Source organism: Ictalurus punctatus, chromosome 27 (genome assembly GCF_001660625.3).
Source record: "Ictalurus punctatus breed USDA103 chromosome 27, Coco_2.0, whole genome shotgun sequence".
NCBI classification, from domain to species: domain Eukaryota; kingdom Metazoa; phylum Chordata; class Actinopteri; order Siluriformes; family Ictaluridae; genus Ictalurus; species Ictalurus punctatus.
Window position 1 is genome coordinate 2,944,342 of NC_030442.2, and position 68,159 is coordinate 3,012,500.

At 41.5% G+C, this 68,159-nt stretch overlaps 2 protein-coding genes and 1 long non-coding RNA gene across 3 annotated transcripts in view; 1 reads left to right on the forward strand and 2 right to left on the reverse strand.

Moving 5' to 3' along the window:
* The first annotated feature begins 33,497 nt into the window (after positions 1-33,497).
* Positions 33,498-43,963, forward strand: adgrg7.1 (adhesion G protein-coupled receptor G7, tandem duplicate 1). Its single transcript, XM_017458868.3, has 16 exons — positions 33,498-33,586; positions 34,751-35,116; positions 36,214-36,318; positions 37,104-37,207; positions 37,336-37,488; positions 37,713-37,804; positions 38,491-38,618; positions 39,212-39,358; positions 39,578-39,750; positions 39,829-39,987; positions 40,842-40,954; positions 41,482-41,810; positions 41,949-42,030; positions 42,311-42,469; positions 42,610-42,769; positions 43,440-43,963. The coding sequence occupies exons 1-16, from the start codon at positions 33,556-33,558 to the stop codon at positions 43,626-43,628; spliced, it is 2,490 nt and encodes an 829-aa protein (XP_017314357.1). The 5' UTR covers positions 33,498-33,555; the 3' UTR covers positions 43,629-43,963.
* Positions 43,883-58,201, reverse strand: sun2 (Sad1 and UNC84 domain containing 2). Its single transcript, XM_017458922.3, has 18 exons — positions 58,020-58,201; positions 53,003-53,120; positions 52,802-52,914; positions 52,484-52,648; positions 51,764-51,823; positions 51,589-51,682; positions 51,455-51,516; positions 51,124-51,233; positions 50,933-51,046; positions 50,762-50,815; positions 50,620-50,663; positions 50,361-50,511; positions 49,946-50,170; positions 49,295-49,379; positions 48,981-49,096; positions 48,723-48,890; positions 48,454-48,546; positions 43,883-48,233 (listed from the first exon to the last, which is right to left on the reverse strand). The coding sequence occupies exons 1-18, from the start codon at positions 58,048-58,050 to the stop codon at positions 48,117-48,119; spliced, it is 1,920 nt and encodes a 639-aa protein (XP_017314411.1). The 5' UTR covers positions 58,051-58,201; the 3' UTR covers positions 43,883-48,116.
* A 9,752-nt stretch (positions 58,202-67,953) lies between these two features.
* LOC108259462 (uncharacterized) overlaps positions 67,954-68,159 on the reverse strand; it is a 1,739-nt gene continuing 1,533 nt past the window's right edge. The window contains exon 3 of the long non-coding RNA XR_001810901.3: positions 67,954-68,073. This is a non-coding gene — a long non-coding RNA (uncharacterized LOC108259462). The remainder of the gene's footprint in view (positions 68,074-68,159) is intronic.

Sequence of the window (68,159 nt, forward strand, 5' to 3'; positions counted from 1 at the left end):
TATGCTTTAATCCACCAACCGTGCAGGAGGTAGTGTTTTTAATTCTTCACGTTAAATGACGAAAGATGCTGCAAGCGCTTTAATGAGCGTTTTAATGACGACCCCCCCCACCCACTTCCTCCACGACAAAAAATCCGCTTTGCTCCGTTTTCTCTTTTGAAAGGTCTTCCGATCCTTGTTATCGGATTTATAATAAGCTGACTTGTGACCTGGACCTTCCACAACATTAACTATAAACGGGTAAAGCTCGACACGTCAGGCTTTACTGAATAAGAAAATGTAATAATTGGCGCGTTGCTATGGAACGAGAGGAACAAAACCCTTCAGGACATGCGGTTATTGGAAATAATCAACTTCAGGGTGTTAACGGTGCGTCGGGATAACGGCTTTGTGTCAGAACGTAGATTCCCCCCCCCCCACCACCACACACCAGCACGTCCTCGAGTGTTTTACTGCTTATACAACGTTTCCAACGTGAGGTCGTTAAGGAACGAACCGAGACACGGGCTAACTGAAGCGTATCGTCTGCCACCTTCATGCTCATGGCTGTCTCCCGGATCTACGTCCTGACGTCGTCTAGCGCTAGCTCGAGCTGAGGACACTTTGAGCACAGCGCAATTAGTCTTCACCAGATGAGCAGACACCAAAGGCGACAGAACGACGGGCTAATGCGATTTATTTATTTATTTGTTTATTTATTTATTTATTTCCAGCACAAGTCTACGCCAATCGTGCTTTAGAGCCACCTTCGAGTCGTACCATACTTTTTGTTTTGACAGGTGAACGACACGGGGGGGTGGGCGGGGGGTGGAAAGGTATTGCAAATGAACAGGAAATATTTTGTGTACTAGAAACGCATTCGAGCTAATTTGCGGGAAAATCTTGATCGCGATCGGCACGTTTGCGTGGAGTCAGGCACGTCCGCAGGAATGGGAAATTATACATCAGACTCGAGTTTTCCAGCGCGGGTGTGTGTGTGTGTGTGTTGGCACTGCTTTTAAACGAAGCAGACCCTTGTAAAAGGATGACAATCAATTTAGAGCAAAGGTCTGCAGCTGGCTAGAGATGCTGTTCAGATTGTGTGCGATTGTGTTAATCGATTCGTGTTGCTACCACAGCCTGTGCAAAAAGAGAGAGAAAGACAAAAGAATGCGATGTTCACCCTGTGGAGGGGAGAGGGGTGTTTTCATTTTAAGGCGAGAGGACACGAATGCAGCTTTGGAAACGTGTGTGTGTGTGTCGCAGTGCCTTTGTGTTTTTCAAATCAACATGCTTTCCATCAATCTTTTCCAATCTATAAAAAAAAGCCTTCCTATAAACCTGGTTAGGAGCGGACTGCAAAGGTACTCCGAAATCGAGAGCAGGTCACTGTTCAAATATACACCGGATCCACCTTTACGTTAGCTTGAGCTGTGCGTTACAGAACCTTAACTGATGCGAATTTTTCGGTATGGTAGCATAAAACGACGTACCGTAACTAGAACATTACCTACCTCGAATTTAATTGAGATTAGCAGGCAAACATTTCTTATCGGATTAAGTCGTTATCCGTCATGCTAACAGAAGACAAGCAGTTAGCTGAAAGTTAACCGTGGCTGCCGAGGACAGAAACGTAATTAGCTAGTTGATTAGCTAGCTAACGTCCTGCAGGTTAAGCTAACGCAGGTGAGCTAACGTCCTGCAGGTTAGCTAATAGTGAGCTAACGTCCTGCAGGTTAAGCTAACGCAGGTGAGCTAACGTCCTGCAGGTTAGCTAATAGTGAGCTAACGTCCTGCAGGTTAGCTAATAGTGAGCTAACGTCCTGCAGGTTAGCTAATAGTGAGCTAACGTCCTGCAGGTTAGCTAATAGTGAGCTAACGTCCTGCAGGTTAGCTAATAGTGAGCTAACGTCCTGCAGGTTAGCTAATAGTGAGCTAACGTCCTGCAGGTTAAGCTAATGGTGTGCTAACGTCCTGCAGGTAAGCTAATAGTGAGCCAACGTCCTGCAGGTTAGCTAATCTTAAACATTGTATCTGTTGAGGCGATTGAGGCAATTACGCCAATGTGCGAGGGTCCGTTAAGGGTAATCAAAGCTAAAGGATATTGTTTTAATTTGTAATCAGAGACGCTCTCTCTATATCTATATCTATCTATCTATAGAATATAAAAAATTAGAACTCCTCCCAGTTTTATTGGTTTCCTGCCACAATCGGTCATAATCATTACTGTGTTTAGAAGTTTGAGAGAGAGAAGTCTCTTGTGAGCTCTGAAAGTGAACACACACTGAGCGAGACCTTCTCGCTGATAGCGTTATATCTGATTAATTGTTATTGCTGGTCGGCTGCTCCTAAAGGTGATCAGAGCAATGCTAGTTCTCTGCTTGTGTGTGTGTGTGGGCTGTGATGTTGGGCCGACTAGCTATAAAGCACTGGTAATTTAATAGAAGTTGCTAATTTATCGCTGTTAGGTTGGTCCTAAAGGTGATGAAAACAACGCCGGTCGTCGGACCATACGGTGCGTGTTTGAAAGCGCGTCTGTCGAGGCATCGGGGGCCGTGGTGTGTGCGCTCGACGGAAAAGCTCGTAATTTAATACGGGAGAGAAATGAGTCCCTTCGGACGGACTGGAGCTGAACGTTATCTAGATCTCTTCCTGTCTCCGGTGCAAAAAAAACAAAAACGACGGGCCACGGCGAAATCAACCGGCTGTTTATTGACATGATAAATCAACTCAATTACAGTTAAGGGGTGGATTATTCTACTAGATGCATGGTGGTGATGATTGTATGCACAAGATCACAACAGTACTAATGAAAGTGTGTTGATCCTAAACGGACTGAATACCAATCTACCGAATCCTCCGAATGGAGAACCATCGGATCCACAAAACCGCAACGACATGGGTACGTGTCGGGCGCCAAACGTCAACGAGGATGCCCCCGAAACACGTAGAGAAGAACGTTCATCCAAGACCTGCAGGCGTTGAACGTCACATGGGATGAAACGCTGGCGAGAACGTACTCCCCGATGTGCTACCTAGCATGGGAGGATCCAAGTCTTTCACAAAACAAAACAAAAAAAAGGATCTACATATCTTTGGTCATCCCGCTGTGAGGACCCTTAAAAGAACCCTTAATGGTTTTATATTTTGTACGAGTATACTTCGCGTGCAACGTCATTTACGCAGTTGTGTTCTGCGAAACCCGTAACGTGCTCAACTCAAACCGCAAATTAATACTCGTTATTTGGTTTGTTTATAAAAATCGAGAACTTTAGTGTTCTAAAGGAAAAAGTAAGAAAAGCACTGTGCTATAAGTGACTACAGGAGGCGGAATATTTTAACATACTGTTTAATAGAGCAGGATCGGCGATTGCCATGGTAGCAAGCGATTCACTGTGGCTGTTAAACCCTTGCTTAACTGATCGCCCATTCGTTGAAATAAATAACTAAAACCAAAGAGATGACGGGAAGATACCATTATGGGTGATTTTATTTAGTTATTTATTTCAGCATTTGTCTCATTTCTGGTATATTCATTCAGGCGTATCGGGAGCGGTAATTAGTGACTGACCACACGGTATAACTGGGTTCTTATCAGAGAACCAGTGTTCAGATCTTGCGCCTCAGCTGCTCAGCTTTACGCTTGACTGGTTTTTCTTTTTGTCCTCACTTGAACGATTTGGAAACTTTAGACGTAGCCACTTCATCCGTAAACTGCTTCTAGGAAGCTGTACCATTTACCTATTGACTGCAGCTACTCAAACCCCCCCCCCTCTTTCCCACCGTTTTAATAGATTTAATAGAATTAAATAAAGCTCCCTTTTTGTTAGTCAGCATAGATTTTTTTTTTGGTACTTCCTGTCAGCACAACTCTGGGACGGTCGCCTAAAAACGGTTCCCGAAATTAACTTTTAAACCTCGGGATGAACGAAAGGCAGCCGCCTGGTGTGTGCAACAGCTGGCCGTCTAATCCGGAACGCCGAGATCGTGATGCAAACTCATGCTCGTGGGCAGACGATGAGGTAGCAAGCCAGAAGACGTGTCTGGATGCGTGTAACGCTCTTGTTCGTTCCGAGTGAAATTGGACAATTGTCAGGAAGCGTCGCGAAGCCTTGTAAACGTCAATAAAAACACGGTTTGTTCTCGAATCCATTCAAGCCCGAACGACTGGCCCGCCAATCGTCCGGCGATAAACATCATCGATTCTTTTTATTTAATGTTTTTCATTTCATGCTTCTGTGCACTTTAATACTTTGTTCTCTCGACGGACCGTTTTCGTTTTGGCGTAACGCCTAGATTTAAGACGTTAATAGAAACAGATTTAAATGGGTGCTATTGGGATTTTAATGAAAAAAAATATATATATATCTATTTACGCACCATCATGGCATGAATCATCCAGAAATTTTCAAAACAAAACAAAACAAAACAAAAAAACCCAGCAAGCTATTAGATGAGTCACTGTAGTGTAGTGTCAGCTCGCCACAGAGCTCAGGCTTCCTGATGCATCTCTGGGTGTTTCGGGATGTTTTTGTCATTGCTGTATTGGTAATTGTTGGGGACCTTTTGGGTATTGGAGTAACAAATGACAGGTGGGGGGGGGGGGGGGGGGGGAAGGGAGGGAATGCACTAGATGTTCTGCACTGGTTCTGTTAAACAGCCAGGATATTACGAGTCATTACCAAATGTCCAGTCGTCTACACTGATCAGCCATAACATTAAAACCAGTGACAGGTGACGTGAATAACGTTGATTATCTCGTTACGGCGGCTCCTGTAAAGGGGCGGGATATATTTATTAGGCAGGAATTAAACGCTCAGCTCTTCGAGTTGATGTGTTCGGATTCGGAGCAGAAAAAAAAATGTTCGAGCGGAAGGATCTGAATGACTTTGACAACGGCCTGATTGTGATGGCTGGACGACTGGGTCAGAGCGTCTTCAAAACAGCAGGACTTATGGGGTGTTCCCAGTATGCAGTGGTTAGTACCTACCAAAAGTGGTCGAAGGAAGGACGGGGTCGTGGGCTCCGGAGTTTCACTGATGCTCGCGGGGTGCGATCTCGCAGAAGAACTACTGTAGCATAAATTGCTGTAAAAGTTCATACTGGTTGTGATAGAAAGGAGTCAGAACACACAGTGCATCACAGCTTTCTGCGTATGGAGCTGCGTAGCCGCAGTCCACCGCCGAAAATCTCCTACAATGGACATGTGAGCATCAGAACTGGACCATGGAGCAATGGAAGAAGGCGGCCAGTTAGGTTAACTAACTGCAGTTCTCAAAAGTGAAAAAGTGTGTACGAGAGCGAGACAGAGAGAGATGCATTGCAGTGGGCTCCTTCACATTTTGGCGACTATAATAATAAAATTTACTTGGAATCCCATTTGTTATAATGTCTTCTTATCAAATAATTATAATAGAAAATTACTTTCTTCTCAGCATTTGACCATCTCGGTTTCTTTTACTAAAGAATGACACGTACAGGCCCCACACAAGGTACAGAGGCCACGCCTCCAATCACTGGGAATGACCTACAGAGAGGACATGCCGCCATCACTGAGAATGATGAGTAATGAGGACACGCCACCATTAGTATAGAGGACACGCCTTCATCACTGAGAATGACCGAGACAGAGAACACGCCTCCATGGGTACGGAGGCCACGCCTCAATCGCTGAGAATGACCGACCAACGTGCGGACCGATACAGATGAGTTTCGTCTGAGACACGGTTTAAACGTATAGATACGAGCTTATGATAGATACGAGCGTGTAGCACTGGGCACCGAGTGTTCTAACTCTCGGATGAATCACTCCGATGAGCTCTGATTCATGTCTCGGCCTTGTGATTCACCCAAGCACGCACAAATCGTGTTGTGCCGAGAAAGATAATTATTGAAAAAAGAGCTGCAGATATCATTATCGTCATCGTTGTAGATATGGCCAGTCATCCAGCACGTAATTTGTTTTTCCATTTCCTTCATGACTCGGCCTCGTTATCCAACTTCTTATGAGTCAGCTGTTACGGTTCTCCACTAATCGCGGTCGGAAGGTTGCGAGTTCAGGTCTGAGGTCTCCGGAGTAAAACGTCTGCTCGGGTCTGTGCTTGGATTGGAACGAACAGGGGACAGTCAGAACGCAAGAAATTTTTTGTCTTCACCGCCCCACCGCCCCAACCCCCACCAGTGTTCCTCTCGCTTCAGAACGGCCAGCCTTATAAGATCTCAAGCTAATTCTGCCATTCAGTGGAGTATTAAGCAAATTAATACTCCTCCTCCGCCGAGAGCAATTATATCCTGCCAGTCACATAGCATAAACACACAGTTGATAAGCGATTAAAAGGGAGTACAAGGTCTCTCCTATTTAATATGTGTGCGTGCGTGTGTGTGTGCGCGCACTAGAGAGAGCGAGAGAGCATCATGTTCCTGATGAACACTCTGTTCACATCCAGTTCTTTTAAGTTGGGCAATTTATTGTACTTGCTGTGTACGGGTTGCGCTAACAACGTTAGCAGGTGATCATTTTCTGCTAGCTCACGTTTACGTAACTTAACGTCTCACGGGAAGTTCGCTTAGCGGCTGATGCAAAGTGTATTCATGGTGGAATTTTAGGACTAGGGAGTCTTTTCTTAAAATCTCCTGAGAGCTTGTTGCCTTTTCATTGTCCGTATAAAAAATAAAATCGTTTAACGGCGCCGTGCTAGCTGGCCAGCTAGCTACGCGCCCTGTCTAGAGTTCTTTAGAGTTGCCTAGCCTATCAGTGTCCACTTGTAAGTAACAGTTTGTGCTTCCCTGGTTAAATTAAAAAGGTAAAGTCAAAAATAAATAAATTAGTGCATCAGAAATGACGCTAACCGGATCTCAGAGCGGCGCTATCCACGAGATCCGTTTCCTTTGTGCTGGCCTTTATCAGGAAGCGGTGCTCACGGAGATACGCTTGTGTGCGTTTGTGTATTAAATGCTTTAATTATATGGCTTGTATGATATCCTGTGTCGCACAATGAAGAGAGCTCACCTGCGCTTTATCGGTCTTGGTAAACTGGAACACTCGCGTGGGAACGCGTGAGAAAACCACTGTTTTGATGTCTAATAAGCTACATTTGGAGTAAAAGATTCTTTCATTCTGTACTGGAGCTACAATGTTGGTGCATCTAGCAAGTAATGGAGGTTTAGCACTGAGATACTGAACAACTCGATGTTTCATGATTTAGGCATACAGTTTACACCAACACACTTATCTATAAAAAAGGGATACAAGGATGTCAAAGCGAAAAAAACTAAACTCAGACTTGGGTAGGAAATCAGACTTGGGTAGGAAATCAGACTTGGGTAAAATGCTAAAATCAGATTCAGACTCAGGTAGAAAGTTTAAAACAGACCTGGATGCAGGTAGGGGATTAAAATCAGACTGACTTGGTAGAGAGCTAAATCAGACTCAGGTAGAGGGTTCAAATCAGACTTAGATGCAGGTAGGGGATTAAAATCTGACTCGGATTGGCTAGAGAGCTAAATCAGACTCTGGTTTAAAATGGACTTGGGTGTAGCTAGGGGATTAAAATCGGACTCCGACTCGGGTAGGGCGCTAAAAATAGACCTACTCAAGTAGGTGGTTTAAAACAGACTCCGGTAGAGGGCTAAAAACAGACTCGGACTCAGGTAGGTGGTTTAAATCAGACTCTGGTTCAGGTAGGTGGTTTAAATCAGACTCGGACAGGTGGTTTAAATTAGACTCAGGTTCAGGTAGGTGGTTTAAATCAGACTCTGGTTCAGGTAGGTGGTTTAAAGCGGACTCGGGTAGGTGGTTTAAATCAGACTCTGGTTCAGGTAGGTGGTTTAAATCAGACTCGGCCTCAGGTAGGTGGTTTAAATCAGACTCGGGTAGGTGGTTTAAATCAGACTCGGGTAGGTGGTTTAAATCAGACTCGGGTAGGTGGTTTAAATCAGACTCGGGTAGGTGGTTTAAATCAGACTCGGGTAGGTGGTTTAAATCAGACTCGGGTAGGTGGAATTGTACAATAGAGATGATTTGTAGGATCAATATTTCCAGTGTAATTTCGATATATTTGAATTATTCTGCCATGTAATGTGCAAATGGTGTTACCGAACCAAATTTCTTCTCCTGAGGCGAGTGAGTCATGATTTAGACATGCAGTTTGCGCAAGGCTAAACTGCAGGCTATATATATTCCTGTACTTGTCAGCTATATTAGCGTCGTAACTCCAGGGCAAGTAGTAAACTTCAGAACCTAGATACATCTTCACCGACGGACTACGTTTGCGGTCATTGCGCGGGCAATCTGTTCCTTTAACGTGAGGCCTTCAGCAGTTTATTACAACAATGCAGAAGTATTGTGAGCAGCGGTGCACTCTGTGCTAGAATAACTTCTCTGCAATTTACGATCGTATATCTCATCACAGCGATAAAACAGACATCCGCTGTTCAGACACCGCGGGAGATGACGTGGGATTCGGGGAGGTTCGGGTGACCTTTTGTTGCACAGCGTGTTCACACGCCTGAAAAATTGCCAAACAGCGACCCTTTCCAGCTATACGATATTTTGTATAGGAGAAAATAAGAGCAGATAATAGGCATTTTGTAATCTCTCTGTTACACACACATTTTGTCTGAGAGGAATCGGCTGTGTGGCGGTAATTACGGCCCCCTGGACGCTTTGCCCCCACGCTGGCGGGTCGGAAAGGGGCCGAATCGAGTGTGATCTCCATTATGTCGACTCCACTCCTGCGTCCTCGCTCGCTCATCCGTCATCGTGTTTGCTTTACTTGTCCGACACCTCCGCGCCTGTGCACTAATACGATCCGGCTGTTCATATTCATACAACCCAGAGACCTTGTTTTCCTAAAGCAACCGAATAAAGCGCGTTCGCAGGTAATACTTAAACCGATAAATCCAGCTCACAGGAAACAGTGTACAATATATGTCTTTGATTTAAAAATAAATAAATAAATAAAATAAATTCACACTAATGCAGTGTATTTGGTGGAACTTCCAAAATGTGCTTGAGGTGCGATTATTATTATTTTTTTTAAAGAAAAAAAAGAAAACTTTTTAATCAATTTATGAAGCCACTGTAATCTTTTTCGTTACGTAATCGTACGTATTAGCGTCCGACAAATTTAGCGTCGCCTACAGACGTTGCGTCCATGAAACCCGGGCCTCGAAGAAAATCCCGAGTTTCTCTCTCTTTGCGGTGGCGTTCGTGTGCGCTCGGCTTGTAAATACCGTCTTTCCGGCATGACTTGAACAAGTACGCGAGTACGACGCGTCATGCTATCACCACGGCAACGTTTACGGTCGTGTACCGTCGCTGTTCGATCTTCTACCGAGGCTCCGAATGACATTTACATTAGACACGTGCGGCATTTGGTAGACGCGCTTACATTCCTCTCATTTATACATTTGAGGGTTAAGGGCTTTGCCCAAGGGCCCAACAGTGGTAGCTTGGTAGTGCTGGGGTTTGAACTCAAGACCTTCCGAACTCAACACCGCCCAACATCTGAACCACTGAGCTCCCACTTCCCTACATTTATCGTAAAGGCAGCACAGCCTCTTTATTTTTATTTATTTATTTATTTATTTATGTCCTGGAAGGCCTAAAAAAGTCTGTCCTCATGCAGCTTCAAATATACTATGTTTTCAAAGCAAAAAAAAAACAAAAACAACACCTGAGGGCTAAGCGTAATAACAAGCCACGCATAAAATATGAAGCAGCTTTCCTAAATGAATATTTGAAGCGCCGAGCTGTCATTACAGTGTTATATATTTTAATATCCTGCATAAATAAAAGTGAAGTTTTATCATCATATTGGGCCGTGTTATTATTATCATTATTACACGGTGAATTTTTCATGCCGCTTCACTATTAGTTAATGGACCTTGCACGCCATGTTGACAAATCCACATGAATATTTCAAAATGTACGGAACGCTAACCGGTGCGGACGTGATTTCGAGCATGTGCTGCTGTCCGTCTGTCTTATCGGCACTCGGTCCTCACCTGAGAAACAGGTACGTGCAGGTTAATGGACTGCGAAGCTCTGAAATGACTCAATCCCCTGCTATAAATGTGACTACAGCTAGAACTTACTGTACGATTTAAAATAAATAAATAAATAAAAAAACCCACAAGTGCGAGTCGGGAGATTTTATGTTCTGGATATTACGGGGTTTTTATTGCAGCCCAGAGAGCGATTTGAGTGATAGGATTGTGGTTGGGAGATCATCCTCACATCCTCTCATCGAACATCATGCTCAGTCCAATAAACGTCTGTAGTGAGGAAAGGAAAGGGGGGGAAAAAAAAAAAAAAAAAATCACGTCCAGCAATACACTACAAGAATTGTACGGTTTTATAACGAATCGCTCTGGTGTGACCGCTGACCCCTCAGATGGTTCTTCCTCTACCTGGAGGATTAAGGTCAGTTTTACGGTGATGCCTAGTGAAATGTGAGAGCATCGGGAGCACAGATGGTGTTGCATTATTGAGAAGGCTGTCTGGAGAGCTAAACAACTCTTCCCGATAGTCTACCTGCTGTATTCTGATCTGTATTCTTAAAAAAAAAAGAAAAAAAAGATTTTTACGTTATCTTAACTATACAGTATACAGCCGTAGTTAGACAGCTTGTGCTAACTAGCTCGGTAGTCGGCTGCTGTGGTATAGTAATGCATTTTCTAGACTATAAACCTTTTTTTTTTTCCTTACCCTCTGAGATATGATGATTGCTAGAAACTGTGATATGCTAACAGTGCTAAACGGCCGAGCTAAGCGCTTTCCGTTATGTTTCCTGAAAGCTTCGCGATAAAAACTTTGTCCTAACCAGACCAACAAAATTAGCAATACTTTGGCTACTGTCTTGCGTGCCGTACAAATCACCGAGTTAAAGCAAAAATCGTGTCAAAATATCTTCCTCTTTTTAAAAATATCCTCCTCTTTTAACACCATTCCCTCAGGGCGTTCATCTCTTACTCTACACTGCTATCAAGCTAGCGTAGCACAGTTCGATAACTCGCTAATAACATCCTTCAGAACTGCACAGACTGTGCATCACATTGAATGATCGTGTATTCAACACGTCTGACGGCATACTGTATGCTTACTGTACGAAGGCGTGTTTCATTTACCTAGCAAGCTCAGTGACGTCCCTTCAGCTAAGCAAATTAAGCGAGCTAGCTAGCTACCTACCTGTGAGACAGAATACTTTAAAATAAAATGACTGAAAAAAAAACCCAACACCACACTTGTAAATATCTAGACTGGATTAAAGTAGATACATAACTCATGTCATGAGAGTTAGATTCAAAAACATAGGCTAGTTTTCACCCGAGGAAGCTAGGACCTTTTGTGACCTTTTTGTTTAGTTCTAGGCCTATTATACCGATAGCCAGTGCTGGGGAACAGACCGTTCGAGTTCCCACAATAACCCATGTCACATTAAGCAAATACGGAGCTGGGAACGGGTTTTTAATTCAGTTCCCGTTATGTGCCGTATAAATCTGAGGAACGGAGGACCTTTGGAACATAGACTACGAAATATATATCCGTCACTGATGTTCTCGTGTCAGAAAATACGAACGTTCTGTGCAAAGGGACTAAAGGACCGAGCTTGAGAAAGAACGTATTAGGAATTTATTTATTTATTTATTTATTTTTTAAACTCATACGATCCATTAGGGATGTTGAAGTAAATCTACTTTCCCTCGGTCAGATCATATTCCTTTTCATGCCTTTTTTTTTTTCCATACCGTTTGCATATTTGAAAAGCTGCTTTAACTGCAAAAATATTATAAGCAAGTTCAATGCTATAGTGTGTGTGTGTGCGATTCCATTGCTCACTTAATATGTTGTTTATATACAATAGTTCGTGAGGCAAAAGAACTTCTTCCTGTCTCCTACGACCAGCCTTATGTACAAAATTTGATTAAAAGATTCTCCTGTAAGAGTTAGGACTCGCGTTAGGACTGCCATTCGGAAATAATTCATTAAATAAGTTTATAAAGAAATAAAAACCCTCCAGACATTTCTGCCCCCTGTGTATTGTGATCTGCTTGCTGTACACCTGGACATGCTCTTCTGAGGAGTTTGGGTCTGCTGTCATGGATTTCGAACAGACCCGTGAGGCTCATTGTGATTACGCGTAGCTCCACTTAGGGCCCGTGGCCACGTTACGTGTCCGATGAGAAGGAGATCGTTCCCGTAAGCTGTGCTTATGTTCTTTCGATATAAAAACGATTGCATTTTTTCCCCCCCGGCTCACGCGCTCATTTCCGTCTCGTCCCCAGTGCCGATGACCCGATTAGGCACGCTAAACCGGCCACCCTTGAAACCCGAAATGAGTCTGTACGCCACACTTGGCCTGAAGCCTGTCGTCACTAATTGATCTCGGGAATTTCGTTCCGGGCGCCGAACACGCATCGCGGTGCGGAAAATGAGCTTTTCCGCTTTGGCCTCTGGTGATTTCACATGACGAGCGTTAGCGACGTCGTTGGCGTTAAAGTATGGCCTGGTGTAAGGCTTTCACATTGCTTTTTGATTAGAGCCGTGCGTTTCCAACCCCTGCTTTAACCTTAATGGAGTTTGGTTTGAATGTTGGGAGACAAAAATGGTAAGGCAGTGTGCTGCCAAAGATCTGCAAACATTCCTCACAATGATTTTTAAAAAAAAAAAAAAACACAGCCTGGGTAAGGCCGTTGGATTCATGTGTTTGTAGTGATCATTTCTGTTCAGGTGATTACGTTACGATATGGAGGAAAATAATGCATGCTTTACAAAATGCAGATCGTCACTGCAGCAATGAAGCGCCACTAATTCACTAATAAGTACATTGCTAATCTTATTTATTGGGGAGGAGAGGAAGACTGAGCAATCCGAATCAGTGGACTGGCCTTGGTAAATGACAGAATCAAAACAGCATGATTCACATAAAATATGGTGATGGAGGTGTGGGTTTTTTTTTGTTTGAGTTTGGTGCCTGTCAGTATCAGTGAAGAAGGTGTGGCCTTTGTGCCTGTCAGTACCAGTAAAGGAGGCATGGTTTAAAGAGGCAGCGGTGGCATGACGGTTAAGGCTCTGGGTTAATGGAAGGTCGGGGGTTCAAGCCCCAGTGCGGCCAAGCTGCCACTGTTTGGCTCTCGGGCAAGGCCCTTAACGCTCTCTGCTCCAGGGGTGCTGTATCATGGCTGACCCTGCGCTCTGACCCCAACTTCGTGGCATGCTGGGGTATGCGAAGAAAAGAATTTCACTGTATACGTAACCAATACAGGATCATTATCATTATGGTCTTACTGCTTGTCAATCCAAGTGAACAAGGCATGGCCTCTGTGTATCAGGAGGTGTGGCTAATTTGACGTTCAGTACCAGTGGAGGCATGGCTTATATGCCTATCAGTCCCAGTTATGGAGGTGTGGCCTAAGTGCCAGTTATCATTAGTAAAGAAGGTATGAATAAATGTACCCATCGGTCCCAGTGGAGAAGGTGTAGCTTATGTGCCTGTCAGTAGCAGTAAAGGGGGTGTGGTCTTAGTGCTCATTAATCCTAGTAAAGGAGGCATAGCATTTGCATCTGTCAGTCCCAGTGAAGGAGGAGTGGCCTCTGCGTCATCCCCAGTAAAAGAGGTGTGGCTTACGTGACCATCAGTCCCAGAAAAAGGAGGTGTGGCTTATATGCTCATCAGTCCCAGTTACGGAGGTGTGGCCTAAGTGCCAGTAATCATCAGTAAAGAAGGTATGATTAAATGTACCCATCAGTCCCAGAAAAAGGAGGTGTGGCTTATGTGCCTGTCAAATCCCAACGAAAGAGGTGTGGCCTCTGTGTCAGTCCCAGTGAATGAGGCATGGCATTTGTGCCTGACATTTACAATGAAGGCGTGGCCTATGTGCTCATCAGTCACCGTGAAAGCGGCGTGGCCTTATGCCCCAGTGACATTCATTTACATATACTGGATTTTTTGAAGAAAAGAAAAAAAAAAAAAAAAAAAAAAAAAAAGTAGAACAGTGTAAAAAAAATTTAAATACAGAATCCCATCCCATCCAACATCTGTATTAAATTGTTGATTGATTTAAGCGTGCCCATCATGCATCAAATTAATGGGGGGATTATTGTCTTATCGGTGTAGATGCAGGGGTAAGATAACTGGTGTTACTCCGTCCTGAATACCGTGCTTTTACAACAGCTTATTTCTAACACACACACACACACACACACACACACACACACAGACACACACACACACACACACACACACACACACACACACACACACACACACACACACACACACACACACACACACACACGCAGAGCTCAGATAGGACACCTGGATCAAATGACTACTAGACCCTTTGGATGAGTTTCTGTGTACTCATCTCATTGCTGGTATCTAGGCATCGACCTAGTGCACTTTGCCCCGTGTTTGCGCCATATGGCCGCTTTTGAAAGGCCTCCCACTGTAGCTGTAAATATACACGGAACGACGGAGGATCATTCGGCAGACGTGTACGTCCTTGTGCTTTGAGCTGCTTGACTGCCACGTCCTGGTTCACAGGCTGCAGGTTAGGATGTTCTGTCCAGGAAATATGAAGAGGAACGTGTTGGTAAGGGTAAAGCTAGTGCGCAGGGAGAGAGCAGCACACACACAGCAAAAAGAGGCATGAGGAGGGGAAAAAAAAACAAACACAATGACAGACAGAATGGAGGGGAGAGAGAAAGCAAGGGTGGGGGGGTGGTACAGAAAGGCAGAGGACAAAAGCAGAGAGAGAGAGAGAAAAAGAAAGAGAGAATATATGACTGGGTAGAAAAGTGAGTGAGAGGAACAGGTATAAACTGCCGGAGAATGACTTCGCAGAAACACAATGTTCTCCGCTCTATAGCCGTACACTTTGAAGTCCTGGCTGAACCACGACCCAGGGCTTTAGGAAGAATAGATAAAGCTGGAAAGTACACCAGTACCATTAGTGTCCTGACTCATGCCTACTCGGTGCAGGTCATGACATCTGTGTAAGGCCAGGATCTTGCATTGTTGCTGGTTTCCAGTGAACAGGACGTGATAAGTTTACTCTTATCACCAGCCCCCCCGTCCCGTCCCCCCGTCCCCCTTTGTTCCTGTGTTAACACCTTTAACTCTTTCTGACCAGGTACAGACAGATAAAAGAGTACCATTTGCACGCATTTACATTACCTTCACGAATAACATTTGCTCGTATTCCTAGGACTTCCTGAGAACCATATATGGAGTTGTTCATGTCCCGGATGGTTTTAACGTAACTGGGAATTTAATTATGGTATTATGGTCACCTGAGTCTAGCGTGTATTTCTCTGGATCCTGTCCCATCTTTCAGTTTGTCATACGTTGTGTAGGGGTGTGTGTGTGTGTGTGTGTGTGTAGCTATTATGAGTGTTTAATATCATCTCGTCATGTGGAGAGCCAGGGCAGGATGCACTAATATGGTTTTAGCTGCTATTAGCCTGCGGGCAGTGCCATCTAGCTCTCTCCCTGCGCTCCTCGTCTCTCTTTTATTCACCTCCCTCACTCTCTGTGACCCCCATGTATTTCCCGCTACATTCTTTTTGCTTTTACTTGTTTCCGCCCCCGCCCCTCTCCTCCTCTCTTGCTCTAGTAGGGTTCTTCTTGGCAGAATCCATTAAACCACACTGACGAGACCTACACTACAGTGCGCAACGAAAAGCACACAAGCCTTTGTTTCATACCCTTAAAGTACATTTACAGAGAGCCGAGAGGTGGGTCCGACTCGATTCTAAAAGTAGGACGTAATGCAAAAATGCTTTTCTATAGGCCCCAAAAGGGCGGCACATACGTATATACAAAACATTTCCATTGACCTCTTTTTATGCTAATTTTGGAAATTCCAGGAAACTGAATCTAAATTCCAGAACTAAAATACAACACAAGCGACATAAGCTGAAGGTTAAAATCGGAAGAAAACACGAAGAGACACAAAGACTGATGGAAATTGGGTTTAAAAAATAATTAGTGTAACCGACAGCTTGGTACTTGTAGCAACACTACGGTCCTGCTCTGCTAACTGGTTGATGAAGCCACGTTGACTTGAAGATACCTTGAGAATGCTTTATCTTTGTGCTTTAATGTCCTTGGGTGCCATTTATTTTGGGTTTTTTAACGTGCTACTTTGATCAGTTTCTTCCTCTCAGTGAAATGAAATCATTGTAATAGCGCTACCGCCCAACGTTGCTAGCTAAACACATCATCAGTCAGTTAGCAGACAAGCCAACACACTCTCGTGAGCCGAAATGGAGAGACGCTACTGTTGGACACACTTGCCAAAACATGATGAAACCTGCCTTGTCTTTTATGGTTAACAATTTTCCAGAAAAAAAGAGAAAAAGATATCAACACGGCACATGCCACGTTTTGTACCTTTCCAGCAGGCATTTCCATCTCCATCTGGAGAAACACTTACGAGTTAGACAGGCATCCCCTTCCAGGCATCAAGTGCCGCATGTTTGCTGATGTTCACATCACTAAAAAAAACTGAGGTTGTCATAGTAACAGTGCCTTCTCTCACAAGGTATAGAGGGAGTGGGAGAGTGAGAGACGAAAGTTGATGAAGGAGGCTCAGGTTTCCTGCCTTCATTCGATTTGGTACACTGTAGGCATTCTCAGCACAAAAAGAAATAAATAAATAAATAAATAACAAAGAAAAGAACATTTCAGAGCTCATTTCTGTCCGCCATCAGCAAGGTGAGATGTGTTTATAAACATGCTTATAACTTGCAGCGATTACAAACCCGACTGTTAGTCTAGGATATTTATGAGATTTTAGTATTGTATAGTATCTCATGTCATACTTTTTGTCCGTTTATAGTTGTATTTAATGTTGAGGAACATCCTTGAAACAAGATTTTTTTTGTGTGTGTTCTCTCGGTCGTTACCTCACCAGCCTTTCTTTTTACTCTCTCGACACTAATACGATAAAAAAAAATAAAAAAAACCAAAAAAAAACCAATGCAGCTTGTCATGTTAGCAGGAAAAACAAAAAGTACAAACTCTTCTGTCCTGGTGATCAGAGATTGGTAGTCGGGAACAATGGTGATCAGTGATTGGTAGTCGGGAACAATGGTGATCAGTGATTGGTAGTCGGGAACAATGGTGATCAGTGATTGGTAGTCGGGAATAATGGAGATCAGTGATTTAATTTTTTTAATTGCCTGTATCTTGAGGGGGGCAGATGGGTGTGCCTTTGAGGGGGCAGATGGGTGTGCCTTTGAGGGGGCAGATGGGTGTGCCTTTGAGGGGGGCAGATGGGTGTGCCTTTGAGGGGGGCAGATGGGTGTGCCTTTGAGGGGGGCAGATGGGTGTGCCTTTGAGGGGGGCAGATGGGTGTGCCTTTGAGGGGGGCAGATGGGTGTGCCTTTGAGGGGGGCAGATGGGTGTGCCTTTGAGGGGGGCAGATGGGTGTGTCTGAGTCACTAAAATTGTCTAAAAACTTTAGACCAAGTCTAGCAACAAAAATCATTAAATTGGCAACATAATTTTTGTTACCACCCGATACCCTCGACGGAAACTTCGAATTTCATAAATGATTCTTTTATACGATTAAACATTAAAATGTATGCATTATTAAAAGGCAAGTATTATTTGGGCTTTACTTTTTTGCTCTAAAAAGATTGGCGTGCGGGTGATCCGCCATCTGCAGTCCTGCCTTTTCCTCCCCTCATCCTCATGTTTAAAACATTCTCGGAGACACCAGAACTTTAAAAGGTGACCGAATATTCAAATGAAATCCACAGTAAATGAATATTTAATTCGTAGATGAGTCGCATGTCCTGTTAAAAACCCTGAGTATAATGGAAGCCCTTTAAATATTGCAGGGGAATATTTTTTTGACCTCGTAACTCTTCTGGAAACATCGAGCGTCTACGCACACGTGCATGATGGGAGTTAATGAGAATTCTGCAGTCGTGGGTCAGCCTTCCGCCGTGAAACCGCACCAGGAACGGTGCGGTGCAAATGCCGATGGACTCCCCTGCTTTTCTTTGCAAATTAGCAGGTTGTAATATAGAACCAATTCTCAAAGGAAACCCAGCAACCACGGGCACATTCCGCAGAATATTCCTTATGCTAATCTATGATAACGACTATGCTAATGCTCGTCTCCTCCTTCACCGCCTACAGAAATGGGGGGAAAAAAAAGAAACAAAAAAAAGTGACATTTCATTCGACTGAGGTACGACGACGTGAAATGTTCACAATGCCAAAAAAATTAAAAACCCTTTAAAGCCCCAAAAAAAAAAAAAAAAAAAAAAAGAGAACTCTTTATAAAAACTCCTTGTTCTTTCACGTCACATGGAGACTATAGTTCATGAAATGGTTTTAAAATTGTCAAACATTCGACCCGTTCGAATCCGAGGTGATGAAAACAAAGTGGTTTAAAGTGTACAAAAGTGTGTGTATGTTTTGGTCTCCATGGATGCGCTTCTGAATATTTATGACAACACGCAAGAATTTCCATTTGCGTTGGCTGACTTTATTGTGAAAGTGTAAGTGGACGCACGCCTCCTCTCTTTCCTGAGCTGAAGAGCAAGGACGTCCAACCGGGCAATTATTTATTTATGTCCGTTACGTTTCGGTTAAATCTCTCATTTCCTGGTTTACCCGTTTCATCGTTACCGTTTGATCTTTAACCCTTTCATGCGTGAATTATTCTAATAACATGTCGAAATGTTTCGATTTTATTGACTAATATATCAGGCGTAAATATTACAGATCGTTTTTACATCTTTTTTTTTTTTTGGTGTGAAATTATTGAAAATGTATTTTGATATTGATATATACACTTTATTTTTGGACAAATCTAGGGATTATCCAAGTTATAGGATAATGTTTTTAAATATGAACTAGTTATTTTGTTTAGAGCTACATTATTATTATTATACATTTTTAGAAGTTTTAATACATTCATGTACGTGTGATTTTATATTTGCGCCCCCACCACCACCAGAAGCACTGAGTTGCATTTTAATTATAACTATCAAACATTATTTATTTATTCATTTATTTATTTTTAAGTTGTTCATCGATGACCTCTTGGCAGGGTTTCCAGTCGTGCTCTCCCGTGAACGCCGTTGGACCCACTGGGACTGATGGTATTTCGCCAGAACCAGATCTCGATCTGAGAACAACGGCTCAGATGGCTCCCAGCCCCCGAGTGCCGATGATGCTCAAAGTGCTCAGAGAGCGAGCTGGGGTCAAGCGTCATATTCAGAAGTGTAAGAACAGGGGTACGGACAATCGGGTTCACGGCAGCATTCGTTCTGCCCTGTCTGGGATTTAAACCACAGACGGCAGCGTCTTCTTATTACCTCATAAATCTACATGCTAAGGTTTTTTTGCAGTTGTTGTTTAAGGAAATGCATACAAAGGCGCACAAAAAAAAAACAAAAAAAAAAAAAAACAGTACACAAATCTAGCATAACCTTCGGTCCCGCTGCTATAGGAAACGAATCAATGCGGAGTTACTCCTACCATGCTGAAATGGCTTCATTTCCTGTTAAAATCATGTGTGTTTTATTCCTCTTATACAGTACCGTGCCAATTTGCCAACGATTACAAATTTTCACTTATTAAAGAACGAGACATACTTATTAATTTTTTTTTTTTACCGTCACATTTAATGTTCTAGTTTCTCTTATTGCAGCTGTTCTACGTCACGTTTATTAAGTTGTTAATTAATTTCTAGCTCAAAGTCAGCAAAAACTAATGGAAATCTCCGTGTGTTTCGGGCAACTACAGTTACGAGTACGTTACAGCATCGAAAGTGGGATAATCAGGGAAGCTGTCCCGCTAACAAGAAGTTTTCCCGCCAACATGACAAGCTGCGTTGTCGTTTTATCGTCTTATTAATATCAAGAGAGAGTAAAAAAGAAAGTCTGGTGAGGGAACGACCCCGAGAACACAAAAAAACTCGTTTCAAAGATGTTCCTCAACATTAAATGCAACTATAAATGGATAAAAAGTATAATACTCGATACTCGATACTAAAATCTCATTAATGGCCTAGACTAACAGTCGGATTTGTAATCGCTGCACGTTATAATCCGACTAAAGGCATACTCGAAGTAAACACACATGGAATTAAGTGTTACGTGTGGAGTAATTCCTGTTTTAGTCGCGTTATAGACATGTACACACCTTTATCACGCTATTAACGTGGTGACGTAATGACGTGTGCCGTTAATCGATCTCTGTTCTATAACATGTAAAACCGGAACATGAAAGGAATATTTTAAAAGCGACTCATGTAAACACCTTAATCACAATATTGTCTTATTCAGAATAAGGTTAATAATTAGTTCACTGCTGTCAGTGTAAATGTAGTCATAGAGAAGCAGAAAACAAGCAACAAGTCACACACACACACACAGATACACACACATAAAATGGCATTGCGATAATTTGTTGAAAGCTTCTATAAAAAAAAAAATAAAAAAAAAATAAAAAAAACAACCACTATGCAAAACATTGGTGCTGTTGCTATTAACTACAAACAGCAAAAGACAGTCACGTGACTCTCCCCGTTTGAATGCAGTGGTCTTAAAATGTTTAAAAAGAAGCCTTATCAATAAAAAATAAGCTACATCTTATTAAAAGGTGTGTTAAAAGTACCCAAAGTGCCTTTGCTAACAGTTGAGAGTTAGTTATTAGTTATTAGACTTACCAGCTGGAGTTCACTGTCCAGGAAGGGAACCCAGGTACCAAAAAAAGCCTCTTTTTTTCTTTTCTTCACATTTCTCTCATCCTAATTGCTTTGTCATGTCCAAGTCTTTCAGTTTCCTCTCTCGCTTCACTTTTGGGCTTCACTTCCATATGTTAGAACGACAACAACAAAAAAAATATACCACCTTTGTGATACACTTTATCAAACAAACCGTTACAATGAAGCGCAGCTTATTGGATCCAATTAGCGACATCTGAATCACGTGATCAAATTCGATGTCTCCTATTGGATATAATGTGAGTCACTCAGCTGCAGGGGGGGCAGTAAAGTTGGACTGAATAATGAAGTGGATTCGCTGTTTACTTCTAAAAGATGGAAGGAAGAGTTATTGGGGTTAAATGGCGTGATTTTTAACTGTAGGGTAGTGCCGTTAGTGTGGTGTTTAATCCTCCGATACATTTTTACAGTTACATTCGGTAATATCTGTAAAATAAATAAATAAACAAACAAAACTGAATAATATCCTACTACAAGTAGAAGTGGGCCTTAGAGTGGGAAAAACAGGCAAAATCCTATCGCTAGCTGTTAGATTGATACGGTTTTGAGGGGGGAAAGCAGTGAGAATGTAAACAGGCACACGTATAGTTCAGCATTTCGATTTTTTCATTCTTTTTTTTTTTTTTAACAATATTTGTTCTGTGAGAATTTGGCTCCATGTCAGATCGAACAGATAAGCCATGTAATTAGACTGTACCCCTTTCACACGCTAATTAATTCTCAAACATTTGATTCCCAAAATGTTGACACAACCCAAAATTAAGTATAAAAAAAAAAAAAAAAGGCCACTGTATATACAATCTTTAACATTTTCCTAAAAAAAAACCCCAAAACAACACAAAACAAACACAAATCTTATTAAAACCAAGCATGCAAATGGTTTCTAACATCGTTAAGGTCTACAGAATTATACGATTCTTTTCGAAAGATTCAACTAAATTAAAGTAAAATGAGAACAAAAACATATCATTCTCGCAGTCGCAGGTGACTTCAGACTTTTACTTCAGGCTTTTACCTCAGGCTTTTACTTCAGACTTTTCCAGCTTGCTGCTCTGTCTCAGCAGGCGAAGTGGAAAATTGCAGTCAAAAAAAGTAAAATCCCTGTGGGAAATTCCATCCTGACTTAACAACGTGCCTCAATTTCAGGCCCACGGGCCGGAGCCGGATGTTATCCCAGAAACATTTGGGTCGAGATGGGAGTACGTACACATACCCACAAAGAAGGTCAGGAGTTCAAGCCCAAGCTACCACTGTTGGGCCCTTGGGCAAGGCCCCTGACCCTCAATTGCTCAGTTATATAAATCAGATAAATATAAGTCAGTCTGGATAAGGGCATCTGCCAAATGCCATAAATGTAAACTTTCGATCAGAAAGAACAATAGACTAAGTAAGTTCTAGCATGAAATCTAACTTTAGGTTAGTCACCAGAGGCAACATGAGGTGAAAGTTTAACAGACAGTAAAATCATTACCTTTGCAGCTTGCCTTCTCTAAAAATGAACCAATGTGAACAAAATGCGTCTGGCATCCTCGACATAAACCTTGTAATTCTTCTATAAACGGCAGCACAAACAAGACACTGCAATGACCCCCCCCCCGAAATCAATTCCCCAGCTTGACCCCGAACCCTCCTTTGCACTTTCCTGGCTGAAAGGAGGAGGCCATTAGAGATCAATTGGAAACAAGACAGACTGGGACACGATAAGCAAAACAGACCACTTTTCTCTCTCTCTTTTTTTTTTTGAAAGGCCATTTCATGACCTCTGGAGTCCCTTTAAAGTCTCCACTCACACATCCACCGACACGATATATGAACAGTTTAACCACTAGCATTTGACCTGCTCTGACATCTTTATTTATGTAGTTAGAATTAGTCAACTGCTGCTGCTTATTATACTGAACATCCTTTCAACACGTACCGTACTGTTAGGAAACAAATTTATTTGTCCGTCGTTCGCAGAAATATTCGTTTGTATAGTCCGAAACAGATCACACCAGACAAAGCATGCTTATCGGTGAAGGCTCGAAGGTAAAGCAGACCTAGCAAAAAAACAAAACAAAAAAACAGTCCAAACTAAGCTTTCTTCACGTTTCGAAATATCAAAATATATCAACTGATGACTATCAATTTGATCTATTTATATGTAAGTAAACTGCACGGTTGTTTAAAAGCGTCTGCCCACGGAATATTCCAGGCTCTACACACGAGGGAGCGTAAATTGCTTCAGCATCCGAAACCTGCTGTCCTGCACTCACCTGAACTGAGGGGGTTTAAATTACAGGTTGTGAAACAAAATAAATAAATCACATCAGTCCTCACTGACTCCTGCAATTTTGTGTTTTCAGAAACTAAATTGGACAATCGGGTGTTTCTCGGGCCCGTGGTCCCGTGTTCTGACCTGTTGTTTGTAATATTCCAACATCGCCGTTCTGTTCTCAGAAAATCCCAGCAAACAAACAAGCAAAGTGCACAGGGGTCTCGTCGCCTCATTACAGACACACACACACGCACATTCATGAATATGCCTTTTCGCTGGTTTAAGACTAAAAATTGCTGCGTCCTCATGAAGTGATTTATAATGATAAAAGTCCAACACACAGTGGTTGGTGGTGTAGCGGTTAGAATTCATGTTTGCACTGTGGTTGTTTCAGGCTCTAACCCTTCTTTTGTGCACTCGTGGGAGGCAGACAGCAATGGATTAGGGAGGAAGGGTGTGAGAAAGGCAGGAAAAGGCTAGAAAAGTGTAGGGGAGTCAGGGCAGGACTAGCTGAAAAGAGTTCAAATCCAGCTCTCTTCTCTCTGCTCTTCACCCTTCTGCTCAACTCGGAACTCGTCTCATCAGAGGCGGCGACGAGTTTCTCCAATCAACATCTGCTCGGAGACCCAGCCTAGAGCTCCCCGGCTTTCCAAAACTCCCACCGCTAGCTCTCCAAACATCACTCGTACTAGACGCCGTTCCATTAAGCGTTCCAGTCGATCTTCCGAGACACCCCTCAACGCCGACCAGACGAAAGAATAACCATTGCAGGAACACCACGACTTAACAAGGAAAACCCCTCAACAGACAAGCAATACCCCAGAATCTAGTGCATATAATATTAAGTTTAAAACCCTCCTAAAGAAGTCAAATGAGACTGATAAAATTGATGATTTGTTCAGGTCATGGTCTGTGAAATAACATCCTTTGTTATAAACTTCATTCACTCTCTTTTTCACCTCTGCTTGCTTCGTCTGTTTTTAATGCACGTGTCTTATTCCATACGGTTTCCATTGCCTTGAATTGTCGCTCTTACTACATGCTCTTAAAAGAATGATTCCATGTATTTAGGATATTCTTGCCGATGGCCACGGAGGTAATATCTACCACAAAATTAATGATCAGAAATACTAAATTAGCCAAATCCCCCCTTTCGAGTTGATCTGCAAGCCTTCCCCATGCATTTGGAGAATGATACAGGTAGCGCAATCTAAACAGCTAATTTTCCCTACACAGAGGAAAGGTTCTGCTAGGTTCTCTACTACATCCGGTTCTCAGCTGTGAGGTTCTGGAGCTTCAGGGCTGTAGGAGAGTGCGCAATAAATTTTTTTTACTGAATTGAGAGAACAAATTCTGATCGAATTAATAATAATAAGAAGGAGTAATACAGTTCCTCTACACACATTCAGTCGGTGCTTGGCCCCCTAATAACGCCTCCGGAGAAAGCAATCAGTGTAAAGGGAATTAGAGATCTGACCACATGGCCTCCACAATTCTCCATATTTTTGAATATTTTATATTCAAATATAATTTTATTTGTCTTTCCTTCTATGTCTTCATGATTTCCTTTAGGGATTTAGTGATCTCTGTGTGCCATTTAAATGATTAAGTAGTGAGAATTAAAACACAGGATGACATAGAACAAATACTTGGGCCTGGCGTCTAATCAGGGTTTATCTCATTAGCATAATAGCATCGACATCTGGGAACTGGGAAGCTACCGTGGACTCCTTAAGCAGGAGTCTTTTATCTTTTCAAAGAGACCTGTCGGAGAGTGTGTTTCCCTCTGTACCGTGTGTGATGGAGTGGGAAGGGTGGAGGAGGACAGGAGGACAGGAGGAAGGGCGGAGTGACCAATGTTAGTGTTGGTGAGAGGTTTATATACACAGTCTGTACACACCACCGCGTCCGTCACACCTTCATACTGTTACATCACCACTATTTATTCTTAAACCTGCCAAAATACAGATTCAGATACAGTAACCACAACACTGACACTAACCCACATCTAACATTCTTCGTATCAACGTCAGGTTCAGGTTTCTTCTTATTAGCATTATGCACCTGTACTTGTTCCTTCTGTGTTGTAGCGGTTAGAGGGTGCAGCTACTGTGGTTCTTGACGATTCAGGTTTTAACCTGCCTTTTGGCTGGGTTAAGAATAAATTGTGCTGGTTCATGTAGTCTAAAAAACACACACCCACACACAAGTGTTGCTTCTGTAGCTCTGTGGTGTAGTTCTTCGTGTTAGTGTTGGGGGTCGTGAAGGTGTGGATTCTCTTCTGCCTTTTGGCTGGTTTAAGACTGAAAATTGCTGCATCCTCATGAAGGGGTTTATGATGACAAAAGTCAAACACACACTTTTTGCTTGTGTCTGTCTGTGGTGTAGTGGTTAGTGTTGGTGTTAGTGGTTAGTGTTAGTGGTCAGCCTCATGAAGTGATTCATAATGATAAAGGTCCAACACACAGCAGTTGCTTCAGTCCATTGGTGGTGTAGTGGTTAGAGTTCATGTTTGTGGTTAGAGTTCATGTTTGTGGTTAGAGTTCATGTTTGTGGTGTGTTTTTTTCAGGTTCTAAACCTCCTTTTGGCAGGTTTGAAAATAAAAAGTGGTGCTGAAGCAGTATGAAGGTGTGATGGAGGCAGGGGTGCAGGAGAGGAGTTGTGCTGAGAGGTGTGGTGTGGGGGAGTAGATTGTGGGTCGGTGTGTTCCTCTGGAAGGCGCAGGTTCAATTCAATTCAATTTTATTTGTATAGCACTTTTTACAATAGACATTGTCTCAAAGCAGCTTTACAGAAATATCAACACGGTATTAAAGGTGCGAATTTATCCCAACTGAGCAAGCCACTGAGTGGCGACGGTGGCAAGGAAAAACTCCCTAAGATGTTTTAAGAGGAAGAAACCTTGAGAGGAACCCGACTCAGAAGGGAACCCGTCCTCATCTGGGTAACAACAGATTGTGTGAAAAAGTTCATTATTGACTTATATGAATTCTGTATGGCCATAGAAGCAGACGTAGTCCCAGCAGTCTGGAATTGGAGTAGGCAAGAAATGGATCAGGCAGGCATCCGAAATGGATCAGGCAGGTCCGGAGATCAGAAAAGATCAGGATCTCAAGTATCTCCATAAAATCGCAGGTGATGTGTGAGTGTAGGCTGGGGGATAGGTGGAGGAAGAGGATAGAGGGTTGGGTCAGTGTAGGCTGGAGGGATAGGAAGAGAATAGAGCAATTGGAGGGTTGGGCCAGTGTAGGCTGGAGGAAGAGGATAGAGGGTTGGGCCAGTGTAGGGTGGAGGAAGAGGATAGAGGGTTGGGCCAGTGTAGGGTGGAGGAAGAGGATTGAGGGTTGGGCCAGTGTAGGGTGGAGGAAGAGGATTGAGGGTTGGGCCAGTGTAGGGTGGAGGAAGAGGATTGAGGATTGGGCCAGTGTAGGGTGGAGGAAGAGGATAGAGGGTTGGGCCAGTGTAGGGTGGAGGAAGAGGATAGAGGGTTGGGCCAGTGTAGGGTGGAGGAAGAGGATAGAGGGTTGGGCCAGTGTAGGCTGGAGGAAGAGGATAGAGGGTTGGGCCAGTGTAGGGTGGAGGAAGAGGATTGAGGGTTGGGCCAGTGTAGGTTGGGGGAAGAGGATAGAGGGTTGGGCCAGTGTAGGTTGGGGGATAGGTGGAGGAAGGGGATAGAGCAGGAAGGAGGGTGGGTTGATGGAACGGATGCAATGGAGGATGGCTGGGGTTGTTGTGGGATTAGGGGTGATTGAGTGAGGGTAGGGGCAGTCTTGTTGAAAGGAGGAGCAGATGTGGGAGAGTGCAGATAAGGTGTGTGGGGTGTGCACTCATGGGAGGGAGGCAGAAGTTTAAAATTATAGCCCAGCCCTTTTGGGCTCACATTTATACCCTGCAGGACACTCTCCTCTTGCACGCTGCCTGCTCACTCTTCCACTTCATCTACAATGCCCCCTGCACCTGTTCCCATCCCTCACCTGCCTCCTCCTCCACACACACTCTCCTTGTCTGCTCTCCAGGATGTGCACCCTCTTCTTCCTCCTGAGACTTCACCTGCAACTCCGTCTGCCCCCTCTTCCACACACACTCCTTGTCTGCTCCCTCCCACCATAAGGTCTGTCTGTGTCTGCAGATGGAAAATAACACAATGTTACTGTACTGAGGAACGGCCTATCTCCTAGTGTTAAGGTTAACCCTAAACTCCTCCAAGCCGATGTGCAGGACTGATCCCCAGTTACGGGAAACATTTAGTTGCAGCTCTTGCTGCACAAGGGGGTCACACCAGATACTGAAAGCAAAGCTTCACATACTTTTGCCACTCACATCCGCAATAAATAATTGACCAAGTATAATATTTTTGTCTCATTTGTTTAAATGGATTATATATATATATATATATATATATATATATATATATATATATATATATATATATATATATATATATATATATATATAAAATTCTAAAGGGTTCACAGACTTTCAAACACCACTGAAGGCTATATTCAGGATTTTTTTTTTAAAGTAATAAAAGATATTAAAAATGCAGATCCATTATCCTAAGACCAAACAGTGTGAAATAGTAATACTTTCTGTCTATAAACGAGAAAAAAATGAATAAAGGTCATAATCTGTCCATTATATAATAGTAATTATGCCCAGCTGAATAATTTTTTAACCAGTATATTTCCCGCTTCAAGAAGGAACTCGTTTATTGGCTGTAATAAGTGAACCTCAGTCATTGTGTTGTCGTAATTATGTTTTGGTCGCTACACCGCTGCTGTATTTAATCCGTTTTCGATTTCTCGCCGTTGTCGTGACTCATGACATGATCCGTGGTGTGTAAACCCATCTGCTTGGCCTTCCGCCCACCATTACGCGAAGGACGTATCTGTGGATAGACCTCTCCGACCTGCGATCGCACTCTCAAATAGTAAGACTTTCTGGCTACGAGTTAAAAAAAAATGAATCAAGCGCATTATATCTACATGCAGGATGTATATAAAAAGATTGTAGCAGTGTCATGTCAGTGGTCTGCTGCACCGCTCTGTCCATAAACGCACTTTCTTTTGTGAAAAAGTTGGAATCCTGATTTTGGGTAGTAAACTTTTGCTATATTCCGTTGTGGCTTATAATCTCAGAAACCGCGATCGATACGCAGCCTGGAGCTTTTTTTTTCATTTAATACCAGTAAAACTCGCCAATGAGATTGCGGGATTGATTTTCGCAAGTAATAAACTGCATGTTTGGAGGAGGTGTAAAACATCTGGCACTGCGTTTGAGAGAAACGAGCGAAAAAGCGCCCATTTTTCAGAACCTTAAAACGGATGAGTAATGGATGAGAAAACCGTGTTTCAAAACACGAGATGTTCAACACGTTCATCCAAAATAAACAAACTAGCGTATTTTAATCGTCATATCCGAATGCAGTTATACGTTATATATATAGTGGGCTGGAGGTTTGTATTACGGTTTCAGGTTATTTCTCAGAAACATGCGCTTGTTGTGAAGGACTTTACCTTTAGTCTACGTACAGATTTGTAAAAGTAATATCCTGAATGGATTCACACGCAATCCTGACGTTCAATCCTCTTCGCTCACGCAGACACCTGCACCCCCCTGCATGTTTGTTAATGAATCGGGATGAAAGTCACGGCCTGCCGGGCAAACGAGTCTGTGACAAAGGAGTCTGTCGTTTAGTGGCGTGCGGTCATGATGAGGGCAAACGAGTGAAAAAAAAAGAATGAAAAAATCGATGCTCCAGACCGCGTTCATGCTTTAACCTCTCACCCTGCTGCAGTTATTGAACAAATGCCATGTTTACACCACCTGAGAGAGTATTTTTGTTGACCTCTGACCACTAAGGGTCACTAAGGCAGCAGTTAGTAACCACAGTGTACTGCATATTGTTTGTTTTCCTTGCACCTAAAATATTCCGATTCTAACAATGACCCCTGACCTCTGCCTAAGCTGTAATAACTCGACATGGGCTTCTTGTACGGTGTTATCGACGCCGTTATTGACTTTCTATAAGGAGACTTTTAATTACCGTTTACAGAAGGCGCCTCTTCGGTGTCAGAGGAAAATCTGTAAGTTTTTGTGTTTGGTTGTTATTATTTATTTATTTATTTATAGTTCTGCCATGTTTTACGTTGATGGTTTCTCTGTAACAGGACAAGCTGCGGTTTTTTGTTTCGTTTTGTTTGTTTTTGTCTTATTAATTAAAAAAAAAAAAAAGAAAAGGAAGGAAGAATTATCTGGTGCACGAGAGTCTTGTTTATAGCTGCTATAACAAGTGAGAACAGGAACTAATCTACAACATTAAACACTCACTGATGCTCAAGAAGGCAACACGATACATTAAGTGAGGGGAGGAGGGGGTGTAAACTTTTGAAAAAGGATGATCTGTGTAAATTGTTATGATTTTGGGAAACGTGTAAATAGCTTATGTAGCTTGTGAAGGGCGGTACTAAATGAAACAACAATGTATCGCGTGGACTTCTCGAGCATCGGTGAACGCCTGCACCTTTCGTAATAGTTGTGCACGAGTCCCTGAGCCGTCCTCGGTGTGAAAAGACGGATCTCGACATCATAGACACTGAAGGTGCTGGAAAAGCAAAGAATGTACCGGACCTGGAGGATTTTTTTCTGAAGAACAGTGTGCAGGACAAACAAGGGACTCACAAAACATTCATCCTCCAGGTAACGACACGCAGTATTAAGAATCAAGTGCGTGTAAACTTTTGCACCGGTTCATTTGTGGACTGTAATGTAGGTGAAATAGCTTATTCAGAGCAGAACAATTAAAAAAAAAAAAACCATAATGCAATGTTTATGATCCCTTGTATTGTTTTTTTTTAAATGCAGATTTTGCAAGGCGTATGTAAACTTACGACCTCGACTGTGGCTACCTTTTTTTTTTTTTTTTTTTGGTTTTGGTATATATTAAAAAGAAGAAAGAAAGAAAGAAAGAAAAAAAACATTGGCTAGTTAGTTTTCAGCTTGCTGACTAGGCTAATGTGGCGTTTGAAGTTAGCGACTGCTCATTTCCAAATAATGTTTCAAAGTGAGTCTCTGAGCTCCCGGAAGGCTTCATTTACCTCATTAAATTGGCACATTATATAATAGTAATTATGCCCAACTGAATCTTTTTTTTTTTTTTTTTTTTTTAAACCAGTGCATTTCTTATATGCGTTGGAGTATCGAATAAATTAAAATCACCGCAGTTACATCCCGCTCCGAGAAGGAACTCGTTTACTAGGCTGTGATATGTGAACTTCAGGCATTGTGTCGTTGTAGTTATGTTTCAGTCGCAACATCGCTGCTGTATTTCTTGCGTTTTTGTTTCTTTTTTCCATTTCCCGCCGTCATCGTGACTTATGTCATGATCCGTGGCGCGCAAACCGATTTGATTGGCCTCCGCCCACCAGGATTTGTCTACGGATAGGCCTCTCCGACCTCTGCGCATGACAAAAATCACATTAACTGTCCTGTGGTGTGAAAAAACCCCAAACATCTGTGTTAAAATGTTGACAAATGAACCATAAAACCATTAAAAAACACAAAACAAACAATAACAACAACAAAGCAAAGAAATGAACAATGGTTCATTATTTCCACTCCTACTGCATACACAGAAATATAGTTAGGTACTGACAGCACCCAAAGACTCTCTCTACGCCCCCCCTTCCTTCCTCTGCTCTGGATTGACATTTGAGTGGCTTACATGAAGTTATGCTCCATTTCTTTGGGAAACCGGCGCTAATCCCAACGCGAATTTGTGTTAAAAGTCGCCGTCTGCCGTCACACACTGTTCTCTGTGTGAACAGGCATCACTGAACAAACGACAAGGGAACAGGTGAAGCCTTTCCCCACACACACACACACAGATCACAGAGTGTGACGGCAGACGGTGACTTTTACCACAAAATTTGCGCTCGGATTTATCGTAATCATACAAGAGGTTAAACGTAACGTGGATTTCAGACGTTATAGGACACGTTATTTAACCTCCGGTAGGTTCTGAGATTTATTCTGTACAACCGAGTATTGTATGCTAGTTGCGTTGATTCACTGAGAGACATGATCTCTCATCAGTGGTGTCCCAAGATTTAGTTTCCAACCTTAACCACAACGTAGGTGTTGCGTGTTCAGAGATGCTTTTCTGCTCACCAGGGCTGTAAAGAGTGGTTATTCGAGTTACCGGAGCCTTCCTGTCAGCTCGAACCAGTCTTCCCATTGTCCTCTGACCTCTGACATCAACAAGGTGTTTTGCCAGTAGTTTCTAGCATCTTTTTTTTTTTTTGCCAAGAATTCAGCCACAGTGACATCCTAAGGGTTTTCCCAGACCGTGACATGCATACAAAAATTAACTCTGTGTGTGTGTGTGTGTGTGTGTGTCTGTGTGTGTGTGTGTTACACTCTGGAGAGACTTACTGCCCAGAAGATATGGCGTTTGCACAAATACGCACACATCCTTAAGCAAATAGCTGTACGTGTTATGACAAATACACAAATAACTGTGCAAGCCGTGTGTGGAAAGCATTTTACGGTTTTGCCGGTGTGTGTGTGTGGGTGTGTGGGTGTGTGTTTGACTGGATAATGGATTTTAAGAGATGGACGCACTTAAAATATACAGCCTACATTAAGCTCTCGTAATGACTGCAGTGTACACACACCTTTTAGTATACGGCCGTCATTAAGCTCCTGTAATGAGACTGGGCTTACATCTTGTACTGTAGGTACCACGTTGTGTGTGTGTGAGAGAGAGAGACAGAGTGGCGAGTATGTCATCCACCTATAAGAATCTCAATACATGCAATATCTGTCGTGCTAGTTGTCGTGGAAGCGCATGCTTACGGGTTACCGAGGACGGATTAGACAGGAGAACACGTTCGCACGCACGTCGAGTGTATTGAGTTCGGAGTGTATGGTGCGTGGGGTTTTTATGTGCGTGAAAGAGCGAGTTAATTGAGTACAGGTGTCCTCGATGCACCTGTGCGTGTGTGTGTATGTGTGTGCGTGTTTGGTTGTACGTGCACTTCCTGCCATCGCGCTGGCGCTGGGATGATGTCAGCCCATTAACCCGGCGCTCAGCTTGTTTTCCTAGAATGAACCTGAAGATTTTCATACCAGCGGTGCTGACCTCTGATTAGTTACGTCTTCCCCCTGCTCTCTCGCCGTGAAACACACACACACACACACACACACTCATGAGGCGGGAGGTGTAGTTCACTAATGCGTGATAATGTTGTATAAGTGGATTGTTCCCATGTTGGATCAGTGCCACGGCTGCACTACTTTCATCAGCGAGTGCGCTCAGCCTAATAACGGCGCACTCGCGCCTGCGCACTCTTTGGTAAACGCTCAACGAACCAATTCAACCGTTCGTGTGAAATGACTTTAGTGATAACTCCAAACGTGAATGTTACATGATGTGTGGGATTGGAAAGAAGGTATAATCTGAAGCGAGTACTGTATTGCTCGGGGACGGCTGGGATAAACTTGCTATTTTTCGAATATTTTTCATTATCCGCAGGCGAACGTCATAAAATCATATGCCTACGGCATGTCAAAACACCGAAAGCATCCACTTTCTGCGGTTTCTGTAGGTGGGAACGTCTGGTTGATGAAAGAGGTCAGAGCAGAGCTGCGACACTGGTTCAAGCCGACAATAAGACTACCGGGACTCGAATAACCACTCCGTACATCCGTGTTGAGGAGAAAAGTGTCTCGGGAAACGTCGAAACGACACGTGGCTAGAAAAGCAGAGGAGCACAACGTTTCAGTTTGAGACTTGAAGATAGGATCGTTAATGTCAGGGATCGTAGGTGGAGGCAGACGCAAACACGGATCGTTTGTGTAAAGTAAACAACGCTGTAAATACGGACTGCAGACACGATGTAAAAGACACCCAGACTATAAGCAGTATTGATGTACAAACTACAACTACAACGTGAGCTTGACTGTGAGATGCTGAAGAATTAGAACTTGAAGTAAATAGTGGTGCTAACAAGGTAGAACGAGACACAGGTGAGACCTGCGATGGATAGTGTAGCTCTACGGCCATTGGCATGCCCCGACTTCCCGGGAACACCTCAGCATAATGAACACTGACCTAGAACTGGTGGAACCTGCTCTAAATAGACGATAAAATTCACGAGAGGGTTTTGCGAAGTTATTCACAAGTTAAGCAGAACGCAGCGCATGTGGTCGAAGGGACACGGGCCGAACATTCGAACCCGCAACCTAACAAGCTCGAGTTACAAAGAAATAAATATGTAAATAAGAATAAAACTCATTTCCATGGATATTTTATTTTTTGAGACAAACGCTATTTCGTGTCAGATTAGAGAACTCTAATTATATTCATAACCACGGGTTTAACTGTAACGCCACTTATTTACATGTACGCAAAGGGTGCCATTATTTCAGTTGTACATCAGAATCCAGGCAATGCAAATAATAGATGTGTCCTTCCAGTGGCAAAGATGTTATTGTCATGTAGGCGTAGGACGTCTGACTAGGGCTCAGTACTGCATTCCACTTACAACCGTCTAGCGTGATGGACCGCTTCTTGTTAATTCTCGCTTCAGGTAAGTCTTTATTTTTTATTTATATCGGCCACACGTTTGGCACCATCGGTCACAATTTAGGCTTAGAGGTACTTTGAAAAGTATTTTCCCTATTTAATAATAAACAGTATTATTTCCTGACGTTTCACGACATATAATCCCAATGAAGTCCATTTTCATTCCAGGTTTTAACAAGAAAAAAAAGTGGAATAGTCCAATGGGGGCGAATACTTATGCAACGCATCATATCAAATCATGGTTTTTATATGGTTCCTACCACTGGCCTCAGAGAAAAACCGTCCATTTGTTTAGATCGCTCTGTTCTTTATGGAAGCTACAGTGTAACAAATACAATTAAAATATATTCGATTTCGAAAATAAACTGCACTTTAACTTCAGATCAAGATCTGGGTCGAGCTTTCACACGAGCAGTGTTTGAAAATTTTCCAGTACACAGGAAGCCCAAATATGGAGAGTGTATACAGTCACGACTGCGTTTCCTTTTCTTTTAAAGCGTCTGTATTTCTAACCCTAACCCTTCGTATACTACAGGGGTCAAGTGGACATTTCAAACAACCATTCAGAACAAAGCTGATATTGTCAGCCTCCACAGTGTGTGTGGTTTGTACTGCATGTAAACGACAATGTTCCAAGAACAGTGTCCATATGCAAAGTTGTGACTCATGTGTTTACCTTAGAGCTGGGCTTTTTCCATTTTGTCAAAACGCATCATTTGAATGATGAACCCTTTGAAACATTAGCTCTGCTTTCTGAAGCAGGAATGTGCAAAGTTGGTTTAGCAGTTAGTGTTTTGTCTGGCTTTGATGAAGGGCTTGGTGCTGTTTGAGGCTTGGTAAACCGAACGGAAAGCAAAAAATAAGGCTACCTGAATTCAACGGTATTGGAATTTCATTGAAGTTTGTTGACCCCGCCCCTCACCCACACCTTAACAACTTGAACTGTATGTGTTCAGGAGAGATTTGCTACAGATCTACCTGAAGTACACGCTAGCCGGTAACAAGCCACTAGTGTTGCTTGGGCGGGGCCTGTCCTGTCCAGTATTTTTATTCTTTTTAAGTTCCATTGAGAAACAGTAGTAGTTATATATGGTTATAGGCCAAAGGAACGTGGAAGTGCACTGACTGAACCAAAAGTGACGCTCATTCTTGTGTTCTGTAAATGCAGTAATGGCACTAAGTGGGAACAACACCGCGTTGACGAACACCACGTCGACGAACACCACGTCGACGAACACCACGTCGACATACACCACCATGTCGACGTATACCACCATGTCGACGACCACCAGGTCGATGACCACCATGTCGACGAACACCACGCCGACGACCACCAGGTCGATGACCACCATGTCGACGGACACCACGTCGACGACCACCATGTCGACGAACACCACGCCGACGACCACCAGGTCGATGAGCACTACGTTGACGAACACCACAGCGACATTCCTGCAGTGTCAGAACGGTGGTCGTGAAACGAACGGGTTCTGCCTCTGCCCCGATGATTTCACTGGAAACTTCTGTCAGTTATGTACGCCCCATTTCAAAATTTTTACATTTGAAAGTTTAAAGTTAAAAGTTTAGTTACAACTTTTTGAAGTCTCAAGTCCCCCCCCCCCCCCCCCCCCCCCAAAAAAAAAACACGCAAATTCAGGAGAGCTTTAATTGGAGTGAACCATAAAGCGTTCGCTGCTTTTAGTATGAACTGCAATAACTGTTCCATTCAAGCATGCGAAAGGAAATTTCCTAATGAAAACCGGAATGATTTCTAAGCCGGAAGAAAACCCGATACAGTTCTGTTCATCGAAGGCTTTCCTTTTTCTACGTAGTTTTGTTAATGTTAAAAAAAGAAAATGTCATAAAATTTTGACCAAAGGCGCTGTCGAATTCTCGATTCTAGTACGTCTAATAATAATCGTGTTATTGTTTCACAAAGGAAAACGCATACTCTCTGGAAATTTATTTATGGAAGGAGTCTCCGGTCTCTGCGCTGCTTTGTAACACTTAGAGGTAACCGTACGTTTCCCGCAAGTCTTCTCGTTCTCGTTTGTAGTCGCTAGAACGGAAACGGTTCTCTAGGAACTAACTTGTTTCGCAGGCGTTGCGTTAAATTTAACTTGCACACCGATGCGAAGTACAATGTGTTGTTCTTTAATTAACAATAAAACAAACAAACAACTGTAACGGTTTCCAAGTTGTTGTGGTATAAGGGGAATAAAACACTCACGTGATACGTGTCGTTTGAATCTTTTCCTACAGTAGAACAGCATGCCCTGTTGTGTTGTATTCCTTTTTATACTTATTCTAATTGCATTACAAATGGTACAAAAAGTCTCGACCTCGACCCAGAACTGTTTTAATGCGTCGTCAAGAAATTCCTTTGTGAAGCTAAAATCTTTCAATTACAGCTGATACATAACTGACTTTATATGTGTGTTGTGTTTTCCTGATTTTTTTCCGATTCCAAAAAAAAGAGAGAATGTTTTACTTGTACTAGTGAATAATAATAATAATAATAATAATAATAATAATAATAATAATAATTCATTTTATATTTATATTATTTTGTTTTTGAGAAATGAAGACCTTTGTGTCGTGCTGTATGTTACAGTTTGTCTTTACTTACAGCAAGCCTCTGTCCTAAATCACGTGTTTCTGGCTTCACGTTTCCAAAGACGCTTATTGGACAAGCAGGTTACTCAATCGAGCAATGCAGTCAAGGAACCCTGAACGGTAAAGTATTTCAGCGGTCAAGCAATTAACATAAAAAAAAACAAACAACCCAGGTTATTTATTAAATGTAGAGTTTTTATATAATTAAAGTGTTCTATATTTATTAACTGTTTAACATTTCAAAATGCATGTTGTCTCTTTTAACAAAAAAAAAAAGGTTTGGGTATCAGATAGAAGTTTTGCTTTTATTTCAGTTATAAAGCTTTTTCTTTACCTTATCACGATGGAAATCTTTGGATTTATGTAAGTGATTCAAATATGTTTTGCCTCGATCATCTCTAGGGGGCGCCACAACAATTCACAAATTCGTATAACCGCTCAGCAATATCGGGCGGCTCAACATAAAATCTCGTGAATCGTGATTTTGCTGAACTGGAAGTCGGCCATTTTGAGTTTTCACAAAAGCTTTTTTTTGGTCTAATCTTTGTGAAATTTGAACCGCTGCGTTGTCGGACCACGCTGGACAAAATATATTGGTCTGATTTTGAATATCTAAGTCGGCAAACAGAAAGTGAGGCTATATCTTTGATATATTGGCACCGAATTTACCGTAGTATATCTCCTTGGGAACAAGTGCTGAAGGTCCGGCTTCGGGTCTTCCTCTTTTAGACGAAGGCCAGAAGTGCTTGCCCCTTAACTGTTGATTGCAGCTATAATTATTATCATCATCAACATCAACAACTTTAATGAAAAACTGAAGTTGATACATTTCAGTTTTATAAAACTGAAGTTGATACATTTCAGATTTACATGTTTTTTTGTCCCTCTGTGTTTGGACCACGTAGCCGGATTTCCGATGGCCACAGCTTTGTGTCTGAATAACACTTTCAATTTTAGTACACCTCAACGGCTGGACTGTGAACAGACCCTTATTACCATCAATAACAATGTGAGTAAATTACAGCTTTTATTATGTGCTCGCACATTAACACTCGATTTCTTTCAGTGCTTCATTGTAACGCTGAAAGCGTTGTTGTATTTATGTATGTATTTATTTATTTATTTATTTATTTTTAGCTTTCAGATGATCCTCCTAAAGCCATGGAGCTGGCCTCCAGGACCCAAATCCTCACATCCAAACCAGACAAGCTAACTGTGCAAGACATTAATGCTGCTGCAAACATAGTCAACAGACTGCTCTCAAAAAGTAACAGCGAGGAAAATAATCAGGTGCGTTTCAGTTCATTTCACCTCATTGTCGCACAACACGATGTTTAAGAACGATGTTTAAAAATCGAGTACTTTAAATATGTCTGGGTGAATCCATGAAAAAAACAGTGAAAGAACTTATTTTCTTCCCATGAGCATCAGGAAATTCAACTTCCTAATTTGGTATGTTCCAAATGATAATAGCTATAGTGTTATAATTTTTTTTTTTTTTTTTATTCTGTCAGAATGTCTTCGTTGCAGCGGTCACCACAGTCAGCCAGATTCTTACTGCTAGCACGAAGCAGTTCGACCACATCACTACGGATTCCATCACCAAGTACTGAATTCATTCATTCTTTACTGAACTGAACATCTACTGGAAGTCTTTACTGATGCTACGTAGTGTTAAAACGTTAGCTTGACCTTGTTAGCTGACTTGACTGGCTGTTATGTTATGACAGAATATCTCACAACATCCTATGGCAATTACACTTGAACGTAAGCATGTAAACGTTGATATTGCGACGCTTTCTGAACATCGAGGAAGACATTTACTGAACGTTTTGCAACAGTCAGACATAAAGTCGTAAATGTTCCGGCAGGAGTTTTTTTGTTTGTTTTTACGCTTTGCGGTTTCCCTGTTATGTGAAAAGCTACGTTTTTGTTCATGAGAGAGAAAAACTAAAAAAAGACAAGCTAGCGAGAGAACGATTCTCTGTTTACAGCGCCAAGAAGAACGAATTTGTGTTGTGGACGTTACACAATATAAATTGTAAATATAAATGGATTACGGAAAAAAAACCCAAAAACAAAACAAAGTAAAGCACAACACGGAGTGGTTAAACAAAGGGAAGCTCGCAGGACCAGAATCTAAGAAAGCGTCATAAATACACATCATAACGTTCTCAGAAAGTGTAAGCTTGTAACCTGAGCTGTAGGACAACGAGGTCAACGCATTGTTAAACCTTTTGTGTGTGTGTGTGTGTGTGTGTGTGTGTGTGTGTGTATTCATTATCTTCACAGACTCACGAAAACATTGCAGGAATTTTCCCTGAAGTGGGATAAAGGATCACCGCTCGTACAGCCGAACATCGCCATACAGTCGATCAAAGTGACCCAAAGTTTAAAAATCCAAATGACTGTTTTTTCAGGTTTGTATGTCTCCTCTCTCTCTCACATACACACGCTCTCTTTTCACATATGTTTCGGTAAAAGCGCTCAACTCTCTATTGGGTTACACAACATGAAGTGCAGATTAATGCTTGAGTAAAGTCACCTATTGATCGAAACCATTTTTCTGCCATGTTATTATTATTATTTTTAAAACATTAGTTGTTAATATGTACATACATGTACCTTAATATTTACCAGGCATAATGAAAGAGCAGTGTGTGACTCACTGTGATGGGTCAGAAGGTGTAGGAGCAGGAGGCTAAGTGTTCCTGAAATAAACATTTACTTATTCACTTACGTTTGGGGGAATTGGATCAGATTTGAACTTAAACTGCATTTTAAAAAAATAATAAAAATGAGTGTCGAAAAACAGAACTGAAGGTCTTCCTGGAGACCACTTGTAGAGGAATGTAAAACCAACACACTATACAAAAAACAACAACAACAACAAATATTGCATATATATATATATATATATATATATATATAAGTATATTTTTTTATATATATATATATATATATATATATATATATATATATATATATATATATATACACTTACTTTGTACAGCTTTAAATAATGGAAACCAAGGAAATGTACCTTCGGGAGATTCGTCCGACACCTTGTCAGCCAACAGGATAAAGATAAACAACGCCTCAGTTTCTCCTAGTGACCAGTTTCCCATCGATGTCGAGATGGACGTCAACCTTAAAGAAGGTACGGTCTATTACAGCGTTTGTTACACCCAACTCAGCCGGTTTATGCAATTCCTCAGTGAAGACATGCAAAGAATAGAGAACAATTCAATTTTAGTACCTTGCTGAGAAGTACAAGAGCGGTTCTTAGTTTCTTATAACTTTATGTACTCATGAGGCTACAGTGCGGTTGAATTTTTCTTCACTGTTCTCTCTCCTGTCCCTCTTTCTGCTGTCCTAGCTACAAACACGAAACAAGAAGGCACCGATATTGGCTTCGTGCTGTACAATAACGATCAGTTCTTCAGATCCAAGGTCTACCAACCGTCACTGAACATCAACAGAAAAGTGATCACTGCATCCCTGAAGGGGGAAAATGTCCTTGACTTTGTTAACTTCACTATGAAGGCCCAGGTACGAGACCAGGTATTCAGAATTCGAAATCAAGTCAATAGACGGGACAGGGCTTAGATGTGGACGTGTGTTTTGCAGAAAGTGTCTTCTGTGAGTTTCTACGATTTCGCGTGTGTGATTTGGGAAGATAACAAGCAAGACTGGGATACAAAGAGCTGCAAGAAAATCTGGAGTTCAGCTCATCCGTGGTGCAAATGTGAAGGCAAAGCACAGTTTGCCAACTTTGCCATGTTAATGGTGAGATTGGAATGCTAATGTATAATTAGCAATATAACGGTTAGACACTGAAGTGTACACCGAACAGCCATTACATTAAAACCATTGACAGGTGAACTGAACGATATGGATTATATTGTTACATTGGCACTTATTATGCCACCTAATATATGAACAATCAGTTCTCGAAGTTGACGTGTTGGAAACAGGAAAAATGGGCGAGCGTAAGGACCTGAGTAACTTTGACAAGGGCCAAATTGCGATGGCTAGACGACCGAGTCGGAGCATCTACAAAACGACAGGTCTTGTGGGCCGTTCTCGATATGCAGTGGATAGTAAAAGTGGGCCAAGGAAGGACAATTGGTGAACCGGCGACAGGGTCATGGGATAATGATAATGAGGCTTTATTAGTCATATATACATCAGTATATTTAAGTCGAGGTCAGAGCGCTGGGTCAGCCATGATACAGTGCCCCTGGAGCAGAAAGGGTTAAGGGCCTTGTTCAAGGGCCCAACAGTAGCAGCTTGGCAGTGGTTCTTGAACCCTGATCAGTAATCCAGCGCCTTAACCGCTAAGCCACTGGATGAGCTGGACAAACAAGTCCGAACCATGGAGACCTCACCTCACAACTTACAGGACTCTTAGTGCCAAATACTGTACCACAGCGCACCTTCAGGGGTCCTGTGGAGTCCACGCCTCGGCGGGTCAGAGCTGCTTTGGCGGCACCTACACAATAATAGGCCGATGGTTTTAATGTTCTTGCTGATTGGTGTATTCTATGATACGTGAATCGTAGAATTCATAGAATATGGTTAATAAAACATTATCATGTGTTCATAATGTTTGTTTATGTAAAACTCGTGGGTCTTTGCAGAGTTTCCGCTCAAACCCTGAAATAGCCGAGGCTTTAGGCATTATCGACCTAATCGGATGTTCTCTGTCTGTCGTGTGTTTGACCATCACGATGATGTTCCAGATCCTGACCAGGTGAGTGGAGATGGAAGGCATGTAGGCTTTTTTTGTTAATTTAAAAAAAAAAAAATTTAATTTACATTGTTTGTTTTTTTAAATCTGGTGGACCATGTCAATGAGGTAAAGAACGATAACAAAGCGATTGTGTATGTCAGTTTCTTAAAGCAGTGTTCACCAACGCTGTTCCTGGAGATCTACCTTCCATAAGACTTTAGATCCAACCATTATGGTGCCCACCTGACCAGGTGGAAGTTCTTGATCGACTGAAACAGGTGGGTTCGATTTTGTCTGGAGATGAAACCTGCAGGAAGGGAGATCTCTTCTGCAGGAAGAGGGTTGGTGACCACTGCTAAAGCGTTTCCAGCTAGCTTGTAAGTTGAGTGAGCCAGTGCTGAAAGCATTGCTGGCCCTTTACAAGTTGCAAGCATATTCAAGGCAGTGAAGTCAGAAAAGTTTCTATAAATGTATTCACTCACATACGTTTGGCCTATAAACCTTGCCTTTAACTGCTTACTGATGATCCCCAACACTCCTCTGCGCAGAAAGTCAAGAAGATCCAGTCCTACCGTCCTGATGGTCAGCATCTGTGTGTGTATGACCATCGTCTACCTCCTCTTCATCTTCGGCATTAATAACTCGTACCTCAGCTCCGGTGCTGCTATTTCGACAGAGAACATCATTCCTCCGGTTGATTTCCATCAAGATCCAGACTTTGGGACGTGTACAGTGGTGACCGTTCTCCTCCACTACTTCCTGTTAGCAGCGTTCACCTGGAGCATGCTGTACTCCGTGCACATCTTCCTCCTGATCAAAAATACCATCTCGGGGCCGCCACAATACTTCAGTGTCTTATCCATGGTAGTGGGTTGGGGTAAGAGACAACAATCCCTCATTGTTACAGTGCATGCGCTCATGTTGCTGGAAAGTTAAGAAGTGTGAAGCTCATCGCATAAGGCTGTCTTTCGACTTTTACGTGGTAGTGTTTTAAATTCTCCATCTCCATCTCCAGGTCTTCCTGCGGTGGTGGTCGGAATCTCTTTAGGGATCACGTACCGGATCGAAAACCCCTTAAACTACAGACAGGAGGCGCTGTGAGTACGACAACCTACAGTGTTTCTATAGTAACAGATCATTAACCGGGACTTGTCTGGTCATAATAAATGAAGTTGAATAATAAATTGATTTAATCTAATTGTTGCTTGGTGAAGTTTTCTGCGAGCCAGAAAGTTTTAATAACTTCCAGAGAGAGAAAAAAGTAGATGCTGGTGTTCATACGTGTGTGTGTGTGTGTGTGTGTGTGTGTGTGTGTGTGTGTGTGTGTGTGTGTGTGTGTGTGTGTGTGTGTGTGTGTGTGTGTGTGTGTGTGTGTAGCTGTTGGCTGGCTGTCCTGGATCAGAATAACAGATTTGATGGGACGAAACCCATGCTGTGGAGTTTCCTGCTCCCTGTCGCTGTAATGCTCCTCTTTAACATCACAGTATTCTTTTACTTCTCATACGCCACCTGCAAGATCAACCCTGACCTCAACAGGTGTGTGCGTATGAGCGACATTATGAAACAATCGCAACAAATATAATCACACTCAGCCTAACGTTCAGAAATGTTGACCAGTTTTCATCTGCAGGTAAAAAGTCAGCTTCAAGATAACGGTTGCTCCCCCCCCCCCATAGTTCACAGGTCACTCCTCTACGGAATAAAATGCTCAGCTGCACCTCCATGGCCGTGGTGCTCGGCCTGTCCTGGGTCATCGGCTACTTCATGCTCCTGGAAACAACACCCATCACGCACACCATCCTCAGCTTCGCCTTCTGTCTCTTTAACACTACGCAGGTATGCGCTTGTGCTCACAACATTAATTTCTTTCATTTTAATACCTAAATAAGAGATTAAAAATAAGATTATAAGGCCTTATTTTAATCAATCTTTTCTTGAAGTTACATGATAATGTTTTTGTAGGCCAGGCTGAACTAAAAATTCCTGCCAAGAGTACAAAAGTTGAAAAATGTTGACATTTAGCCATGCCTACAAATCTCCATAAAAGACAACGGGATAATATTAAAAAAAATGACAATGGTGAAAAAGCCTTCTAAGTGTGTAAAGATTCCAGTAGCGCAGCTCGTCCATCGCAGGGCGTCGGCTACCGTAGCCACGCACTAACTCTTCCTCCTTATATAGGGCACCTTTACTTTGTTTTAATTTATGGATTGGTTTTAGATCGCTTAACATGGAAAAACTTTCCAATAAAATTTTCGCAATATTTTCGGTAAATTGGGGTGTCTGAAGTGACAAGTTTCTTGCAATATTTTTGGGAATCCATCATCTAAGGTTGCACAGCCTCAACTCTAACGCTTCCTCATACACGTTCAGCGTTTGTTTGATGCACGACTCGCATCTTTGCAGAAAGATAAATCGGCTCTGAACGTTCTATTAAAAAATATCTTTTAAACTCGTTCAATAATAATGAATCTGATGCATGTGTTTTTTTTACTCTCTTCTAAAGGGCATCCAGATCTTCGTGTTGTTCACCTTAAGAACGCCAATCTTTAAGAACAAAGCCCTTGCTCTTTTCAAGCTCATCCCGATTCCTGTTCTGGCCAGACATAGAGAATCATTCGATCTGTGGGTCATAGAAGCAGCTGATCAGGAAGAGAGCTACAGATCCGTTGACTTGGACCGGGACAATGTATAGCGTTGAGAAAATGGAAAGAAACGAGTGTAAATAGAACCGTGGCATGGTTGTTGCTGGTTTGAGGATCTTAGAAACTGTACATCTCCACAGCATGGTGCAAAAAACAACAAAAACCTGAGCGTTCTGAGGAAAATAAGCACTCTTTACAACCGTGCTGAGCAGAAAAGCATCTCAACAGGTCAGCCAGGAACAGGAATCTGAGGCTACTTAACTGCCTCTAATTACAAGTTATATCAGTACACAAAAGGAAGACATTACTGTTTGAACATGTTTATTCCACACTGCTGAAAATCTGCCAATCAGTTCGGCTTGCTTATTTATTTATTTATTTATTTGTTTAAAAACACAACGAGACACTTGAAGCCGAATTACTATCGAACGCATGGAAATCAAATAATAAACATAAAAATCCAGTTGCTTTTTAAAATACCCCAATTTCATTGCAATGTACATATCAAATTCATTGAAGAATAAACAAACAAAACAAACAAAAAAAAACATGTGAGGGAATTATGCTTTCAAGCACTTGCATGCGAGTCTTGTATGTGATTTCTTTTTAAAACAGAAAGAAAAAAGTCTAGTTGGTGTCTGGATTATTAGTCAGAAATACTGTAGAAATCGATATTCTTAGGAAGAAAATGCTCCTTTGGAACACATCCAAGAACGGAAATTATACACTTTGTATAATATACATATAATATAAATTATACTGACATGTATTATGTATTCTCTCTCACTCACTCCCCCCCTCCCTCACTCCCTCCATCCATATCTATATCTCAAATGATGGTGCCTGATTTAAAAAAAAACAAACAAACAAAAAGTTACACAGAATTATTCTTGGCCTGAAAATGGAATGTTGTCAAGCATGAAGCTTGGGTTTGTGGTGTGAACTATATGTTTAGAAGCCAGGGTGAACAGCTTGTTGAGATAAAAAGTAAAATTGGATCTTGATATAACTTAACTACACAGTCATTTAACAATCTGTCATGTTGCTTAATGAAATGACTTGTAGAATTGAGAAATCGGAAGAAAAATCTAGTCTGTTAAACGCAAAACATACAGAAATCCATTTCTACGCCCTTTCTATTTCATTGTGAAATAAAGAGCACTTTGGGTATAAATGATTAGAAAATGAATATTGAAAAGTTTCCCTGACCCAGCAGGAGAGTCTAGAATGACTGAGTGAATGAAATTCGTTATGACACAATACAACATAGTGCACTTCTTTTAGCCACACCCACTTACAGAACATCATGAATCAAATCTCAAACCAATCGATTCAGCGTAAATTAACTTCAAACAGTATACAATCAAGAATAACACAACAGCTATGAGGTAAAAGAAATGTGCTCAGGTTTTATGCATAACCTTTATGCTGCAAGACACTACTTCTAAATTGACTATTAGCTGTTTAAATCAAATAAATATCCATTTGGAAAAAAAAAAAACAAAAACTGAATGCTGATTATAAATAAAACGATATAGAAATATTAATTTTTCTAATAATGGTACCTGTATGAAACCGTGAAAGCTAAATACTGTTTGGTGGGCTAAGAATTACTATATGATTTGTCTTCATGAGCATTAAGAAAAGGTTTTAAATATTCAAGTTTCAGATTTATGACTATCGCAAATTACAAAAATGAAAGTGAACATCATATATAGAAAATTCTGCCTCTTAAAATAAAAAGAACAATAAAATGTCAGAACGTTAACACTTTGAGCAAGAACGCAAAAATGTAAAGAAATTCTCATACTCAACAATGAAATGTTTTCATTTTTACCTCATGTCTAAGATTATATAGATGCACAGGTGCGTCTTAAAAAAAATTAGAATATCATGGAAAAGTTAGATTTTTTCCCAGTATCTCAAATATTAGAAAAAAAGAATTTATAATACAGCAATGTCGACCTGAGAAGACTAATCAGCTAATTAACTCAAAACACCTTTTGACTAAAAACACAGTTGCTCAGTGGTCCAAAGTCATCTTTTCAGATGAAAATAAATTTTGCATTTCACTTTGAAGTCAAGGTCCCGGAGTCTGGAGGACGAGTGGAGAGGAACAGAATCCAAGCTGCTTGAAGTCCAGCGTGAAGTTCCCACAGTCAGTGATGATTTGGGTTGCCAGGTCATCTGTTGGTCCACTGTTTTCTCAAGTCGAGAGTCGATGCAGCGTCTACCAGGAGATTTTAGATACTTCATGCTTCTATCTCCTGACGAGCTTTATGGAGATGCTGATTTCCTTTTCCAGCAGGACTCTGCACCTGCCGACAGTGCCAAAACTTCTAGTAACTGCTTTACTGACCGTGGTGTTACCGTGCTCGATCGTCCAGCCGACTCGCCTGACCCGAACCCCATAGAGAATCTACGAGAGACACCAGACCCGACGATACAGACGAGCTGAAGACCGCTATCAAAGCAACCTGGACTTCCAGAACACCTCAGCAGTGCCACAGGCTGATCGCCTGCATGCCACGCCGCACCGATGCAGTAATTCATGTGAAAGGGTTAAAACCCTGACCGAGTATCAGTACATAAATTAACAATCTTCAGAAGGTCGACATTTTTGTATTATAAAATTCTTTATTCTAATATTTTGAGATACTGGATTTTGATTTCCGTGAGCTGTAATCACCGAGATTAAAGCAAAAAAAAAAAAAAAAGGCTTGAAATATTTCACTTTATCTGTAATGAATCTAGAATTTATAGAAGTTCCACTTTTTAAATGAAATTACACACACACACCAAAAAAAAAAAAACTTTTCCATGATATTCACTTTTTTTTTTTTTTTTTTTTTTTTTTTTTTAGATGCACGCGTGTGTGTGTATTTATTATTAATGAAATGGAAATCCATAAAAACAGATAAACAGCCTGGTTAAAAGGTACCCAATTAATAAGCTCAGCATATCTTTGACAAGAAGAACGTTGAAATAAAACCAGTAGCTTAAAAAGTAAACGGAAAAGTAAAAACGTAACGTAATTGTCACTCACCACACACACAAATGTATCTCAGAATCTGTGTAATATAGAACACAGAATATATACAGTAAACTAGACACTGTATATACGCTGATAAATTCTACACAGAAATGGCAACTTATCACCTAAATTCTGAAATTATTGGCAATGTCATTACTGACAGAATGACAGACCAGTGACCTGCTATTATGGAGATATTATGTAAAAAATTGAGCTAAAAGCAATTAATTTACTTAGTGGAAATCATTAGACGAGCCTGAAGCTGCGTATCGGTTGAAATTTGTAACATGAAATGTCATCACAAATAAAGATTTCGAGCTATAGTATCGTACAACTATATGCATTGTACAGAAGCGGCGTACACTGGCTGTACTCAAGATTTACAATGCATTATGGGTAAAAATTACATAGTGTATCCACTATCCAGGGAACATAATTCGTCCAGTGAGAACTGGGACACTACAAAATGGCCGCATGCCACATAGTGCAGTATGTAGTGAACAAATTCGGATACGTCTTAGCATTTGAAATTAAATTTACATTGGACGGAGGGTTAACTCGATCCGTGATATTCCGAAATTAAACAATGTCCCAGTATGTTGAATGTAACTATAAAACGGATAAAAAGCATGACGTCTCGTTAAATAAATTTTTTAAAATTCTGTATAGTTGACGAGGGATAAAACGCCGTAGTTGATTATTTTCCAATAACAGCACAGAGCGTTTTATTCCTTACCTGTACAGCTAATTATGGGTTTTAAAGAATAAATTCTCAAAACATAACATTGTATTAATTTTGGACATGCACGTTCTGTACGTTTTTGCTAATTCAATTGATAAAATTTTCTAAGATTGGTACTTATACACACACATGTATGACATTTTAGACAAATATATACAAACTTTAACTATAAAACTTCAACAGCTAGTCGGATTTACCCTCTCTGTAGCAAGAGAATTAAAAAAAAAAAAAAAAAAAAAGCTACTGTTGATAACGAACGCCTCCGATTAGCATTGTGCTAATGACAATGACTTGGTGCTAATCAGTCGTTTAGAATTTATTCATTGGTACACATTGGTCTACTTTCCTTCGAAAGGCCATACCAGTAGAAAAAAAATAAGTAATCAATAAATAAGAGGTACATTCCTTAGGAGTTAGTCAGCAAATAGTGCAAATGGTGGAATACTTTTTTTTTTTTCCCTGTTTGCATATCTTTTTTTTTTTTTTAAACTAATTTTTACGAATATATTTAGATATTTTTATATATTACCATACGATCCATTACTAAACACATACTGTAACCCTGTGGTTGTTTGTTCAGTGTGTGCGGCGTGTGATGGAGGAACATGAAGATCTTGAGGTCATGAACAGCTTGATATTTCTCCATCACACTAATGTTTTGAAGGTTTAGCGTTAGTTTAGGAGCGTTCGTGACTTTGAGGTCATTGCTAAAATTTTGTTGCATAGATAGGTAAAACGCTGTCCTTCTTTACGTTTCTCTCTTTAGGCGGACGCGGGCCGGCCGTGGACCCTGAAGCGATACACACAGGTGTACTCGGGGTGACCCCAATTACTGAGGATCCTCAACTCCACCAGCCCAAACACCTCAGTCCAAGAGTGCTGAAACACAAGCCACAAAAGTCCAAATATTCACACGCAAATCCGTTTATTCGTAATATTCCACTATTTAGTATTTAGAGCTGAAGCCGGGTTCAGTCAAAATATATCTAATTGTTCATTAAGTGGGATCGGTTTAAAAACAGACACGTCAACACTGTAGCTGTTTGGGACTCTTTTTTTTTTTTGTATTATTATTATTTTTCCGAATTCACTCTCTCACCTGCACTTCGAAGGTCTGGACAGGTTCTCTGTCCTGGTCGTAAACGAAAGTCCCGAGAAGTTTCCCGTCCTTGTCCTCCTCATTGATCATTCCCTAAAAGAACGTGCGAGTTGTAAATTTCAATCAACAAGCGAACAAACTGGAGCACGCCGTGGCAACGAGACGTAAACTCTCGCAGCAGGATTCACAGGTTTATATGTATATTCATGCGTGTTAATTATTATTTTTTTGCTAGCGTGGCTGTACAGAATGTGTCGGTCCGGACTCACGTAAACGGCAAAGTCTTTCGGGGCGCTGTCGATGTGTCCAGTGGGGGAGAGAACTCGGGGCAGGTGCTCCAGGGTGACGTGAGTGATTTGTACAGGGTGAGACAGAGCGATGACCAGGAAGCCTTCGGAACCACGGAACGGCCAGCACTTACCGGGGTAGAGCTCAGGCTGTGGTCACACACACACACACACACACACGATGATAGTATGATGATAGTGAGATATAACTGTGTGTGTTTGTGTGCGCGTGTGTGTTACCTGTATAACAGTGCGAGGACTTTCAGAAGGATACCACAGAGGAAATCCAAACAGGCTGATACACGCTGATCTGGTGTGATACGTCTCTGAGCAGCGAGTGTTTACTACACTGGCACCTACACACACAACATATGGTTCCTTAGGTGCACATTAATGTCCAATACTCTTATACTGAAATGATGCTTGAAACAAAAAAAAAAGAAAGAAAAGAAAAGTAGATGTAAGAGGGATTTTTTTTCCCCATTGTTGTTTCAGGTTTACAAACACCAAGTCTTGTTTAACACTTAACCTCCATATAAGGATTAATACGTTACCTGAAGACTCCAGCGCGTAGTCGGCCATTCCAATCCCATCAGCCCTGTGGAGGCTCAGCGCCCTGTGCACGATGCGTTCGACATCCTGTGACACCAGAAATTAGAACAACATTTATCATGTCACGCAGTGGCAATGTAAACAGGGCAGTGGATATGTGGAGGATAAAAACAGCTCAGAGAGGGTCTGCGAATATACACACACTATATTTACCGTGGGAAACTGTACATGTAAGCACTTTATACATATACGCACCAATATATATTATATATACACACACACACAAACAATTTCCTGTTTCTAGTCACGCTGGTGTACTCATTTTTTTTTTTTTAAATATCAATGGAAATATACTTCAAATATATTTCATATGAATTCATAGGTGTGCCAATAATTGTTGCACAGCTATATTTAAATTTTTTTTTTTTGGATAAACCTGTGTTGTGTTTAATTGTTTGATATCCATGAGAGTCTTTTTGTGAATGTTTTTAACAAAAGATCAAAAGGTTAAACAAAAGACAACTGTTCACAGGTTTCTTTTCTCATATTTACCAAGTGTGCAAATATTAGTGGGGGGCACTGTAAATATATACACACACACACACACACACACACACACACACACACACACACACACACACACACACACACACCGTTACGCTGACTGCTCCCACTCCTTCCTCCTGCAGCGTCTCTCCCACCGTCCTCCACACGTCTACCCTCTCCTTATCCTCTCTCTCCTGTCCCAATCTGTCCAGTATTTTCTTTTCCAGGTCCTCCAGCGCCCTCTGCAGCTCAGGACGCATCACTGCATCGCGCTCGGAGTTAGCCGAATCAGACAGCTGCTGCAGAAGCCAATCAGAGAGCTCCGTCTTTAACTAGAGGATGGGAAGAAGATATCGTTCTCAATTTTTAGTTATCCAAGGCATTATAACATTCATATAAACCTGTGATTTGAAGCAGCTCTCAGTCACTACCTTCCAACCAATCAAAATCAACGGTTCTACAGCTGGGTGGTATACACACTGTTAATGTGAATAGAAATGAGTGTGCGCAAGGGTGTGGTACCTTCCTGTTCTGAGATTCCTGGGCGTCCATTCTGCGACTCAAGCGTTCAGAGGCCGAGTGAAGTCTGGACACGTCCAGTCTCAGATCGGAAATCTGATTCTGCATTCCCGCATTTTCCTGTTTAATCAGGCTGCGATGCTCAGAGTCGACACTAGGTGGAGACAAATCAAAAGTACACACATTTTTAAAAAATAAAAATAAAAACTTAATGTGGTTTAGCAGAACACTGATGAGTAGGATGTCTGTAATACACACTTACTTCCTTGTTCGAATTTTCAGGTCTTGCACATCCATTTGCAACATCTACACACACACACACGAATATACAGAATAGAGAATAACATTGCATGTAATGCTGGGACTGAGTGAACATGTGCGTGTGTGTGTGTGTATTTTCTCACCTCGTATGTGTGCTTCTGCTTTTCTCCATCTTGTTTCAGTAACTTGATCTCTTTCTAAGTTAAGGTAGAGAGAGAAAGTCTGAGTTGTGATGCTGTGTTTTTACATTGTGACGAGTATAACACGCGATTCTTGCGACTTAAACATCTGGATCGCTCTGTTCACTTTCTCACCAGCACATCTTCTAAATCTCTGTCTCTCTCCTCGAGCCATTTGGTCTCTCGGTCACGGAGATCGGCGTAGAGTTCGTCTTTTAGAGCTGCAAAACTCGCATAGGCATCACGCTCCTGAGAGAGAGAGAACTCATAGGTATTCACTCATTCATTCAGATGCATTAACTGTTGAAGGAAGTGACATCACTTACATCCACACGAGGCTGAACCTGCGTGTGTGTTTTGGGGCGGGGCTGAACCGGAGGCGCTCGAGCTGAACGGGGAAACAGGGCAGTAACCCAGGGGTAACAGTACCACACACCTGCAACGACACACACCTGCTGTCAACACCAACACACCAGCAGATAACAACTGGAATGTCTCTGCTTGATATTTCTCTGCTCAACAGATAAGCTGTGTGTGCGCGAGTATTCAAAATACGACACGTCATTATAAATTTTCTTACTGCATTTTTACATTTATTTTGTAACACCTGGGAGCAGCTCTTTACAAAGCACTTCGAGAAGGTGTGTACGCACTCACCGAAAAGCAGCAGGACGAGGAGGAGGAGGAGGAGAAGGGTCTTCCTCACACCGGCAGTGCACCTGAGGAGATATAAGAGCGTGGTAATGTAGAGCACACACACTCAAATACTCACACACTCGCACAGAGCTTACCTGCTGAGCAGAGAAACATCAAGCAGAGACATCCCAGATGTTATACTGTACCATGCCACGCCTAGCCAGAAATACACCACTGCAAAGGCATGGGCTGAACAAACAAAGTAGGCGCGAGTTATAAACAGGCTGGTATTTTGGAGGAGCACGAATATGATATATATGAATCTCACACCTGGGGCAGTCAGTGCGTCTCCGTGTCCTGTCGTTCCTTCTGATGGAGTGTGAGCAGGGCCTGGGGGGTGTGGAGGGGTAATAGATTTTATTTGATTACTTACTTAATCATTTAACCAATTCCTAAAATAAAGTCAAACACTAATGAGGACAACGTTGTGGATGTGGTCCTCTGGAAGTTTTTGTCCAGATATTAGATAATACATATATAAATAAAAGTAGCTAGGGAGTTAAATAAATGAATGAATGAATGAATGAATTAATAAATAAATAAATAAATAAATAAATAACGCTATATTAGACATACAGCTATGATTCACTGATGGTACGGAAATTTCAGAAATAAAGCGTTTTTAGTGTTACCGAGACCCACTGCCTGTCATAAGTTTACATCATCCTCAACCCTGAACTGCACGAGTGAGCGAGGAGGAAGTGAACTGACAGCCAGACAGGAAACAGGAAGATGCTGCGGTTGAGCTGAGAGAGCAACCCAAGAAACGCACTGCACTCGTTTCGTACGCATCTATAAACATGAATCAGACTACTAGTGTGACATCCCCGTCATTATACATACACTATATACAGTCCCCTCCGAAAGTACTGGAACAGAATCCACCTCGCCGTTCCGGTACTTTTGGAGGGGACTGTAATTCATTAATTAAATAATTCATTAATTCTTGCATGTGTAAGGTACTCCCCCCCCCCAACTCCACACGCTCACCAGTGATCGTGTTGTGCGTGTTGCCGCTCCGGCCATATCCTTCCTCTGAGGAGGAATATCCTGAGGAGAAACCTGATGGATCCATCTGAGTCGAAGTGCTCGAGGCTGAAGCGGTCAAAGGGGACACTGTGCTGCTCGGGGCCCGGAAAGCAGAACTCTTCCTCGCTGGTGACACAAGACAACAACAACAATAATAATAATAATAATAATAATAATAATAATAATAATAATAATAATAAACACTGATTTATATATTTATTCCAGAGAACAAAGTGTAAAAGGTGCTTGTCCGTCTGATAATTAGAAACCAGAACTGACCTGTGAGGAACTCGCTCGTGCTCGGATTCTGGGATTTGCTCACATTGCTGCCGTTGCTGGGGCTGAGAGAAGCTCCACCCCCTTTGCGGGTTCCCATTTTCCTCTTGAAGACCCTGGAAAAATTAACAGATGTGTACAGAGAGGCACGCGTTGCTTCCCGAGATGATATACAGCACATGCACTCTTATGACATACGCGTACCTCACGGGACTCTCTCTATAAGAGATTTGTCCTACAGATCCGGTAGAGCTGGTGCTCGCCGTGTCATCGTCGAGCGGGTAGGGTCTGCTCGACACCAACCGCGCACTACGCCTTGACTCTACAGGACGAGAGACAGGGAAGAACGGTTCATTCTTAATCATGTAAGCTAAGTCACCGTGACTCAAGGCCAAAAACTATACTACCAAACTAGCGATATTTAACTTCGCAAATATCAGCTCACAAAATAAGAAATGTTTGACCTAAATTGTGCTTAAAAGTAACAAGACCACCTTTTGTTTTCAAATAACTCCACTCATGGTCACACTAAACAAATGGACATTTTTCTTCTACTGCCTCTCTGTTTGCATAGCGAACTAGTTCACTGCAGTGGAGTATTTTTAAACAAGCCCAAGTTGGCATAAACTGGTAACCCCTGTCGTTAACTGTCCTGTCTGCTGCACCTCGCTGAGCAATGGGCATTGTGATCCCTGCCTCAATAGGCCTCTATTACCGCTTATTTCAGTTCATATTTGTGCCCACTAAGTGCAATAATAACTCTATGGGTGTAAATGGGGCAGGGCGCACACTGCCCCACAATTGTGCAACTAACATCTAACAAGGCACAAATCAATGAAATCACCTTATATTTTTCATATGGCAATTAAAATTATGGTACGCAGATGTGCTGCTTACATCTCATGAACTGTAACACTGCGGAGGTCAATTTTAACACTCAATGTGAAACTCGTGCATGTACAGTAGGAAAAATACATCCATTAATCTGCGTAAGCTCTGTGATATACCCTTGAGTGTAGCTTGGAAGTAAATAAGTCAATTAAAATAAATAAATAATTAAAAAAATAAAAATAAAAAATAAAAATCACTGGATGTCCATTGAACTGTGATTACTTTAGTATAGCAGGCTGTATGGTTACAATGATTTTGCCATCATTAAAAAAAAAAGTTTTAACGGATTAAGTTTTTTTTTTTTTTTTTACATAACCATTTCTTCTTATACACCCCGCGAAAATGACATCTTAGCAAAGAAAAATATCCCATTCTTATCATCATAGTTACAATAAACCAAATTGTTAAACTATTTCTACACACGTTTACCATATTCAAGCTTTAACTTCTCATTTATTATTACATTGACAGATAACTGCTTTTGTTTCTAGACAGAATGTTTCAACTTAGCAGAATTACCTGCCAACAAAACAAGACTATTTCAAGTTTGATGAGTAAATATGTCAAGAAATTGTTTTAACAACCTTAGTATTTGGTTTATTATAACCTTATGATAGAAAATACTAGATGCATCCGCCTGGATTCAAGATATTTTTACTTGCCAAGACGTCACTTTTCAGGATTCTGTGAAATGGGACCAAAACAAACCCCATTTGTTCAAAGTTCCATTAGTCTACTTGCATACTTTTATCATATGTAATGTAAATATGTAAGATCTGGTGTTAACATTAATTTCCACCACAGTTACTATGCGACTCCAACTTATTGCATTCACTGAAGGTAAAAATGTCAAATATTTATTTCACTGTACACATTAGCTGAAGTCTACTACATGCCAAGTATGTTAATCTTTAACCACTACATATTTTCAAAGCAGTTAACCACACACACAGAACGGAAACAGAGTGATAAAATATAGCATCACACACCACCACCACTGCAATGTTTTGTTGTCAGGGACAACGCTGAGCCTCACCAAACAACTGAAGGGGATTTTCTTGCTAACACTGATCAAACAATTTGATAAATAACTTAAATAATTATAAAAGAACAATAAGATTAAATTACCTTCAAAAATCTTTAAGGCTCTCTAAAGCATAATCCTAGAGGGAAATCCTAATCCTGCTACCTCTGGCTAATCAGAACTCTGTGCTGCATTTTGCTAGCAAAAGATTAGCCGATAGCATGAAATAAAAAAATAAAAAAATAAAATTGAACTATTTTGACAAAATGTCATGAATATACTGTTTCCTATCATTATACCCATACTAGGGATGTCACGATAGAAAAATCTAGTAGTCGGTACCGATACCACCAAAAGTACACGATACTCGATACCAAGGTGTGGTTTTAAAAAAAAAAAAAAAAAAAAAAAAAAAAGGATTTATTTTTAAAAAATTTTTCAACTCCTGGAGGACATCCGGACATCGTCCTCTTGAAAAATACTGGCAACAAGAGAGAGAGATAGGAATATTTTAGTTATCGAACACTATCTGACAATGACTAATAAAACAGTGCTAATAACATGCCCTATTAGCTAAGTGCTAATAACAAGTGCTAATGTGCACTCCTAAACGCATGCGCTCTCTCACACACAAACACACACACACACACACCCCTTATACTCTGAATGCAGGCATTAGTTTAAATTCACTGATCGTGGCAGGCCAAAACGATTTATTAAAAGCATGAACATGTGAATAATTATTAGTGACATTAGGCTACATTTAGCTGACAGGACTCGGGCTGAATGGCGATGCATGGTGGCCCATTAGGAGGAAGTTTAACACTGCAGTGCGTTAGCGTTGTTAACAAATAACTGGCTATCACTAACACTACATGGAGCATAACGTTAGCTGGTTTCATGACCACTGTGCCAGCTGCCTCAATCAAATATAATATAGTCTTTCAGGTGCTTCACCAAATTCCAGGTGTTTCCTCGATTTGTTTGAAATGAACGATAGCATCGGTTACACACCGGCAACCAATTCTAGCTTTCCTCTCAACGGGCTTTCCTCTCTTTGCCCCTCAACGAGTCAGGGCGGAGCTAAACTTGTTTCCATCTTCAGTAGTTTTTCCCGTGCACTTGTAGGCGTTCTTCTTCTTCTTCTTTACCACTTCTAACACTTGCGCGTATTTGCTACCCCCATCAGTTCCGGAGGAATTATAACCACGGTATCTTCATTACCAACGGTACTGATGCTAATGCAGAAAAACAAGTACCGTCAGGTTTTAAGAATGTTGGTACTGACTTGATACCGAAGTATTGGTTCTCGTGACATCCCTATAACATACTGAATACGCAGTATGAGTAAGCATGTTTGATGTCTTGTCAGCCATTTTGTTTTCCATAACTGTCCTTTTTCAACACTTTCAAGGGAGCGTTGAGGTTCAGTTAAACATTGTTTCTGTAATATCTGGATGTCTTTTAGATGTTTTGTAGCCTGGTCTGAAGAAATACACAGCATTAACGCCGACCAAATAAGAAAAATTGGTTAAAAGGACTTAATCCTCATTCAATTTCTGATCCTGCTAATAGGCTAAAGCAGGAATAATACTCGACCTACATGCTAATGGGCTAATTAGCGTTATCCAGCACACTACTGGAATGTGTTCTCTCTCTCTGTATGTGTGTGAGTGAGAGAAGGCTAAGATGTTAAAGACAAGTCACGCTGCAGCTAAACTGATCCAGTCGTGGCAATTCACATGACTTCCCTTCACTTAAAGCATTTAAAAGCCAAAAGGAATACTTTAAAAAAAAAACAAAAAAAAAAAACAAACAACCACCATTTTTGTCCACTAGCTGTGTTTCTCTTCAATAAATGTAATAATCAGCTGGGTTTATTCAAACCTCACACTTTTTAATACACACACATATCTTGGTTTTCAGGCAACTAACAAAAGTGGCAGTAAAACAGCAGCTAGAACTGTGTTTGGGGGGGGACACCAAAGATTTGGCGTAATTATTAGTTACCGAGTTTAAAAACAGCTAGCTGTGGTTCCGTTTAAGCCCTGAGAAGCTAAGGTCTCCATCCTAAAAAAAAAAAGAAAAAGAAAAAACACACAAGAGAATTTGTAATGGTTTTAATGGGAATTGTATTGGTCCCATGGAAACTGTAATGGTCCCATTTGGGTCTCTACTGGTAATTTGTCACCTTCTATTGGTGGCATGTTATGTCTAGTGCATACCATTAAGGACCGACGTCCTTTTGGTAATTATTTTAACGGTTAACTGCTGATGGTTTGTAATGGTATTTGTGTTTTTAAAAATGTAATTACATCATTTTATGAGTAAGAAATAAAACAGTGTGAGATGAGGTTGATTATTTACCAATAACAGCACAAACCAAAGTGTTTTATTCCTTTTAAACCAGCGCAATCTGCCAACGATTATGATTACTTTTTTTTTTTTTTTTAAATTAAACAATGATACATTAAAAAAAAAAAGGAATCCATTTAATATTATGGAATATCTTTAAGACAAGCTTGTTCCTGTTCTCACTCAATAGTATGTTTTATAGACTTTCTGTCTGGTTTTAATGGGAATCGGATTGGTTTTAATAGAAACTGGTCATTTGTTGACTTCTCTTGGTGGCATGTTACGTCTAGTAGATACCAATAAGGACCAGTAATGGTAATAGTATTAATGGTTAGCTGATGGTTTGTAATGTCATTTGTAGTGGAAACCATTAGAATGTCTGTGATGGTTTCTATTGGGTTTTTTTCCCCCAGCAGGGATGCCAACACACTACAGCTCATTGAATTGCGTGCGTGCGCGTGTGTGGGAGAGTGAAAGATAGAAAGAAAGGGCAATGGAAACTGCTGCTGGAATGAACCTCCATCTTCATGCGCGCGCACTCACTCACTCACGCTATACAAAAACAGTGTTTAATAATTAATTATTTTTTAGAACAATAAGAAGACGAACTAATATCTAAAACTAATCATTATCCACATAACTTCTTATTACTTGCTAATTCATCAAAGTTACATTGACCTTGATGACGTTGTACAGTATTTAGAACCAAAACAAGGCAAATGCTGCAGATGTGCAAAGCTATAAACTCACTCATCCGCGCTCAATACAAACTCAGGACTTTATCAAATACTGCCCTTGAGATTCAATATCTCATATAATACCAGAAACAACAATATCTCATATAATACCAGAAACAACAACAACAAAAAAACGATGCAAACCGATATTTATTTCCTAAAAATAAAAACGCACGCGCAGGACATGACTGCACTATATTTCAGACTTACTCACCGCCCTGTTGGCTTTCTGATAACGAAGGCATCGAGCTGGCAGATTAAAGCACACACTACCGAAAATAACACACCCCAAACACGCACAATGCTGCTCTGGACCTTGAAATAAAAATAACGGAGGAAGAGAGTAAGGAGGCCAGGAGGAAACAGTGACAGTTATAGCAGGAAGCAGGCTGTTGACAATTAAAAGCTCCGCCTCGGAGTTATTTTCAAAATGCGCGACCGGGTCAGAGATTAGCTGTGAAATGTCACCACCTTGTGGTCAGATTGAGAAACTACACCCCCACCGAACACGACTTCATAATGGAGGTCTGGTTAAGATGGAGCAAAGCAACGCAGTTTGTTCAGTGTTTGAAGTGAAAATAGAGATAATGTGTCAAAAATTCAACTCATTGTAGCAAAAAAAGTACTTAATTGAAACCTACTTTTACATGTAAACGTTTTCAACTGATGTTAAATGAAGTTAATTACAAGTTTATGTGTAAAAAAACAACACACAAAAAACCCCACAACAAATAACGTTTATTACTTAAAACTGTTCAAAATGATCTTCACTTTAAAACAAAGTTTCTTTAAAGTTTCTGTAAGTTTGCAATATTTACTTACTGTTAGATAGAATTTGTCTTGCTGCCTATAGCAGATTTGCGTTAGCTACTCAAATCTATGTTAGTCTCTCCAGGCATTAGTAAATTAAATGGAGGTCATGTCTTCTAGGGAGATAAATAGATATGAGGCGTATTATACCAGTCTTTGGTTACTCCAGCATATTGAAATATTTTTCTGAGGTAGGGCCAGGGGCGCTCATCCTCAAGTTCCACACTGCAGTTGAGCGACTTATCCAGCTTAAAACGCACACAGGTAGCTATAGCGCTAACTACATACATTGTGTAGCATGAAAAGGTCAGCGCAGATGACAAATTGTCACGATTCTTGGTAGATTTTTCAACACTGGTGAAGGACACTAAACTGAAATGCCTGGAGGCTAAATTTGATATTTACATTTACATTGACATTTTATGGCATTTGGCGGACGCCCTTATCCAGAACGACTTATATTTCATTAAATATGAGGGTTAAGGGCCTTTCTCAAGGGCCCAACAGTGGCAGCTTGCTGGTGCTGGAGTTTGAACTCATGATCTTCCAATCAGTAGCCCAATGTCTTAACCACTGATGAGAAAATGAAAGATCTTCAAGATTTGTAAGGAGTACTTTAAAGGTCTATATAAAAATTTAACGAGCGTAAAGTTTAAAAATAATTTTCTAGGAGAGTGAAAATAAATAATAAAGTTGACTCTTTCACTATATTGTACCTGGATTTTAATTTTTATGAAAATTTCACATTTTTTTGTAGCTACACTTTTTTGGTGATGGTGGTTGTTGATGCAAAATAGTGTCTCACAAATATAGCGTTGTCATGATACTATAAACATATCTTCCGATACTATACAAGCTGAAGTATCACAATACCACGCAATATTGCATTAATTCATAATTCAAGTCTACAAAACGAGCCAAATTTACAGAAATAAATGAAAACTTTCTTCTTAATACTTTATAAATGAGAATGAATAACTGGCTGTTGGAAAAACTCAGGAACAATCGTACAGTTTGCAAACAACTAATTCAGTGTGACACATATTTCATCATAAAGCCATTTTGTTTGCACTTGATCGTTGCCACCGCAAGGGGGAGACATTACACCATGTTAGAGATTTAACACACGGTCCGAGTTGAAACTGACGGACTCTATTCACCTGCTGTCTGTTTTACTATTTTCTTAAAAAAAAAAAAAAATTTAAGCTCATGTATTTAGTATTCTTGCTTGGACATTGAACAATATTTAAAAAATATTTTAAGTAAGTTAAATGCTATGACCTTTATCTAACAGGTGCATCTAAGATTAGCCATTAATCCTTACTTGTGGTACCTGTGGTGTTTACACCTTATACAATTATATTTAAAAAAATATATATATATATATTTACTATACTTATTTAGACAGGAAGAGGAAGTACTTTGTGTAATGTCAGTGTAAAATGAAGAAGGAGAAAAAGAAGACATGGAATCTTTCATTTATCAGCGCAATGCTAACTCCTTACTGCTGGAAGTTGTTGCTAGTTAAATTATCTAGATAATATTTACAGTATAGTCTCTACTGTTTGACTAAAAGTGAAACCCTTTGAGATACTTCACGTATAAGAAGTCAAGCTGTAAAAAAATTTACTACAACTTTTCTCGTTACAGTGTAGCTGTGTACTAGTTTAGACTCACAGAGCATTCGTGCTCTATAAGAACTAGCAAGAGTGAGTTTCAGTATAATTGAAACAAATGCCTCAACATGTATTACATTATATACACATGTATATCTTTATATATTATAATATACACACATACAGTATAAAGCAGCAATAACAGAACAATTACATTAGAATCGTAGCATTTCATTGGTTTGTTTGACAGATTTATCTTTTGCTTAATTGAGTTTGGTTTGGTTCCAGTGTCTCATCCTCACGGTGAATGGTTTCAGACTCTGTAATTGTGTGTGAGTGTGTTTGAGAGAAAGAGAGAGGGAGAGTCTGTGTGGGATGTTGTCCTTGGCTCCTTGGCTTCAGAACTTCAGGCTAGCAAGTTTATGTTAGTATGCTAGTCAGCCCAGAGAGGCGCTAGTACCATTCCATAAATAGTCTCAGTTTGTATGTTGCCCTGTTTTCCTTCATTCAGGGTAACACTCTTTTCTTTTCTTTTTTTGTTTAGGTTGAAAGGAGATAAAAATTTGAAATACTTCAGAGCTCTTCCAGGATTTGGGGATTTATGGATGTGTAAGTGCCCCTGCAGGTTCTTCGCTCGCTAACTCGCAATGCTGTATGAAATACCGCTGCTGTGATCTTTATCTCTATAATACTGTTGCTATGATTCCTAACACACTCCAAGCCAAAAGTGTGTATGCACACACACACACACACACCTGAAACAAGACAGACCCATTTTTATAATTAGGCCTACATTTAATGTCTGTAAGATAGGATTAGTTCTTTGAGGCAGGTTTTTTTAAACATATTTTTTATCAGTAGACGTCTTATTACCATAAACCATGATTATAGTGGGGCGCACTATAATGGTGGCTTAGTGGTTAGCACCTTCAGGGTCGGGGGTTCGATTCCCACCGTGGCCGTGTGTGTGTGTGCGGAGTTTGCATGTTCTCCCCGTGCTGCGGGGGTTTCCTCCGGGTACTCCAGTTTCCTCCCCCAGTCCAAAGACATGCATGGTAGGCTGATTGGTGTGCCCAAAGTGTCCGTAGTGTATGAATGGGTATGTGATTGTGCCCTCCGATGGATTGGCACCCCGTCCAGGGTGTACCCACCTTGTGCCCCATGCTCCCTGGGATAGGCTCCATGTTCCCCATGACCCAGTAGAATAAGTGGTATAGAAAATGGATGGATGGATGGATGATTATAATCCTACTTTTCCTGTCTTTTCCCACATGTTCTTCCAAATATTTTTTTCCCCAATTCCCATCCACCAGCCAGCTCTCTTTCATCATATCATCCTAACATGTGCTTCCTCCAACATCTTTTCAAACTGCTGCTCATGCTGCGTCACAACAGAGGGCGGCGTAACACTCTCTGAGGAAAGCGCTATCTGCCCTCTTCCACATACATGACCTCACAGACCCCCATGATTAACTAGTGTCACTGTGATGACACAGTGTCACAGTATGCCCTTCCCACCCAGACAGAATGGCAATTTTGCTCTCTTGGATGGTTGTGGTATCATCAAGATTTCGAACTTTAATCCTCTCCCGAGGATTTTCACGTCTTCCCTGTGATCCAAGTAAAATCCACCATCTTCTTATAAATCCAAAATGGCTTCTTATTTACTTTGTTCCCTACATAGGATGTAACATAGTGACTTTACCTAGTGAGCTAACCTTGTTTTTATCTTCTATTCTCTAGTTTCTTCTCTATTTTTTTTATTACAGGTTAAAGTATTGGCGCCCTTGCCTTGGGTTCAACCTCCAGAGAACCTCAAAGTAAAGTTATGTGATGGGAAGCCAGCATACAGACTGTCTGAGTTTTTTTTTTTTTTTTTTTTTTCCATTTGGAACTACAGTCCCCTCTGAAACTATTGGAACAGCAAGGCCAATTCATGTCTTTTTGCTGTAGACTGAAGACGTTTGGGGTTTGAGATCAAAAGATGGATATGAGAAGAGAGTTTAGGATTTCAGCTTTTATTTCCTGGTATTTATACTGTATGTAGATGTGTTAAACGACATTTTTGTTTCAGACCATCCAATTTGTAGGCAAGCAAAAATATTAGAACGTGTCACTGACGGGTGTTTCTTGTTACCAAGGTGCGTCCTGGTAATTGGCTGTTTAAACTGTAAATAGCTCTGAACATATACTCTTGGTTTTAGCCGTCAGTTTCACCTATGAAGACTGCATTTGTTGTTAAAACGGATTAACCAACATGAAGATCAGAGAGCCATTTTGAAACTGAGAAAAGAGGGGAAAGAGGCATTGGGCACAAACATTGGGTATAGCCAATACAACAATTTGGAATGTCCTGAAAATGAAAGAAACCACTGGTGTACTGAGTAACAGACACCGAATGGTGTCAAAACACACTGCCAGCTCAACAAAGGACTTCATCAGGGGGAAAAGTGGAAGGCTTTAGATTGGCCAAGTCAATCACCAGACCTTAACCCAGTTGAGCAGCATTTCACCTCCCGAAGAGGAGATGGAGGAGGGAAAGCCCCGAAAACAAACAACAACTGAAAGAGGCTAATTTGGTGGTCTGATACAAAAGGATAAGATGTAAATACCCGGAATGAAAGCTGAAATCCTAAACTCTCGCCTCATATCCGTCTTTTAAAATCCTTGTCTTTGGTGTACAGCACAAAGCTCTCGCTGTTCCAAATTGATTTGTACTGTTTCCTTTAAAATACCTACTTTTTGGAATTCTATCTAGCGTGCTACTTAGCTAGCTTGCTAACTATCCAGTGAAGTATGCCAATGACTCAAGTTCCATCAGCTATCATGGCGGAGGTTTCCGAAGTAGCAATTCAAATGCATTGTTAATTATTATTAGGTTATTCCTGTTTACTTTTATAAACTGCCTGACTCATTTTTCCCCCTGCTGGTTTGAACAGGATGTGTCGTCCAATCACAATGCCTCCTGGGTAAGTTCTGTTCCTGGACTCTACACTTATGTGGATTCGATCCCTCAGGCCTTACGATGGTGACAGGGAGGAAACGGCGTGGGGAAGTCGACGATGGCACGTTAAAAACAGGACTGGAAAAGCGGCACACTGGTACTTAACTCCACACACAATACGGATACACACTCACACACACGGACTACGCTACACAAACTGTTGGGATGGACACATACACACACACACACACACACACACACACACTTGTGCAGGACGTACACAACCGGGAGGGGTGGGACAGAAATAAACAAGTCTCCTGGAACTTTCTGTATACAGTCCAGAGAGAGAGACAGAGAGAGAGAGAGAGAGAGAGAGAGAGAGAGAGAGAGAGACTCAGACACAGACACAGAGAGTGAGAAAGTGAGAGAGAGACAGAAGAGAGACAGAAAAGAGAGAGAGACTCAGACACAGAGAGTGAGAAAGAGAGAGAGAGACAGGTCTGGATTGTCCCCAAATGTCTCCCAATGGTCAGTTCTCTTTTTGGGAGGGTCCATTCCGCTACAGAATAGACCATTGTTAACCTCGCAAAATTTCCACACACACACACACACACACACACACACACACACACACACACACGCGCACACACACACAGTTGTGTCTGGTGGTGGGTATGCTAATGGACGGACAATAATTTTCCACCTTCATTGTTCTCCTCAACTGTGTGTGTGTGTGTGTGTGTGTGTGTGTGTGTGTGTGTGTGTGTGTGTGTGTGTGTGTGGGGCATCAGATGCGCCTTTTGCTAATCACACAGACAGTAATTATGAGCAATTGGTGCTAAGCTGTGTATCCTGTGCACGTATGTGTCATTGTTTGATCTCTAAATAATCTCAGTGTGTGTGTGTGTGTGTGTGTGTGTGTGTGTGTGTGAGTGTGTGTGTGTCGACTTAACCCTTCATCAAAGCTGCCTTTGTGCACCCGAACGTGCACCCAGCTGTATACACACACACACACACACACACACACACACACACACACACACACACACACACACACACACACACACACTTTGAAGATTTTCCTTCATTACATTCATTGTGTGACTGGCGGGAGTTCTTTAACACAGTTTTTTTTGTTGTTTGTTTATTTTTGGAAAATGGAAATGAACGGAACACTTTCTGTCTCTATCCATCCAGCCATAGGGTTAGCGTACAGTTTCTATATCCATCCTCTCTGTTTATCCACCTAACATTCATCTGTCCATTCCACTGAATCCACTTCCTCGTGGGAGTTCATGTCAAGCCTAAACATTCTAACCCTGCGGAGACCGAAGCGCTGCTTCTTCATCCGCTGAAATATAAACCAACCTAAGTTCCAATGGGAAATTAAAACGCTGCCGTGGACAAAACGTACGAGAGAACACGTTTGGCAGTTTGACAGATAATGCTAATGTGGCTAAATGATTAGCCGCGTCGGGGAAATGAAGGGAGAGGACGGTTGGCCGCCACGCTCCGTTAGCTTCCTTTCGTCACGTTAGCCGTATTAGCATCCGGGATCGGACGACTCCTTTAACCGAGAGCGCAGTTAGGCGCTATCCTCCGTTAGCTGCGGTTTATCATTAGCCGCATTAGCGTGTAGACTAAACAGACTGGACAGTGCTGTGGGAACCCGTGGAATGTATGAATTTATGGATTTCCCATAATTCCCGGAGTTCAAAATGGCGTCCTGACAGATGCGTTTATTCGCACGACTGACGTCATGGCTCTTTGTGCTGCATTCCCAGCCTTCTCTGGTATTTCCACATCGTTCCATATTTGTCTAATAAAGGCCTTCCTGTGGTGTGTGTGTGTGTTGGTTATCACAAGAGCGGGGTCTTGGCACTTCTATTTACCCGCTGACCTCTCGGAGCTAAACTAGTCCTGTGTGTGTGTGTGTATGTGTGTGCGCGCGCATGGCAGCCTATTGTCTTGCAGCTTGTTATCATTGGACTGCAGTTTCCTCTGTTGGAAGGGAGAGAGAGAGAGAAACTTTAATGCTGATAAAGGCCTAATTTAAGATATCAAACCTCACAAACACACAAACACACACAAACGCACACACACGCACACACATACACACACATACACACACAAGCTACACAAATAATAATTGAATTTGAAGAAGCTTTTCATTTCCAAATCAATATTTCCACCTTTGAGTGCATGTGTCTGAACCTGCGTGTCTCCAAATCCAGACGAGCACAGCAAACACACAAACACACACACACACACACCACATGACCTCATACGAGAGGAATGCGGTCGAAAATAGAGTGAGAGGCAAAAGACAGGGAGGGAGGAAAGGCATGAAGTGAGAGTGCAAGGGGAAAGAGCGAGAGAGCAGCGGTGACAGAATGGAGAGAGAGAGAAAGAGAGCGCTCAAGTCCATGCACAGTGTGAACACACACACACACACACACACACACACACACACACTCAGAACGCATCTCCATATTTAATGCAAAGTTGATCCCGTGTTCCGGTATTATTTTCTATTCTCTCTCGTTCACGTCCCCACGGTTGCTGTCTTAAGGCGGGTGCCATTACTTTTCAACTTGTAACTCCTGAAGTTTGCTGTATGGGCCGTTTAAGATCCAAAGGTTCGATGGCTGCTTGGAGGAAAGCGCCATCTGCCCTCTTCCGCATACAGTTACAGTACGCTCCTCCCACCCAGGAAGCATGTCCGGTTCCGCTCTCTCTGACTCCGAAAACACGGCTCAAACATGGCTGCACGTTTAAACACAACTCCGTTAATAATTCACCTTTAGCTAGCTAGCTTACTAGTAAACTAGCATATCGTTTTAAGACCTGCTTCGTAAAATACCGTACCGTTAATAAGCTACCAAATTTAGGCTTCTAGATTAACTTAAGCAACAACACTACCGTCAGTAATCTTTAGCTAGCTTACTAGCAAATTTGACAGCTACTTGTTACTAGAGAAGTACCTTTAACTTTAGCAACGCGATCTACTTAACTGGCTCGTGTCAACGCAGCACTGCGTTTAGCAAGGCCAGCGCTACGTCGAGGTGAAAAGAAAAGACCGCGTGACGTCGCGCGATCAAGTCTGATATAATTAGGTAAACGTAAGATTGAGCACGTGTCTACGAGCTAACTAGCTAATAGCCGTTTTCATCCGAACGAGTTCATTACAGTAAATCAGAACTTTAGTTTCGTTGCCTAGACTTCGTTGTAGGAAACAACGAAGAAAAATGTCCCCTCGAGCACAGTGCGTCGAAATCAACATGGCCGCTCACAGCAGTTATGCTGTATATGCTAGTATTTACGTCACTCGTGGCTAGCATTCGCTGGCTAGCAAATGGCGAACATCGAAGCGTCCGAGTTTTCTCGCCGCAGTCGGAAAAGCCGCGTAATTCCGAGTTCCGACATCCAACTTCTCAGGTAAGTTGAACAACTCGCTATCCAGCTACAGTCGGTATTGTGGTAACTTCAGCTGTGACATATACAACATACAATAGAGTTGAGATTTTAGACGCTTTTATCGTCCTTGTTGACGTTTGTAAACAACTTTTGCTAGATTGAGCCTCAGTGCCTCCTGGGAAAGGTCTGCTCTTTCAACTGACACCGATGTTGATTCAACCCCTCAGGCCTGTAAGGGCTAATCTGAGAAACAACACTCGAGCCAGTTGTGTTGTGTAAGATGGTGATGGGGATTCCCTTCGAGGGGGAATGGCGAAATGAGGGTGTGTTAAAAATAGTGTTGGAACGTAGCGTCTGTCTCTCTCTCTCTCTCTCTCTCTCTCTCTCTCTCTCTCTCACTCTCTCTGAGCAGTCCGGGACCGGCGCTCCAGCTAGACTCAGCTGTCTGATGTCATCATCTGTGAATCACCGGCATCCCCGAGCTTATCAGCTAAGACAGACCACTTAGTCACCAGGTTTAAGAGCGAGTGAGTGTGTGCGAGTGTGTAAGCGCGTTTGTTTTTATCGTCTATTAACCTGCCTACGGTCTGTGACTAGAAGGTGGAATTCCTTATCAGTGACATTATCAGACTGCAGGTGTGCATGTGTGCGTGTGTGTGTTTTCTTTTAGGATGTTTTTGCGCCATAGTTACTGCTTGTAAAATATTTAAAGCTACGTGACGGGACGTGCTTTAAACTTTAAACATCCACCGAATTCAAACGTCAGGTATCTTTACTGTTAAATATCACACGCGTGTACACGATTTGGTTTTTCGAATGTTTGGGTAATTTGTGTTTTCGCTTGTTTATGAGATAAAGTTGACCACTGAGGCACTTTATGAGGTGCCGAGTTTGACTAAAACCCAGACGTCCGGCTAGGAAAAAGAAAAGGAAAGAAAACGCCCGCACAAGTTGGAATTCGTACTTTGGGAAGGTGTCTCTCAACACCAAATTTATGATATTTCCCACAGAGACGAAGCTGGTCGTGCCCCCTGTCCCCGTTTCAGGATTTCACGAGGGAACGTTTTTGATGGAGACTACAAAGCACAAGCGCTGCGTCCATGCCATGTCGTAATTACCGCGTTTACGAAATTCCGACGTAGAGCTCTTAATCGAGGCTTGTAAACTAGGCGCTTTCCGAGAGCTCCGACTTGTACTGCAAGTCACGCGGAAACACTCGAAACGGCGGCTGCAAGAGTCTCTCGTCTGAATGAAAGTGAAAGCCATGTATCATGGGAATTTGTGGCTTTGTGACTATTTTGTCGGGAAACAGGAAAACGAATACGAGAAAATGTTTGTTTGTTTTTAATGGTTGGCTTTATTACCATGCTTAAGTTTTGTCCACACAAACAAATGGGGGAAGGGGGGGGTGTTCACCGTACACGATTCATCGCAGCGAAGATCAACTGTGCTTGAAAATATTGGACCCTCGCAGACTGAGACTAAGAGACAGAGAAAGATAAATGACAGTGTTAAAGAAATCTGTGACATAATGGGTACAAATACTGAAATTAACATCTTTGCATGT

Bases quoted from the DNA above. Each gene is read 5' to 3' on its own strand.
- sun2 (XM_017458922.3), bottom strand. From the start codon at position 58,050: ATGCCTTCGTTATCAGAAAGCCAACAGGGCG. The intron at 51,517-51,588 runs GTAAGCTCTGTG...ATATCTCCTCAG, and splicing joins GATGTTTCTCTGCTCAGCAG to GTGCACTGCCGGTGTGAGGA. The intron at 50,171-50,360 runs GTACCACACCCT...CCCATCCTCTAG, and splicing joins AGGAATCTCAGAACAGGAAG to TTAAAGACGGAGCTCTCTGA.
- adgrg7.1 (XM_017458868.3), top strand. From the start codon at position 33,556: ATGGACCGCTTCTTGTTAATTCTCGCTTCAG. The intron at 41,811-41,948 runs GTAAGAGACAAC...CTCCATCTCCAG, and splicing joins ATCCATGGTAGTGGGTTGGG to GTCTTCCTGCGGTGGTGGTC. The intron at 42,770-43,439 runs GTATGCGCTTGT...TCTCTTCTAAAG, and splicing joins GTCTCTTTAACACTACGCAG to GGCATCCAGATCTTCGTGTT.